Source organism: Haemaphysalis longicornis, unplaced genomic scaffold (assembly GCF_048455015.1).
Source record: "Haemaphysalis longicornis isolate Haplotype H1 unplaced genomic scaffold, Haemaphysalis longicornis Haplotype H1 scaffold_77, whole genome shotgun sequence".
Lineage (NCBI taxonomy): Eukaryota > Metazoa > Arthropoda > Arachnida > Ixodida > Ixodidae > Haemaphysalis > Haemaphysalis longicornis.
In genome coordinates, this window is record NW_027526439.1 from 766289 (window position 1) to 838377 (window position 72089).

Below are 72089 nucleotides of genomic sequence, written 5' to 3' on the forward strand. Positions count from 1 at the left end.
ATTTAGTAGTTTCAAAATTGTTTGTGTATATAAGAGCCTTGTTCAAGAATAGTCTTCCTTTCAGCCGCACATCCGAATTCTGGAACAGACAGGCAAAAATACAGGCAGGCCAAAGTTTTATCACCTAAGCTATTGGAAAATCGCTATGTCACGTGTCCGCAGCTAAAAATAGCACGAGAACCCAGTTCCCACGCGACCACCCTAACGTGAGCACGTTCCGCGTCGCGACCGACCGGCAATTAAACAACGAGGCAATGCCTAGCGATCGTGTGTGCGTGCCCCCCCTGCGCGCGTTTGCCAACCAAAGTATACCTACCCACTGAGGGAGATTGGCCAGGATTGTGGTAAAACGCCGGACGCGCGTGTCTTCTTCCCTCGCGGCAGCCACCCATGAGAACGTTCGTTCATGCAGGTATACCCACATAGCGAGATTGGCCGAGATTAAGTTTCAAGTTTCAAGTTTATGCCCAACATTACAGTGTTGCGGGTCCACCAGGCGGAAAAGCGGTCAGCGAACATTTGAAGGGTGCTGGCAGCTCGTAAACACCGCAGCTGTTTGGCAACGGTAAAAAGCATACACACGCTATTATATACGTGAAATTAACAGATATATACAGATATAAAAACACGCATTTATACGAACCACAATGCATGAGTGTACAACCTCTTACAAAATATTATTCATGACCTAAATTAGGTACCAATAGAAACAAATTCATAGACACAATAAACAATTCTGAAATATAACAGAACCAGCTATACCTTATCCAAGGCATGTGACACTACACTGTGTGAAACAAAGAGAAACCAAAACAATCAATAAAAGCCAATACAAGTGCACAAAAATAAGACAAATAGCTATCTGGCACAAAATATTTTCGCAGATTTGTCTTCGTGCATTTTCTGTAATCGATACCATCTTTTTAAAATTTGTTAAGGACGGAGGGCAATGAATATTGCAAGGACTGTAGAAAATACCTGGTGCCGAAGGGGAACGAGCCACCTGTCACCGCTGCGTGTGCGAGAGTCGCTTGTCTGAAGAGTAATACTTGAAATTGTTGGTATAATTAAGCGCGAAATAAACAGGGACGAATGAAATGAACGGGACACGGCGCTACTGTCAACTAGTTTTATTTTCACTGTGATGTCCGATTTTATGTGGGAAGATACACAGCTAATGAAAGAAAGGAGGAGAGGGGGAGGAGCACAAGCAAGTACAAAAAAAGTGAAGGATGACATTTCAAACAATCGCGTTAGAAAGGCTCTTTTGCAAGGTAAAATGTAATGGATGGATAAGAATCCCAGTTCTTTCTTTGTCAATTCTAAAGAAGCGGTGATACCGCAGTTGTCTTTTAAGGAAACTATCTGGTAGGCCTCGATGATTTCTCGTGTCAACTGATCCTCGTGTCGGGCTACAATCCAAGTCTTATCGAAAAGTGGCTTACACTCACTATCTGTGCAGTCTCTGCAGTGTATGCCCAGATGTCCCTTAATCGTCTTATCTACATTATGCTGATGTTCTCTAAGCCAATCGTTTAACCACCGAGCTGACTGTCCGACGTACTGCCTGCCACATGGTAGAGGAATGGAATAAACTGTGTCTTCTTACCAATTCACAAACGGGTCACGAAAAAAACTAAATCTGACCCAAGTGGCCTAGAGTGTTGGTAAAGGACCAAGCGTTGGTTTAAGAATGTTTTTTTTCAGTGAAGACGCATAATATTGGCTGGCCCCCCCTTAGGGTTATTGTTTCCGAGAGGGACACTTGGCAGAAACCTTTCGCGCTGTTTCTCATAGAAAAACTGGAAATGTTGGCAACTGATGATCCGTTTCTTATGATCCGTTCCGCTTCCAAAACGCGTGTGGAATCTTGACAAGCAGCTTCCTGGTAATGCTTTCCTTCTACCTGAATTCCACGTACGTGACATGGGAGGGTAGAGTTTATATTCAGAGAAAAGGCATTTGCATAGGGTCGTGCTTAGCTCCCCTCCTGAGCGACTTGTACCTAGGCTCACTGGACAGGCTCCTAGCTCCTCCTTTAGAGCGGTCGGCTGTCGTTAAGGTGTGCCGATATGTCGACGACTTTCTTGCGGTCCTAAACTGTGGGCGTAGTGCGTTCACGTCTACCGCAACCAGTACTCTGACACAGTTTCTACAGTATCTCGCCCCTGTTGTTCTGACACATGAAACTCCAAGCGAGTGGTCCATAAAATTCCTCGACCTCAGGCTGTCGTTCGGCCCCAATCAGGTCTGTTTCGAGTATGTTCCGCGTAGCCCGAAACCGATTCTGCATTTTCAGTAGGCGCACTCAAAGCTGACAAAACGTAGGAACGCTAGGCATGGATATACCAATGCGCTGATGAAATCCTGCTCCCACGTCGTGGTAGATAGTTTCAAAAAACAGACAATACGTCTAAAGTCTGCGGGGACCCTCCATTTCTTCTGGTGTTGGTCGCCGATAACATGCTTAAACAGCTTAGGAACAAGACATACGTGGAACCCAAGGAGAAAGAAAGAGAAAAGTTGCAGTAGGCTGTCGTGCCGTACCTACATTGTATTTCGCACAATCTCAAGAAAATAGGAAAGCGCGTCAAAGTTAACGTTGTCTTCTCTGCTCCCAACAAATTGTCGAAGCTAATGAGCAGAGTAAATGGAAAGGAAAAGAGAAAAGCAAGTGCACAATGCAGCATTGCGACCGGTTTGTGAATTCCTCAGAAGGCACAGTTTATTCCATTCCTCTACCGTGTGGCAGGCAGTACGTCGGACAGTGAGGTTGTTGCTTAAACGATCGGCTTAGAGAACATAGGAATAATGTAGATAAGACGATTAAAGGACATCTTCGCATACACTGCAGACACTGCAGACATTGTGAGTGTAGGCCACTTTTCGATAAGACTAGGATTGTAGCCCTACACGAGGATCAGTTGACACACGAAATAATCGATGCCTACAAGACAGTTTCCTTAAAAGACAACTGCGTTAGCACGGCTTCTTTAGCATTGACAAAGAAACAACTGCAAGTCTTATCCAAACATTAGATTTTACCGTGCAAAAGTGCGTTTGTAACTCGATCGTTTGAAATGTCATCCTTGACGTTTTTTATAACTTGCTTGTGCTCCTCCCCCTGTCCTCCTTTCTTTCATTAGCTGTGTATCTTCCCGTATAAAATCGGACATAGCCGTGAAAATAACATGAGTTGATAGTAGTGCCATGTCCCGTTCACTTCGTTCGTCCCTGTTCATTTCGCGCTTACTTACACGATGCAGGACCAACTCGCCCAGGAAACCACTCTGTTGAAATTGTTGTAATGAAGTTTCTGAAGTTGTCATTAGCAAAATGATACGAATTAAGTAGTAGACGAAAATCATACAAATTCCCCGCTCTAAATATTTCATACCGGGAAAACAGCGGTGCAGTAGTGTCTCTGAAAGGGACATTTGAAATAAATCGAAGTGGTCTCTTTTGCAGGCGTAATATTACGTCTAGGTTATGCATCGTACTTTTTCCCCACACTAGGTGGCAGTAGTTAATGTGGGTAGCAAATAGGGCATGGTAAAGTTTTAGCTTATTGCGTTCCGGAAAAAATGGCGACATCGCGATATCGCACCAGCGGCGGATAACAGGTATCTAGCTAGCATTTCAACGTGAGACGTCCATGTGAGTTCTGCAGAAAATTTGATACCTACTATTTTATGTTTGTCAACCATTTCAACATGCGTGCCCCCTAATGTTAATATACGTTCCACCTTTGCTGCTTTGTTCTTGGATTTAAATAAGACGGCCCTAGTTTTACCCGCATTAATTTTAAGTCCATTGGTGTTTGACCATTTAAATACTTCAGTAAGTGCTTTGTGAGCATTTAACATGATTTCCTCTATATTACTGCCCGAAACAATAAGACTGGTGTCGTCTGCATACAACAGAAAGGTAGCATCACAAGGAATGTAACGATGTCATTGACATATGCATTGAAAAGTAAGGGCCCTAGAATACTTCTTGGGGTACACCACAAGAGACTGTTTTGAAAGAAGAATAGAGATCGCGTATTGCCACGCGTTGCTCTCGATCCGAAAAATAGGACGTAAAAAGGGAACTTGACACGCCGCGTATTCCGTAGTCATACAACCTATTTAGTAATATTTCATGATTTAGATAGTCGAAGGCTTTGCTATATACGATAAATATGCCTAACGTCATTTGGTTTTTTTCTATGTTGGCGTATATAAGCTCCTTCTGGGTTTATAGCGCCGTCTCTGTAGATTTGCCTTTTTGAAAGCCATGTTGGCACTCAGAGGGTGTTATATCTCCACAAAAAGCTGTTTATGCGTGAGTAAATTATTTTTCAAATCCTTTTGAGAAAACCAAAAATATGGATACCGGTCCGTAGTTATTAGAGTCATTAGCATTGCCACTTTTGAAAAAGAGAGACACTTTCGCCTTCTTCATGGCACGAGGGAAACAACCGGAACACATAACGAGAATAAATATGTGTACAAGGCAGGGCGCGAAAATATTCATTAAATGCCAAACTGATTTTATTTCAATATCGTTATCTTTAGCCTTGCTATTTTTTAAGCCCATAAATGTACGGTGAACCTCAGGTTCATTCATTAGACTGAGAAATATTGTGTCATCATTCTGAATATAGGTTGGGGAGAAGGTAAGATTTTTTGCTGGTCGAACCATATTTGCAAACTGCTCATTACAATATTTACACAAGGGAACACCTTCTATATTGCAGCCCTCTACAACCATGTTGGAAAAAATGTTTTTTTTCTCTTATACGTCCTAGAGCGTCATAATAATTTTCCATACTTTATCAGGTCGTTGCTCTGAAACTTTACCAAAAAGATTTTGGTGGTATACTGCTTTCGCTTTTTTTAACTCGGAGGTTAATTTGTTCTGATATTTTTTGAACGTCGGAAAGTCAGAAGAATTTTTTGTGCCTAGAAACGTTTTGAAAAGTTGATTATTGCGTTTCTTCATTTTTCTGTTGTTATCGTGCCCAAGGGTTCCTTATCTTCGTTTTAAATTTTGCGCTGATGTATGGAAAACCGGCATTGGAATGTTTACAAAGATAGACAATAATTTACTGTAACTAGGCTCTACATCAGTCTCAGCGTAAACAAATGACCAGTCTTCGTTTACCATCCATGTCCGAAATAAATAAATAAAGATTGTAGTTTGAGAACGATCTGAACCTAACTTTAGCTTTAGGCTGGCGAGTTCCTCTGCTAGCACGCTACTGGAATTACGAATAAAAATAGGTCAGTGATCGCTAAGGCCGCAGCTTATCGTATCAGCCAAATGAACCTCGGTGTCTGCACTAACAATAAACATATCAAGAATTTATTGAACAGCTTCTGTTACACGTGCCGGCGTTGAAATAACGTTCTTGAATCCGAACGGGGAAATATGATTACAAAATGCCCGGGAACTAGCGGTATCATCTATAAAACTGATAATAAAATCCCCACTTAGCAGCATTTCGTACTGATAAAAGGAAGAAAATTCAGGCAGTTGTGCTAAGAATTCAAGAAATACAGTTACATCACCAGAAGTGGGGCGGTATAAGATAGCGTAAATGGTGCTACCTTTTGTCAGGCACAATAGCTCGCAGTCCGAAGTCTCATGTGTGTATTGTTGTGGCACTTCGCACTGCAAACACTTTCTATGGTGTATCGACACCCCAGCACCGCGCATTCCAGGTTTGTTGATAAAGTAATGATTGTATTTTTCTAAAATTAAGATGTCACTATGTATGTCATATCAGGTTTCAGATAGCATTATGATGTCGATCAGAAATTGAAATTTAGTGAAAAACATGGTCAGTTCATCTTGTTTAGGCGAGGCGGAACGTGCATGAATGTGAAGAGCAGACACAGTGCTTTGTGCTTTGGGTGCAACTGCAATTTCACATGGCAAGGAATATTCATTATAAAACATGCGACAAAGACGAAAAAGAAGAAAGAGAATGGAAGCCACTCGCTAAATAAGTAGATTTTGCTCAGGTGATGGTCTGTCTCGATGCGAACTAAGCCGCTTCCTTCTGACTGGCGTGCAAATATTTTCCCGTTCCGCGTCCAGAGAAAGCGCCACTGACAGTGACTCTTCCTTACTATAGCCAGTGACAAAAGACGCTTCAAAGCGGGACTGAGATGCTCATTCAAAAACAATTGGGCTTCACTTGACAGGCAAGGTTCGTGTTCCTAAAGCGATGAGTGCGTGCCTTTTCAAGGATACTGTCTCGCTTCTGCCTGATCCTAAACTGAACAACTACGTTTGTCTTTCCTGGTCCCAGATTCGGCACTCGGTGGAGCACTTCGATGTTGGCAGGCAGAACAGATTCTTCGATCGCTCCACCGATCTTGCCGACGAGTTCGATGATATTTTCGTCTTCGGTTTCTGCAAGTCCTTGGATTTCCAAATTCAACCTGCGTGAGTAGTGCTCATAGTGTACAACTCTCCTACGAAGTTCCTGAATCACGGAGTCTTGACTGGCGCACTGCGCACGCAGCTCGTCATTTTCTTTTTTCAAAGCCTCTCGTTTAGTGCGCTCAACAATAAGTAACGCCTTCACTTCGTTTATTGCTTCTTTTTTTGCCTTTAATTCATTGGGCACCTCACGTAGGTCATTTTAAATTTTCCTATCTGTTGCCAAAGCGTTCTTTGTCATTTTCACACAAAAACTTGAGTGGTATACAATACTAAACAACCGATATAAAAACTCATAAATGAAAAACACACAAAAAATAAAAAATACAAATAAAAAAAACGGCAGCGACACAAAACTTCACAATTTGGCCGCAGCAACCGCAAGAATCCAGTCTTGCCAGGAAAAAAAGAAATGTCACCAACCAACCTGCAATGCGACCAAAACTTGTTTAGACAGTGTGTCCACTGGCTGTTGCCGCTGCCAAATGCGTCGTCCTTTGTGGGTCCTCCTTTTATAGGCACTTGCGGTGGTCGCAGAGCATCAATGAAGCACTTCCGGTACACCGTCAGTTTCTGGGGAGAAGGGGAATTTCCATGCTGGAACTCGGCCACGTGCGCGGTCTTTTCAGCTGGGCTGATGGCCATCTTCTCCGGCTGCAATGCGAACAAAACTTAATTAGACAGTGCGTCCACTAGCTGTCGCCGCTTCCAAAACTACTCCCTATCTGCGAAAGAATTCCTCGCTATCTAAGGACCATCTAAAAATTTAGCCCATACGTATATGGCAGACCTCTCAAGGCCGTGGCAGGCCCCCTTCTGATATGTTGGCTCCCCAATTGTAAGCACTCTTCTGGCTGGCTGGGTTGGTGGAGCTTGCTACTGCAAGACGTCGGCTTTGCAATAATCTATAAATCCGCCAAGGAATACTGTGACGCCCTCTGCCTGTCTCGCGTCCCCGTAAACCTGCCACCACGAGACTTCAATGCAGACGTCGTATTCTCCTGAGTGGTAACGCAGAGCGACTTAGCCGCCCGGTCGTCGGTAGCCTCGGCGCACGTTGAGCCCGAGAGAAGGCCATCAGCGTGCCGACTCCTTGTTTGGCTTCATGATCGACTACCTTGAAGGACGCAACGTCGTTGTTGTATGGGCCTTCAAACGTAGCTTTCCTGCATTGAGTCTCAAAAACTCCGTCCTCGTGAAAAAATTTTTAATCTAGCAACTAGAACAAATTCTCTTCTGTCATACCCGGACACCTTGGGAACAAAATTGTTGAAGCATGTTGCGACGACCGGCTTCCGGAAATCTCGGCACAGCACGCAATATTAGAAAAACCAAGAAGTACAATTGGTCCCACCTTCCGTCCAATGTCTCCGTTTACGCCCGGAGCTGCCACAACTTCTTCAACTGATCGCCGTCCTATCAAGGCCCGTTCAACCGATGGGTATAGGTTTTCTTGCCACATTCGCTACGTTACGATCCTACAAGTCGATTGTCGTAGCGACCGACTACACGACGCGCTACTCGGAGACCGGCGCTCTTCCTAGAGGGACTGCACATAAAGAACCAATGTTCTCTATTGATAATGTTGTGCTGCGACATGCAGCTCCTGAGGTGCCAACCACCGGCTGTGGACCGGAATTTACTGTGGATCTCATGCAAAGCGTCCTACGTTACGTCAACACGCATCACTAGAATACCGTGCCTTATCCCCTCAGACGAATGACCTTACCGAACAAGTAAACACGATAATAATTGATCTGCTATGTGCGTCAACCTTCAGCGTACAGCACGGCGCAAAGTACTCCCTTATGTCACGTTCGCGTACTATACAGCTGTGTAGTAAACTTGGTGGATGACACCTTTCCAGATTGTGTGCTGTCGACAACCGACGTCGATGCTCGACGCCATGCCACCGCACGCAGACGACGAGGACATAAACGCAGACGTATAACGATTCCTACAGCGTGCAGAGGATTCCCGGCCGCCTGCTCGCGTAGGCTGTGCGGACCAGAACTTGGCGGATGCCGACGTTACAGCCTCCTACACCCAGACCCTGAATATCACCGAGGTGACCTTGTGTGGTTTGAACTTTAATTTGCTGATGCGGACTGAGTGAGAACCTCCTTCGACAGCACTTCGGCCCTACAGAATCAAACGACGTTTTGGCCGATGTATCTGTGGAGTTGTTCCGGACAGCGATTCCGGCACATCACGACGACGCACGCCGCCCGAAATCGTCCTCGTGGTTTGCCGTAAGTCTTGCTACTCAATATAACCGACAATATAACCGACAGAGGGGGTAATGCCGGGAAGCATGCACTGGGTTTGTTTACTTTTATGTTTTGTTTTTGCCGCCTGACCACGCAGCCTGTGCTAGCTACCTTAGTTGATAAGGCGACTTTTTCATGGCCATTACTGGACTCCAATATTCTTCTGTGATCTGCAGTGCTCTTGATGTAATTCGACGGTTATTGAAACAAACCCGTCGAAAGAAAAACACAGGCAAGGCAGATGCCGTGGCATTCGTTCTTCTGACACTCGCCTGCCCACGTCACTTTGTTCGCTGCTGAATCGCCGCGTGTGTATTATTTGAGTTGTTAGGGGAGAACACGTTCGCTCCAATGAACTTTCGTTTCTTTCACGATATGTGCGCCGTCTTTGGTTATGTAATATTATTGCTGAAGGGAGAACCTGCAGCAGCAGCAGTTAAGGTTCCAAGGATGAAAATAAAAAAGTGGTTTAACACCTGGTAAAGGTCTTAGATAATTACATGCAGCCATAATTACTCAGTGACTCGGGAAAGAGAAATTTCCGATAACATGCACCAGTTTTGAGTGTTGCAGTAAAAAGAATTTCACCAAGCAAGGAACAAGTAAGCAGGTTTATGTCATCTTAAGAGTACTTTAGGTGTCCTTTCTAGTGACATAGTGAATGTGCTTACATATTCTTCATGATAAATGCAGCGCAGGCAAATAGACATTTGCCCGCTAAACGCTGCCCACTTAATGCGACTGATGTGGTGCATTTTACCCCTTCCATGGCTTTCTCAATCTTGGACCGGCGTTGTTTTGCTGCCGCGTTCAAGAGTCCTTGTCGAGGTTCATCTAGGTACGCCTGCACATTCATTTTGTTTAAAAAATCGTTCGGATCCGAGAATAATTGACGTTGCTTATACTCGTGCTGCAAAGCTGCAGAAATAGCAGAGCTGGCGACCCCTTTCTCTTTGGTGGGGACCCGACTCTTGCACCACCATCAGCAGCAGCAGCCTGTCAGGTTCAGTGCAGGACGAATGCATCTGCCATCGATGTCCACGAGCTGCTGACATGGGCCACTCGAGTTTTTTCCTTGCCTTAAAATGGAATTTCATCCCCCATAAACGGTCCTTCCTATTTTTGCAGACCCGGCGCTGTGTATCCACACCGTCACGCTGCTAGATAACGCATGTCATTTCACCTAATAACGCCACCAAGGCAAATCCATTACTTTTATCTATTTAATATATATCTTATACTCTAGTTTGTTTTCTGATGAAGGAATAACATTTTCTGTATCAAAGTTTTGCTTCAATTTTTTTCGTTCCATGTCCCGTTGAGCCGATTTAAGTTTGCATTCATTTGTTCAGTAAGGCGCCTAATTTCCGCTCATTATGTCATAACCTGACATTTATTCCGGAATTTGCCATAATAACGTTTTCCATGACTGGAAGATAGGGATCGTTTCATCCGCAGGTTTTCTCGTCTGCCCCAAAGTGTACCGTGCTAACACGCGCTACAACCCACGGCACAATCCAAAGGGAATGCCCGCCCTACATGATGCGATGTCTCAATCAGATAGATGCCGGATTCATTGTCCGAGGGACCCAGGTTCAAGCCCGACTACGGGAAACGTTTCTTTGCATTAGAAGTGGCCGTCAGTTCAGTCGCCCTTCTCGACAGGCATGCCAGCTTAGGTTTTACTCGGTGTCGCGTGGTCAAAACGTTCACGCGGTGAATTCTTGCCCACTTAATTTATAACTATGCGCATTGGGTAAAGATGCACTCATATATACAGAAATAGTCCGATGATGCATAAACAAGCCCGAAATCCTGCACCTAATTTTGCAAAAACACTCTTGAACAACATAGTGGCAGGTGGTATAACCTGGATTGTGCCCGCAACGTATTGGTTGGTACATGGATTCAGGTACCTGGCACCTGTTATAAATTCAATGACGCTTGTGTAGGGCGCATACCACGGACGCCTTGAAAGAGAGACGACCAGACCATGTAGGAAGGCCGGTTTATTCCGAACGCCGTGGGGTCTCTACCTTCTGATGCCAGGGGCGCGCAAGCCCTGCGGCGGGTGTGCCTGCGTCACGCTGCTGCCGCTGGCACAGTGGTTTGCCGCTACAGGGCTCCCCCCCAAGAGAGGAGCTGGTTCGACGCTCTGATGAACCCAACGTACATGATGGTCACGGTGGTGTGCAGCCACAGTGGATGGACTCGTAGGGTTGATGTCGGCGGCGGTGACGTATGCCGGCTTCAGGCGCTTAGGGCTATGTTGTCGTGAGAGCCATTGATGTCGATGGCATATGTTGACGAGTGTCGTTCTACCACTGGGAAAGGGCCAACGTAGTGTGGTTGCGAAAGGCGGCACACGGGTCCGTACTGCACAAACACATGTGTTGCCTGTTGAAGGTCCGGAAGCACATAATGTCCTCTGGGTTTTCGTTCTCGTGTAGGCTGTGGTCGAAGGTCCGCGAGGATCAATATCAGAGATTTCACGTTTTCCGCGGTGGAAGATGCTTGAAACGGCACCTCGAACAGGTCGGCTGGTAGTTGAAGCTGGGATCCAAAAACGAGTTCAGCCGAAGAACACGTCAGGTCAGTTTTGAAGGCGGTGCGTATGCCCAGAAGGTGGGGGGAGAAGCGCTGGACCCACTGTGTTGGTCAGTCGTGTACAGTGAGCGCGGCCTTAAGTTGGCGGTGAAAGCGTTCGACCAGTCCATTTGTTTGTGCCCGGTACGCTGCCGTGCGCAAACGAGTCGTCCCGAGGAGGTGAAGGAGCTCGGCGAACAAAGCAGACTCAAACTGCCATCCGCAGTCGGCAACTGTAGGGCGCATGCCAAGGAGGCGTTGAAAGAGAGACGACCAGATCACGTAGCAAAACCGGTTTATTCCGGAGGACGAAATCTGCGATTTATTGGGCGCATCCGGATCGCAGAGCGGATGTTTCATCGTACCGGGTTAAATATAAACTGCAATAACAATCCAGCGGTAGACGGCTGTTGTGCATGGAAGTGGTCCGTAGAGATTAATGCCAACTGATTCGAAAGGCAACGACTGATAAGGAAGTGGTTGTAGCGTACCTGGTGCGGCAGACGTACTGCGCTTCCGGTGTTGCCATTTGACGCAAGAGGAAACATATTTGACCATGTCTCTGGAGAGTACAGGCCTGAAGTAGCGACTGAGAATGCGGTCGTAGAATTTTGCATAACCAAGATGTCCTGCTGTGGCTTCATCATGAAACGCCTCCAAGATGTCTCTCCGTAGTGGCTGAGGTACCATTAGGAATTAACTGCTGCCCTAAGGGTGATGGCTGCAACGATGAAGAATGCCACCTAGAAGCCGGTAATTCTTTAGCTGACGATGTACACGGCTGTTGGGAGGTGGGGTGGAGCTGTCCATCCTGTTCATTATGGTACGACAAGGGTCGCTTCTCTGGATTGCCGGCAGGTTGTCTGGAATATCTACTATTGCAGGAAGAATGGGTGTGACCGGGAGAGCAGCTTGGTTTGAAAGGGAGGCAGGTGCGGACGACTGAGGCAACGGGCAGCGTGAAAGAGCGTCTGCGTCTATGTGCTTCTGTCCCGACTTACAGGCAACGGTAAAATTGTACTGCTGAAGACGAAGAATCCAATGACCCAGGCGTGCGGAAAGGTTCTTTAGCGTGGACAACCAGCATAAGGCATGTTGGTCCGTGACGACTGTGAAGTTTCCATCGTATAAGTAGGGATGGAATTTTGAATGCCCACACAACAGCGAGGTACTGCTGCTCCGTTATGGTGTAGTTCCACTATACTGATGTGAGAGACCGGCTGGCATCGGTGACTACTCGCTCCCCCTGGTGAGTATCAAGTTGTAGCAAGACCCCGCTGAGGCGTTGGCCACTGGCGTCCGTGTGCAGAATGGTTGGCGCAGCATCATCAAAATGGGCAAGCACTGGACTCGACGTTCTGGTGTAATTAGGGGACTGGAAAGCCCGTTCGCATTCCTCATTCCAAACAAAATCGATGCCAGAACGGAGGAGATGGTGGAGGGGAGGAGCAATGGCCGCAACATTTTGTACAAAGTGGCGTAAATAGGATGCTAGCCCGAGGAAGCTGCGGAGACTTTTCTGCTGTAGTTATCGGGGAAAATTTAAAACGGCAGAAATTTTCTCTCGGTCAGGTTGGGTTCTGTTTTTACTGACGACGTGTCCCAATACTTTTATAGACTCTCTGGCGAAAGCACATTTTTGTATTCAGCTGCAGTCCTGCATTTGAGAGGCATCTAAGCACATCGTCTAGACGTTGCTGATGTTGACCAAACCGAGGCGAAAAAACAACGATGTCGCCCAGATAGCAAAGACAGCTTTTCCATTTGAGCCCACGGAGTACAGTGTCCATAATTCGCTCAAAAGTGGCAGGGGCATTACACAGACCAAAGGGCATGACGTTGAATTCGTAGAGGCCGCATAGAGTAGCGAAAGCAGTTTTTTTCTTGTCATCTTCGTGTATTGGGATCTGCCAATATCCCGAGCGTCAGTCCAGACTCCAGACGTATTCTGCTCCTTGGAGACTGTCCAACGCGTCATTGATGCGAGCCAAGGGATAAACATATTTTCGAGGCATCTTATTTAGAGCACGGTAGTCAACCCGAAACCGAATGGAACCATCCTTCTTCTCCACAAGCACAACCGGCGATTACCATGAACATGATGACAGGCTTATGACATCGCGCTTCAACATGTCAGAAACTTGTTCTTCTATAATTTTCCGTTTGTGAGAAGATACTCGGTACGGACGACGGCGTACAATGGTTGAGCCGTCTGTTTCAATCCGATGCCTGGCGACAGACGTACGTTTGAGTGTGTTGGAAGTAATGTCGAATGATGCGCTGTGCGTTTTCAGAACGGTCAGCAATTGTTCCGTCTGTGCGGCCGTGCCGTCGGGGCTAACAGTGGAAGCCATTCTAGGTAGAACAACCGAGGGAGCACAATCCGGCATGCGGGAAGGTGTAATGGTGTTAGACAAGAGAGAAAGAGGCTCGCTGTCGACTACAGAAGCAACGGCCGTTCCCTTGCGTAGCAATAATGCCTCACCGGTAGTGTTTAGCGCTGCCAGAGGTGCAAACCGCCGCGACAAGCTGAGGTGGCTGGTAGACATGGCGATCCACGTGGAATGAAGCGGATCGCTGGAGAAGCTATCACGTCGCCTTCAAAAATGTTTCCCGATGAGAGCGTCAGCACTTCTTCGCTACCACGCGGCAGGACATGGTCAACATGCGGAATCAAAACTTGACGTCATAAGGTCACAGCAGATGTAATCGTGGTATCGCTTATTTGAATGGCTGGGAGGCGACAGGATATGACGGCGGAAGGTGAAGAGAGAAAGTCCCAACCCAAAGTTAGTTCATGAGAGCACTGTGACAGGAACGCAAATTGGCTATGATAACGATCTTTCACGATGAAAACTCGTGCAGTACAACTTGCTACAGGTTGCATATTATGTCCGTTTGCATTAAATAACGGAGGGCCAGAGTAAGGGGTCTTCACTTTGCGTAGACGAGAATCCAGATTAGAATCCATAACAGAAAGGCTGGCTCCGGTGACAACTGAAGCTTGCACGCTGTAGGAAGTTATTCCTATTCTGCGCTGTAGCAGGCGACACTTTATCATCATCGGTTTCATCAACGTCGACCGAGCGGTGCCACGCTCTCGCACTGCACCCTCGCGCTCCACGCGGTGCAGTTTGATTAAAGCCCTCATTCTCATCAGACGTGCGCTCTCCGCTCTCTCTCGACGGCTTGGCAGGCGGAGGACCTCGAGGTCCATTACATGGTGCCGGAAACCCGCGATCTCACGACAAGGCCTGCATCATCGACGTCTGGAGCCGCGCAAGCCCTTTGAACCGACGCGGCGCCGGCGATCTTGGCCCAGCATCCCCGGCCGCCAGCTGACTGCAATGAAACGGCTTCTCCGACGTCGCCAGAGCCGCCGCTCGCAACTGGACGGTGTGATAACCGAAGCGGAAGAGGCACTGCGAAGGGAAGCAGGACTTCCAGCGTCCGAGGTGAGCGTATTGCTCGAAAGAGTCTAAGCCCTTCCCCAGCAGTTAAAGAAACAGGACGACCTTATATTTCACGAGACACCAGGCAGCCTACTCGAAAGCGAGACGTCGGACGAGGGAAAATATGTGGAAAAGGTTGTGAACACGGCAGCGACCCTGCGCTTCAGGTTGCAAGACGCTCTCGCATCCAGACCTACACGACCGCCGAGTTTCCAGACCCTGACCACCAGCAAGGCTAAGTTGCCTCAGCTGGACCTTCTAAAGTTCGACGGGAACCTGAAGAACTAGCAGCGCTTTTGGATGCACTTCGCATCCGTCGTGCATAATAACGACCCCCTGAGCACTGCAGACAAATTCAACTATTTGAACGCCCTCGTGACTGGAGTTGCCGCATTGGCCATCTCTGGACTCTACCCGAACGAGGAGTGATACAAAGACGCCATCGATATACTAAGAAAGCGCTTCGGTGACGAAAGGCTCATCGTGCAAGATCACCTCAGAAGCCTTCTGGACTTGAGACCAGATTCATCGTCTTCGAACGAGCATCAACTTCTACTGCTATCCGACGAGGTACAAGTACACGTACGAAGTTTGAAGGCACTTGGCATTAGTACTGTTAATTACTGCCTAATGCTACCGGAGATCCTCCTCAGAGTACTGCCGAGCGACATGGTTCTGAAGTTTCACGAGCGCTTCAGCCCACCGACGCCTTCAACAACGGCATCCACCTCAACTCAAGTAATAAGGAACCGACAGAACCAGACAGCACAGCTCGAACAAGAGCTTCAACAGCTTCTCCCGTTCATCGACCATCAAGTTCAGTGTGGAGAAGCCGTGGAGCATAATACAGGAGTAAGCACCTCAGACGTCTCTGTGCCCCCAGAAGAGCCAACTGGAAAGCAGCAACACTGTGTCGTACATAGCATGTCGGCTCTACATTTTTCTGGGAACAGCACTCAGTGGTTCCTGTTCTGCCAGTCTAAAAAGCATCGTTCAGAGGTCTGCGGCCTCGATGAATGGGACATCACGCGAAAAATAGAGCTGCTCACCAGGGAAGGTCGATGCTTCCGATGTCTGAAGAAAGGCCACATGCCCAAGGACTGCCGAGGTCGACTGCGCTGCCGGAAGTGTGCTACAAAGCATGCAACCACCACGTGCACGGCAGACACCTCGAGCAGCAGCAATGTGGCCTCTACTAGACCCACAATCTTCCTACAAACCTGGACCATAACAGTAGCAGGCTCCGCCTCCTCGGGACGCCACCGAATTCTTTTCGATTGCGGAAGGCAGCGCAGTTTTATCACTGCAAATGTGTCCAAGTGACTAGGATGCGAATTCTTAGAAGAGGAGACCTTAACTGTTGGTGTCTTTGGTGGAGGTAAAAAGGAGACGAGAACCCTACGAAAAGTACGTGTGTTCATCGCTACCGAAAAGACAGAGAGGACGGTACAGATTGACGCACTCGAAAATGACACACTATGCAACGAGCATATTCCCGTACCGGACGACCAAGTCATCACGAAGATGAGAGAAATGCACTTGGACAAAAGGGCACTCAGGGCGCAGTGATTAAATGAAATCAAAGTATCGATCCTGATTGGTGCGGACCACTACTGGGATCTAGTAACCGGCAATGTAAAACCACTGACCACGACGCTCAAACAGTGGAAACGTTGCTGGGCTGGACTGTACAGGGCCCGCTTGCCGTGGGAGCAAAGGTCAGGCACTGTGCCAACGTCATCCTGCTCCATGCGTGCGTGGGAGCCAACGAGGGGTCGAAAGTTCGGAACCGTTTGTCGCAAGTTGAAGGCATAGGAGTCAAATGCAAGGACAACCAAAGCTCGGGCACCACCAAACTGGTTATGACACGAGTTAAAAGGGCCATCGTAGCGACGAACGCGTGACAAGAGGTTCTTTTTCCGTGGAAACCAAGCGTTGACCTAGGTGGTACACTTGCTATTGCGACGATGCGAATCCATACTTAAACAAAAAAACCAGGAAAAGGTTCCAAGCTTGTGCGAATGTGTGACGCAACTACTGGAGTGCACCTGAAAAAAAGGAACCAATACAGAACTGAACATCTCTCGTGATCCAGCATGCCCATGCACAGGTCCTCCATGGGGGAGTACGAGAAATCCAAACCGAAGTTCGCAAGAGATGCTGGATACCACTCGCCGACAACTAGTAAAAAAGGCACGACATTTCAAAGGAGTTTCAATCAGTCCGAACGATGAAGGTTTCCCCTCCACAAACTGCACCGCTAGTTTTACGGTTGGAGGTCGGGGTCACGACAGACGGGGCGAATGGGTCACGCGAAACGACGGTAAGGCGAGGATGAATGATGCCTCGAGTCACGGTTGTCGAATCACGATCTGGAAAGTAAAGGACGGAACCGTTCGCTCTGCTGCCTCCCCAAGAGAAGCGTCCTATCTCTTTACAAGTGGTGAGGTGCGGGGTAGTTCACCGGTACATAACTAATAATATCTCACAGGTGCATAAGCTCACAATATCTGTGAAAACCACGAGTTCTTAAAAAGATTTCGACACGACCCAAAATGCAGCCCTACTATTAACAGGCCTGCCAAGTTCTCATATTGTACGCCCCTGGTTACGATTGAGACATGGTTGTACTCTGCTGTACATTGCAATTACCAATTTCAGCCGTTCAAGCGCAGAGCAAATGATCCAGTCCAGGGTATCTTCCGCCATTTCGCATACTAGTTGGTTTCAGGTATGGGGGCTCCTCTTGCCCTACAGCAGGAGCTAAACAGGGCTGGTTTGAACAAGTTGAAAATGTATTAGGATGGAACGTACTGTATTAGGTAATGTATGTATTAGGTATGTATGTACTGTATTAGGTAATGTATGTACTGTATTAGGTAATGTAATGGAGCGTAATGTATTAGGATGGAGCGTAACAGACTTACTGGCTTGTTACAAAACGTAAGAAACAAGATTTGACTTGAGGTAAGCATGAGTAAGAGACATAATCGCACATGCTGCTTTTCAGGATTCTGAACTGATTAGTGCGCCACAAATTGTCACTACGTTTGCGCTATGTCTACAGTACCTGCTGTTTTAAAGATCTGAAAACGGCCGCTAATAAGCTTGGAAGCCCGCTAATCGATGCTCCCGCGATCCCCTTACAATCGACTGTGACTGTACAAGTATGCATTACGAATCGGCTGAAGTTAAGACGTGTGCATTAACTGTGTGAGCGTGTGAAAGAGAAAGAGAGAGGGAAAATGTTTACCTCCCCCGAATAGACTTTCTGAATAGCGGCGTGTTTTGCGGTTTCTTGGGGCAGAACTATTAATGGTGTGGCCTCTGTGACACTCTACGCTGCACAATGCTGCAGACTGGAATCTGCTAAGCATGCGACTACTGAGAAACGCACAAAAGATGGAAAACCTGTCCTTTCTATTTTGTAGCTCACATTTAACATCGGCCATTAAACACAAAAGTTCGTTGAAGAAAATTTGCATGTACTTGACAAAATATTTAATAACCAAATTCTTTCTTGATGTGAAGTGGTAACGTTTTCGATGCGAGTTTTAATGAACGTCTTGTTTTTCACGAAATATTTTATTACAAAGAGACTGCGATAAAAAGATGAAGAAAAACTAAACCCTCCATGCGTGCATGCCTCACAATGCCTAAAAGGCGGCTGTGTTATCACAATTTGACGCTTGCTTTGGAGCTGACCCAGTTCCAAGTCCTTGGGGTCCTCCTCATGATAATGTGTAAAGACGTGACAATGGTATGCCGCTGGATACTGCAACTATATTTATTTTGGGTATCTTTGAGTACTGTACACACCCTAAATACTTAAACCCAGTGCTCATTAAAAAGCAATATTTTAAATTGTGGCACCTCTCATAAGTTTCTGTTTCGGCTGACGTTCATAAATAGTGATCAGGTGAACCTGCTGTCAAGAATTGACTAAAAGTTTATAAGCATGTCGCAAACACAAGTCGAAATTACTTCGTAGCTACTGATGTCCATCAACACAGTTTAGGTTCAAACACGTCTTTTCAATCCATTAAAGCTCAAATTTGGGTTTTACCCTTTCCTGCCCAACAAAAAGATTTTCGAAAAAATGGCCACAAGCAATTAAACTTGGCGTATTTACGCCTTCTTAATGCTGCTTCTACAAGTGAAAATAGAAAGCTCAGAGTACTCACACAGAAAACCAACCCACACATATGTGTGGGCTGGGCTTCTATTCGTATGATCGGCGGACAGTAAAAATACACTAAAAGCGGCATCAGGCGCCGAAAAACTTCATTTTTACGCATTATTTACAAGTTTTATATTGATTTCAGGAGTATGTATAATATAAATGGGATTTTGAGAAAATAAACAATAATGAAGTTTTAATTAATATAATGAATAATTATAATTAATATTATTATCACAAGTAATTGCGGAACTAGTTCAAGGTTAAGGCGCCAGAAAACATTGCCAGCGAGCCAGCACAAAACCGCGAATAAATGAGACACCAAGAAAGCAAGAAAAAATTATTTATCGCTAGCGCAACAGTCACAAGCCCGCCACGTTGTACCGCCCAGCGAAATTTTCGTGACGACGAAAGCCCAGCCCACACATGTGTGTGGGTGCATTTTTCATGCGTGATGACGTAACGCACAAGAAGGCAACGGGTGTATTTTTTAGCCGATCGTGTTTTTCCAACTCCTGTAAGTGGTGTCTTATGCTGGTTATTCAGAAAATACGAGAATAGCAAGAAGAAATATTAGTTTTCATCTTGAAGGCGGCTAGCGTGATCGCGCCGGCTGGGGCGCCGTTTTTAATGCGCGATTTCTCGCCCCCTGGTGGCGAAATGATTGAACAACCTAAACCAATTAAGTCTCGGAAGCGTTCGCAGCGACTACCCGGGGCTGTGAAACCGAAACCGAAACAGGTGCCACTCAGTAAATGAATTTGTTGACCCACACGTTTGTGTGGGCCGGGCCGTAAAGGGTTATAGGCCTTTATAGTGCTGCAATTTTCTCGTGTGCTTAAAGAATCTTTAAATCTCGAAATTTCTGCAAAGCCAGGTTGTGTGTATCGTGTGTTATATGGGTTGAGCGTGGCCGTAACAAAGCTGAGTTCTTGTGGCTTACTGCCACGCCTCCAACGTTTGCTCAAACCGCGTACTTTTCTGGTCACAGTAAGGCTAAAGCAGATTCGTTCCATGATATTCTCCTCACAAAACTCTTGCTTCAGTTTTATACAAGGACAAAAGCCGCCACTGGGGGCAATCCACGCCCGCCCAACCGGCGCGCAAAGCGCACCGCTGCAGCAGCTGCCCCTTCCAGGTAGTTGTTAACAGCGCAGAGAATAGTGTTCTATCAATCATGTTTAGTATGACGCTCTGTCGCTGTAGTAGCGGCGGTAATTACCTCGTTAGTGCGTGCCAGGCGCGGGTTCTTCCTGGTTAGCGGTGTGACGCTCGCTGCGAGGTCTATTGTGGAGACAGAAATGAATTGAGAAAAAAGTGCGCCGCCACGGGAGAAATTGTAAAGTCGAAGGTACGCAGTGAGTTTGCGATTCATATGGGCCTGGAGTGTCGCCACGACGGCAAAGGTAGGTGACGATGGACTGACAGTTTGTTTTGTTATGCGCTCGCTGTGTTGACAAATACGGGAATTTCGTCGGCATTGGCATAATTTCGGATTTCGGCCGCGTCGTAGGAACAATACTTTTGAGAGAGCCCCCAAGGGTCGATGGGTAGCGATAAGTGTTGCTTTTAGTTGCCCAAATTTATTTTGTTGTACTTGTGTCTTGGTGTTTATGAGTCAGTGTGGATCACGTGATCATTTGTGCACAAACATTCTGTGAAGGTTGTGGCCAATAAGAGTAAAAATTAGGTACAGCGCGAACAGAAACAACGACACTAAAAGACGACGGGACGAGCGCTGTCCCGTCTTTCTATGTCGTTGTTTCTATTTTCGCTGTAGCTATTTTTACTATGAACTACTATCCCGCCGAATAGTACTCTTTGTTGAGCCAATCAGAGGCCCAGAGCGTGTCAGTAGGCCCTCCTCGCTTTGTGTTGGGACACGCCTTTGGAGGCGTGTCGTTGTCTAGTAAAACTGAAGTGTTTGGTAATTTTGGGGTCGGTGGAAAAAGGGCACATGCCGAAGACCCTCTTGAGGTAAAAGTGTTTCCCTAAGTGTACTTAAGTACTTCTCTGTTTTCTTGTAAATTATCAATTTTTGTGAATTAGTGAGTTTTTATTGTAATCAAATGCCATCGTACGTTGATTAAAAGTTAACCTCTTGGCCTCCGCAGACTTTGTATACTTTATCGACCGACAGAGAACACTATTTATTGATTTAAATATTTCAAGCGGTCAACAACAGCGCTGGGCTTCTCCGGTGATGCACGGGGTACCTGGATATTGCCACAAACCATGTTTCGGGTTTTGTTGTCTATGTTTTGTTTTTACCGACCTGGCTGCGCCCGGCTATATTGTTACGCTGTCTACTCACGGTCCACAAGGCCAAGTGTCCCAAGGAATTGACCAACGAATTTAAGGGAATGTGCTGGCAAGGTAGAGAAAGACCAGGTTGCTAGCGTTCGCGGCTGCAGTCGGACATACTGAGCTACCTCCTTGTTGACTTTGCAATAAACCGTTGTTCCCCGCACGTACCAATTGTGGTGGAGGGTGCTGGGTACGCTACGACGGACCATCAGCACACCCAGGTTTTTCGCCGGAGCCGACGAGTCGTTGGTCTACCACCATCGCTGCCGGAGATGCCCAACGAACCAGCTCAGCGCGTGGCTCCACTGACCACCTTGCAACATCCACAAGAGCCCCGCGACTTCTCTGGTGAATCCGGTGAGGATGTCGACGATTGGCTACGGCACTACGAACGAGTAAGCCGATACAACCTATGGGACGCGACCATGCAGCTCGACAATGTTCCGTTTGTCCTGACTCACACAGCGTTGATTTGGTTCGAAAATAATGAATCAACCGTCACCAGTTGGGATAGCTTTGTAACGGAAATCAGGAAGCATTTTGGTGACTCCGAAGCCAAAAAGAAAAAAGCCGAACAGACCTTGCTACAAAAAGCTCAACTCCCGGGGGAAACATGCACGGCATACATTGAAGGCGTGCTGCAGCTCTGCCGGATCGTAAATTCGGTGATGTCTGAGGAAGACAAAGTGGGTCAGCTTCTAAAGGCATCGCCGAAGATGTTTACAACTTTCTGATAAGCAAAGATCAGCTGAACACTACGGCCGATGTGATCCAGCACTGCAGGACGTTTGAAGATTTGAAGATGCGGCGCGTTACGACCAAGTTTGGACGTCTTGCCAATGTCACCACGGTCGCTGCAGTTGATGGGGCCGTGTCAGGCGACCTCGCTGAGATTGTGCGGCGTATCGTGCGAGAAGAACTCGTACGGCACGCAGAGTTGACTCAGCGGCCTGATGACGTTCGCGAGGGCTGTGCAATGCAAGAAGAGCCCTTGAACGCTTTCCCAACCAGGAACACCCGTTTCAACTCAATGACGCTCGCGGATCCCCGGGAGTTGGCACCTCACGTCGACCGGGATAGGAGGAGCCGTAATGAGCACCTCAACCCTCCATAATTATCCCAGTACCCAAGCTATGTCGGACGCCCTAAACTCGAGTACAGAGACGGTCAGACCGAGTTTGCTATTGCTGTCTGCTATTTTTGCGGATGCGTTGGCCACATTGTGCGTTATTGCCGCCGCCGTCGCCAAACACCGAGATTCGAACAACGGCCCGTGTTGTCGCGCACTACCTACCCTCGCGATTTTGGGGGCAACGGACATCCGCAGTCAGCACGTTCCCCTAGACAGGAGGCATTCCAGCAATCTCCTCGCAAACACTCTCCGGCCGCTGACAGGAGTGTCACACCCCCGACTCAGCGCCTACGGCGGTCCCCCTCTCCACGACGTCGCTCGCCCCCGCCGGGAAACTAGCCGGCGCGGCCGATGGGGGTGTGGTCGCGGGACAGTCTTTTTCGGAAATACCTCTGCCTGTCTTAATGTTAAAGAACAAAGTGAACGTTATAATTGACGGAATTCCCGTAAGCGCTTTGGTGGACCCTGGGTCTACGGTTTCGGTTATGAGTTTGAGATTTAAACAGTTTACGACGAAAGGTGATGTTTCATTGGGATCAACCTGTTACATTTCGTGGAGTTGGACGCGAAGTGTTGTGTCCGCTTGGGACTTGTTTAGCAGGAGTGCATCTCGGTGGAAAGGTGTTCAAGACAGAATTCACTGTACTCCCCATTCCACACACGATGTCATATTGGGTATTGACTTCCTGAAAGAGTGTGGCGCTACTGTTGATTGCGCGAATGGAGAAATTCACCTGCCAGATGATGTTCCTTCACCCCTCATGGACGATTGCACTGATATCGCCGCTCTTTCTGTATTGGAAGACTGTGCCGTACCAGCACTTTCGGCAAGATTTAATGTTGTTACTTCACCCACAATCCGTTCAGGCACGTTCGAAGTCTTGGTGGAGCCAGTACATGAACGCTGTGCCAAAAAGAACCTACTTGTTCCGCGCTGTGTCGTCTCAGTTGCTGATGGCTGTGCCAGATTGTGGGTGGTGAACTGCTCGAACGAAACCACCGTGCTTCCCCAGGGCATGAAAATTGCTTCGTACGACGAATATGCCCCAACCGCAATTTCTGCACTGACCGATGCCCCAGTTCATTCTCTGGATCCTTCTCCCCAGGAAGCAAAGTTCATTGGAATGATTGATAAATCTCTATGCTCTGACGAACGCCGGTCTCTGTTGAGGATTCTTTCCCGGTACTCTGCCGTATTTGATTTTTCCCAGACCCGCTCCACACTGTCGTTTCCCAAATCCCGGGCCCACCACGTCATAAATACCGGATCAGCACCACCAATTAGGCAGAAACCTTATCGAGTATCACCATCCGAGCGCAAAGTTATTACGCCCAAGTCGGCGAAATGTTGAAGCAAGGCGTGATTCAGGAGTCCTCGAGTCCTTGGGGAGCGCCCGTTATTTTGGTGAAGAAGAAAGACGGCTCCTGGCGGTTCTGCGTTGACTACCGCCGTCTGAATGCTGTCACAAAAAAGGATGTATATCCTCTATCAAGGGCTGACGACGCTGTTGACTGCCTCCACTCAGCTTCTTACTTTTCTTCCGTCGACTTAAGATCCGGATACTGGCAGATTCCTATGCATCGAAGCGACAAAGAAAAGACGAATTTCGTCACCCCAGATGGACTATACAAATTTGATGTTATGACCTTTGGCTTGGGTAATGCGCCTGCCACCTTCGAACGCTTCGTGAACACAGCATGGTCTGAAGTGGAACATATGCATGTGCTATCTGGATGATGTCGTCATTTTCGGTCGCACTTTCGACGAGCATAATTCCCGCCTAGCTGTTGTGCTTGACTGCATGCAGAACGCAGGCCTCGTACTGAACTAAAAAAATGTCGCTTCGGTGAGCGCCAAGCCCTTGTTTTAGGCCTTTTGGTTGACAAGGATGGTGTGCGACCTGACCCGAACAAGACTGAGGCTGTTGCGTCCTTGGAAGAGCCACAGTCTGTAAAGGATTTGAGAAGTTTTCTTGGCCTCTGCTCGTATTTGCGACGTTTCGTGCCCAGATTTGCTGACATTGCGTCTCCGCTAACGTGCCTGCTTCAAAAAGACGTCCCTTTCATCTGGACTCCAGAATGTGAAGAAGCTTTCGGCCAGTTGAAGTTGTGCTTACATCGGGCCCAATCCTGCGCGATTTCGACCACCTGGCCCCTATAGAAGTTCACACGGACGCTAGCGCAGTGGGAATTGGGGCCGTGCTAGTTCAACGTCATGACGGCCGTGAACACGTTATTGCTTATGCCAGTCGTTCGCTGAGCAAAGCCGAGCGTAATTACACGGTCACGGAGCAAGAGTGCCTGGCAGTCATATTCGCGACTCAGCGCTTTCGTTCTTACCTGTACGGCCACAGCCTTACCGTAGTTACGGACCATCACTCAGTGTGTTGGCTTCTGCACCTCCGTGATCCTTCAGGCCGTCTTGCACGGTGGGCTTTGCGTCTTCAGGAATTCAACTTTACGGTCACCTACAAGAGGGGCCGCAAACATTCCGACGCCGACTGTCTTTCCCGCCTCCCAATGGAAACAACAGACGGCGATTCTGACAACCTCGACGACTATCTTGCAGCTGTGACCACGGAGTTTCCTGACCTCAGTACATTCAGGGAAGCACAACTGCAAGACCCGCACCTAGCATCACTGTTCGATTCAGCACGTCAAAGTCCAACGCGCAGCTCCTTCTGTGTGCACGACGGGTTACTCTACAAAAAGAATTACTCGTCAACCGGTTCCCGATTGCTTCTTGTGGTTCCCCAAAGCTTGCTTACTTCGGTTCTCCAAGCTATGCATGACGATGCCACTGCGGGCCACATGGGACTTGCTCGGACGCTTCACCGCACGCGCCAGCGCTTTGACTGGCCCCAAATGCGTCAGGTGACCGAACGATACGTCGCGAGTTGCCCCGAATGTCAACAGCACAAGACTCCTGCGTCAAGGCACTTGGCCAACTGCACACTGTAAACCCACCGCACTCTCCATTCGAGAAAGTTGGTATCGACCTGCTCTGTCCATTGCCACGGTCAGCGCACGGTAACCGTTGGATAATTGTCTGCGTGGACTACCTCTCCCGTTACACAGAGACCGCTGCGCTCCTATCAGCTACTGCCACCGAGGTTTCAAACTTTCGTTTGCACAGTATTCTGCTCCGCCACGGCCCGCCTCACGTCATCATCAGCGAACGTGGGCCCCAATTCACTGCCGATGTTGTCGAAGAACTGCTCCGGCTTTCTTTCTCGCAGCTTCGTCACTCAACCCCTTACCGTCTGCAGACGAACGGCCTCATCGAGCGCACCAATCGGACACTTACGAACATGATAGCTATGTACATTGATTCCAAACACAAAAACTGGGACGCCATCTTGCCATTCATTACGTACGCATATAATACCGCCCGCCACGAGACCACAGGATACAGCCCTTTCTACCGCCTTTATGCGCTTCCGCCGTCGAGCACTTTGGACACGATTTTTCCGTTTTCTGTGAACGATGACCGCAGCGTAGCTAATACTCTGTGCCTCGCTGAAGAAGCCCGTCGAATCGCTAGGTTACGTACTCTGGCCTCGCAAGACCGGTCGAAGTTGCGCTACGACAGCTGCCACCGAGACATGTCGTTCAGAAGAGGAGATTCTGTGTGGCTTTCGACCCCCCTCCGCCAACGCGGTCTGTGTGAAAAGCTTCTGGCACACTACACCGGGCCATTTGTAGTTCTCAATCGTACCAGCGATGTGAATTACGTCATCTCACGGCTCCTTAGAAATGGCAGACGAAGCAGCAAGTCTCAAACAGTTCACGTGGCCCGACTCAATCCCTACTACTCACGCGGCATGCCTTGAGTGGCTCAGAGGGCAACGTCTCCACCGGGGGGAATGTTACGCTGTCTACTCACGGTCCACAAGGTCAAGTGTGCCAAGGAATTGACCAACGAATTTAAGGGAATGCACTGGCAAGGTAGAGAAAAACGAGGTTGCTAGCGTTCGCGGCTGTAGTCGGACATACTGAGCTACCCCCTTGTTTACTTTGCAATAAACCGTCGTTCCCCGCACGTAACAATATTATATGTGTTATCCGTGGGCCAAGTAAAGCGCATATTGTATTTTTTATGCAGCACGTGTCATCTCCTTTGATAGACAGAGTACCGCGAACTAACATAGACTAATCTTCTATGATCTACACTACTCTGGATGCAATTCGACTGTTCGAGAAGTCCTTGTGCCGCGAGATAAATGACCCTTGAGCGCGGCATTCGCTTCGCCGACACCAGTCTGCGCACGTCACTTTTTTGACTACTGTTTTTAAGTTGTTAGGGGAGCCCAAGTTCGCTCCAATAAACCTGTTTTTTTCTTTAGGCGAGCAGCGCCATCTTTGTCTTCGTGAGATCTCGTTTAGCAGCTGGCTACGCACTCTTTATGCTCCCTACACTTTCTGGAAGCCGGTAAGCCAGCTCAAGCGGAGCAAACCGCGGACTTCAAGGTTTACCGGCTGAGTGTGGTCGCCTACGAGAATGAACCAAACGAAAGACTGCTGCAACCGAACACATGGTGCAACAAGCCAATCCTCCCATCGACTTGCAACAGCACCAGGAACGACCATCGTTTCGCGGATCTCCCGGGAAGGACCTTGAGGACCGGTTGGAGAAAGTGGAGCGCAACCGGGTCTTGAACAGGTGGGATGACGATGACACATTCCGCCATGTTTTCTTCGATTGAGAAGATACACCCCGAGCCTATTTCGAGAGCCACAAAAGATCCCTAGCTGACTGGACTCTCTTTAAACGTGAATTCCTAAAAACATTGGCCACTCTCGTGCGGAAAGACCTAGCCGCACTTTTGTTGTTAACGCGCATGCAATACCCCAACAAAGGGGTCGCGATTTTCGTTGAGGAGATGAAGAGACTATTCCGTTGCGCGGACCCCGAGATGGCAGAAGAAAAGAAACTCAGGGTTTTGATGCGAGAAGGGAAGCAAAAACTCTTTGCTTGCCTTGTCCGCAACACCCCTAGAACGGTGGCCTAATTTACGTCTGAGGCTGACGCATAGGAGAAGATCCTGGAAATTCGTAGGAGGCACTACGACCTCCCCATCAATGCAGTTGCTTCGTAGACGATCGGTGCCGGGACTATTGGTTCCGATGCACTACGCGAGACAATCCGTGCAGTAGTGAGGGAGGAGCTTTGAAAACGTTTTCCAGTGAAGGCCAAACCTCAAGTTGCCTCCCTGGCCGACGTGATCCGCGAAGACGTTGTGCTCGCTTTGGTAACGTCTACGCCATCCGAAGAACCCTGCGAGCCCAAAGCGATGACCTACTCCGCCGCTGTTCGCCGACCCCGCCCTCCTCCGTTCCGTCGTCAAAACGCTCCGCCGTTCCGCCGTCCACTGTGGCCCGGCCAATCCCCGTAGTCGTTTCAGCGGCCGAGGAAGACGGGCGTATGGCGAACCACCGTTAATCGTCCGCTGTGCTACTACTGCGGAGAGGTCTACCACATCTACCGTCGCTGCCCCTACAGGAAGCTTGGTTTGCGAGGGTTCTCCGCCAATTCACCACGCCTCCGAACCGGCCAGCGCCCATGTTAGATCGAAGAATATCTGCCAGACACCAGCCGTGGACCAGCCCGTTTCAACCGTTCGCCGCCGCCCTGGGCATACAAGTCGCCGAACTGCAGTACTATTTTGAATTCGCACGTGGAAGGTCCCCAAGCCCACGCGAGGAAAACTTAGAGCAGCAAGTCCTGGAGGTGAAGTTCGACTATGGCTAAAAGCCAGAAAACCTCCAACGACGCATGGACGCGCCCAAGACCATTATTCACAACTTGCCTTCATCCCTACCAAACTCTGACATGATTCCCGAACACGACGACAGCCACAAGGCACGACGCGTACCGGACATAACCGAGCCTGCCGCTGAGAAGACGGCGACAATAACGACCCACAGTGTCCGACCGTCAACACGCAAAATCCGAGATGCAACGCCACGACGAACCCGGAACTCGACGAAGGCGGCGTCCGATGTCAAGGTGTCCACTGAGAGCTTTGATGTAGTCGCCCTTATAGAGACGCGAGCCGACTACTCAGTAATGATCGGATCATTCGTGCCCAAGCTGAAGGAAGTTATGACCAGATGGGAGGGTCCGCACATACGCAAAGCAGGAGGCCATCTCGTAAAATCAAGTGGAAGGTGCATATCGCGCTTCACGATAGATTGTAGCACGTACCCTGCAGCGTTATTATGAGCAGATATAAAGATGTAAAATAAAAACACCTGATGGGACACTTCTTTCACGAGAGCAGTGCTGCGTATTGCTCAACAGTACGTTTTCTTTATATTTTACTAAACCAATTCCTACTTCTTTACCTGTTCAAGAAAGCTTAAATCTTGAGCCAATGAAACCAATTTTTATTGACTGTGCTGAAATGATGGAGCTAATACAGGAGGCTACAATTTTTTCATCTTCTGGGATAGATGAGATTAATTATAGGTATATGAAAAGTACCAATGTGAACTCCTCAATGATCCTTTCTTATATTATTTCAGTCATTATTATTCAGTCATATTATTTCAGGGAAAGGTATTTCCAGTACACAAGTCTGGTGAAGTTTTCCCCCCTTTTGACTATTGACCCATCTCTCTTACATCGACCTCACGGAAACTACTCGAGCACATCATGGAACCATGGAACATGGTTCATGGTTCCATAGTTCTACGAAATTGTTTTACTTACCTTGAGGTTTGATTACAAAATGTAGATGCATTTCAGTAGACCGGACCATTGCCCTAGTTGGTTGGGAAGCGCTCACACAACAGGGACGGAAGTATAAAAAGAGACGATACGGTGCTAGGGTTTTCGCCCATCTTCAGTGATACCAAAGATTTGTCACTGCATCGAGATAAAACCACTCGAGAGCTGATAGAACCATTTCACATTAAAAAATCCGGAGATAGACGTGTTATTGTCCTGTCAATTGTTATAACAGACAAAGAATATGTTTATCTGTGCAACTCGTTGCGATCGAAGCGTTTTCTTGATACGTTATTGTTTTGCTGTTTTAAACTTTGCCATTCGATTGTCACGTGTACACCGGTATTCAACCCCAGTAAAAAGTGAGCTCCATGGTTTTATCTTGGTTGAGATGAACGCGCCACGTGACATATTGAAAGTACATATTTGTGTTTCATTTAAATAAAAAGATAGTTGCGAGTTAGCGCCGTGTCATCTCTGTTTCCTACTTCCGTCCCTGTTGTGTGAGTGCTTCCGCCGTCACGATGTAGGTGCATTAAGCCGTGGGAAGGAAACAAAAAATATTAAACTAAAATTTCATGTCTCTAATCCCAGAATTTCGAGCTGGGCGTTCAGACCACATCATAGTTGTCCTCCCTTTGTTGGGTGTGCATATCATAATACAATTCAAAACATCCTGTAACTGCAATTAAAGATCATGTTAACACAGTGAATAGAGATATGGAGTATTCCGTTTGGAGTGCCCAAGGCTGCGTGTTTATTTAGGCATGTGCTGGCGTACCGCTACTTAAACGTCGGCCCCTGCCTCGTTGAATGTTGGGGATGTTTGTACTGCGCTTGGACCTAAATGGCCTTGTTATCTTTATCCTTCTCTGGCGAAAAGCAGCTTTTCTTACTAAACTGGGATAGAAATAGCGTCGTTCTCTTCAACGATTGATATCTTCGTACAGCGGCCAGGATGGAGACATCAGAAAGACGTAACCGGCACAAGCATGATCTTTGAAATAGTTTTTATTGACACGGGCCTATATTTAAATACGCAGGCTTGGCATTATCGTCCACAAGAAAACAACTGGAAAAGGAAAGCAGAACACCACTGATTCTGCAGACAAAATAGGCCACAGTCGTAGAAGTCAAACATGTCAAGGCGAAGTAGAAGCAACCTACATTTGAGATAGCCATTACTTATCAGATATCAGATAAGGTTACAAACACAGCACTGAGGGATTCGTTCCCAGTCGTGCTATCTCCGTCCCCTCCAAGATTTCCCTTTATTGTTACGACCGACTCTAATAATAATGGCACAGCTCACAAAGCATAGGCGCATAGCAGTTCGTGGTGTGCTGTAATCCAGGCAATTAATGCCTACTACATTTGAACAGCCTTATGCACGCTAGTTGTCGTGAAAGCCTCGACGTGGTTCAAACAATGACGCTTTCGGCAGATATTATCTATTCATTTATTAATGTGGAGCATTTAATGGTCGGGGCTATGTCCCTCCCGTGTTGTTGTTGTTGCGCCGTCCACACCCCCACGCGCATGCTCGCCTTGCTCAACGCCCGGTGGTGTCTTAACCTTTAATGGCTCCCTGAGCGACAGTGTTGCCGGTGTCTTCTTGGGCCAGCACAATACCAGCACGCTTTACGCGCCTTCGATGTTTCATCGTCGGCGGCGGCGGCTTGCGTCGGCGAGTCTCGGCTGGGCCGTGATTACAAGCAGCCCACAACCATAAGGGGAACATGCATCGATCTCATCTTCAGCAATTTTAGCGTTCTTCCACTACAACAGCCCTTGACTTTACATTTCACATACCATAAGGCGGTCATAATCAAAGCGCAACGCCAACCACAGCTCGACGTCACCTAAGTTGAACATGATGATGATAATGCCTGTATAAACACCAACTCATACGACGTACAACGTCTCTCTCTCTCTCTTTATTGCCTCTCCACTCTAACACCCTCCCTCCAATAAAATTACACCATCTTTCCATAGGATGCTTATGGTCGAGCCTGTTGCCTCCCTTGTTGGGCCATCCACACCTCAACCACGCATGCGCGCCTCTCTTTCATTCTCCTCCTCACAGCCGTATAAACCAGGTGTGCACATGCGCTGCGCGCTACTCCACTGCGCATGAGCGTCTCTCCTTCATTCTCTTCCTCACCCTACCCACGCGTCTCCTTACGCTAACACCACACACCAACTCTACTCACACTACTTACTTCAACTCTACTTACACACCAACCAACCCCCACTGCTGCTTCGAATCCTCCTCAGGTTTTCCCCCACGGGAAGATGGTAAAAATATTTTTACAAGTAGCTTACAGGCCCATTGTGTAGGGCATTGAGTAAGGGGAGCAGTAAAAGAAAACAAGTACACGTTCGTCTCAAAGATACAGGAGTAATTTATGCCTCAAATATGAGTAAATATGTACACGACATTCTCGACGCATGCACGATAGCTTTTTGTCTTTATCGCAATTTGGCTGCCGAGAAGCTGCCCGATTTTATTCCGCCCAAGCTTACCAACTGTCTCAAGCAGATAAAAAACTTTCAAATGAGATTATCTCACACTGTTGTTTTTCGGTCCCTAAGACGTCACGCAGTTCGCCACCACTTCAAGCCGCTTTTGTTCACCTTTATTTGTGTTTTTATGCAGGCTTGACCCTCAGCGCGTTGACCGAGGGGCTCGAGAATCATCAGAAAGCTATGTTTAGCGCTTGCGGGTTTACGTCTTTATGTGGTTGCCTTTTGTTTGACCTACTGAAAAGTATAGGTCCCCAAAACCAACTAACACACATCCAAACCGCACTTTAAAATTTGCATCTCTTCGCACTTGTTCCTGCATCTTACTGCGTGAAATACGTAGTCAAGAAGCCTGGCTTACAGCACCAGATCATCTGAGTCACGGTTCAGTGTGCCTGGAGTGCCTCCGTTTAACTGATGTGCCAGGACTATCATGTGTAGATGGTCAGGCACTAAACAGGCATGTTATTCGCAGAAAAGCGCAGTGGAGGATTTCGCATTAAATGGAAAGGGTTTGTATAGCTCTAGTTCTTTGAGAAACACGTCTCGCCTTTGGGGAACCCTACGGCAACCTTCCATACCTGGCGTCTGCCATTGTTGCGGGAATTTACCCCTGGGAATTTCTTAGGGGCACTTAACTCTGCTTTCGTTCTTTGAGGTCGAAAGCCTGGCGTTATATGCTAATACATCTTTGCTGGGACATGACATTTGTGCATCCTTCTTTTGTTAGGTTTTTCTGTCTTGTTGCTCGCGATATTTCAACCGTTTTTTTTTCTGCAGCACATTGTGTGAGCATCTTTTTTATGTACGTGTCTTCGCTTTCGGAGCTAATTACGTCACGAAAAGCCTCACTACCCACATGTACTATAGAATATGTGCTCGGCCCGGTAACACGCAGCAAAAAAATAACCCACTAGCTTTAAGTTACCACTTCACAGTTTTGTGAATTTTGTGAATGGTCCACATTTCCTCTCAACGCTTTGTATGTTAGAATATATTAAAGAAATATGTACATTAGGTAACAACAACAAAACTTTTGCTCGTACGCTTTCAACACGCGGACACAGCACATTTCTGTTGGTTTAAACCCCATCAAATCGAGGATTCGATTCCAAGAATTCGCATCTAATCGAACGGCATATGTGTTTTATTAATTTTCTCTTTACTTTGGCGGCAATTTTCTTGATTGGAAAACGATGGCGCTTTTTGGCAGAAAGGAACAGTTCAGGCTTTCTCTTAACGATAGGAACCATCGGATCGTCAAAGCAAATCTGAATCAATTCATCGAAGGATTTATTTATTTATTTATTTATTTATTTATTTATTGATTGATTGATTGATTGATTGATTGATTGATTGATTGATTGATTGATTGATTGATTGATTGATTGATTGATTGATTGATTGATTGATTGACTAGTAGTGGGGTTTATAGCACCGAAGCTACAACTGGGCTGTGGAGCTTGCCCGTGTGCAGGACTCGGAATTAATTTTGACGACCTGGAGACGGTTGATGTGCGCCGAAGTCTCAACACAAGGGCGTTTTTATCTTTTCACCCCCAGAAAAGCAGCAACAACGACTCGTATGGAACCCCCATTTTCGGGCACAGCATCACAACGCGCTAGCTAGAGATTCCACGGTTTTTTTAATTACAAAGCCACCATGGCGAGAGGTAAAGAGTACGTAAAATATAAGCGATTAATGTAATGCAAAAATATTAATAAATTTGTACCTGACTAAGAGAGGACACAGGCATTATTAAAAGAAGCTGCCAAAGAGTCTGCCAGAAAACGCTAAAATAGGAACAGATTTGAGGACATAGGCAAAGAATGCTTTTATAATTATTCGATGTAGCACAGAAACAAATTTTCACGTGTAAATCTATGGGCAGGAGACAGAGCATACATAAAGTTCGGTCTGCAATAACAGAAGAAAAATGGGAGCCGCTAAACTCATTTTAACGCCTTCCAACCCTGCAACACCGACTGGCCCATCCCAACGTGCTTTGGCAACTGCAAAATTGTTGGGTTAATCATTATTACAAAAAGGCAAGGTTGAAAAACTCGTAGAGTAGAAAAATCTTCAGTTTCATTTTCATGCATGGACGTAATGGCACTTTGGTGTTTCTTGGTTCATCTTTCGTAAATCAATCTGCTTCCCTAACGTCCACGGGTGTGAGCCATCAGAATGACATGTCCACTACAGTCAAGTTTTCGATTTGTTGTTTCCAGCTAAGATACCTTAAACGAGTTTGTTCTAGGTCATGGGTTGCATGTTCCCCATTCTTGAGAATACCTTCAATCGTATTGATTTCTGCTACTTTTTGAACACTTGTTAATGCCTTGACTGTGTAAGATTTACGATTCGTTGCAATATAACAGCCGTAATTCACTAAACCCAGAGCAACCAAAAATATATTACATTTTTCAAGCAATTTTCTGCGTAGTTATTCCAGATGGGCTAGCCTAACTACCTTTAATTTACAATTATTGCGTAGCTGTGTGGGTAAAAAGCGAATACAGTGCATTGGGAAAACTAAGGACAATAAGCACTATAACAAACACATGGAATTTTTGTTTTCCTAGGAAATGTATAAAACCAGTTCAAGAATGTTTGCGGCGTTACAAGAGTACAAAAATCTTTTTTGACAGCGTCAAATCTGCAACAAATAAAATCATCGGCTACAATGGAAGCTGAGAAAAACTAATAGGAAAACAATTTTTTTCGTTTTCTTCTCAAGGCTGGCCCTAATGTTTTACTATTTAAATACAGTTTGCTCTATGATTTTATTTCCAAAAATTACAAACGACCACTTTATTGTGTTTGTAACGGGTATTTTGTCGTGATTTTCCAAATTTTTGCGCTGCAATATACTTGAAGTGCTGATGCTGTAAAACGGTCCTTTCAATTCAAATACTTCTTTTTTGCAGAAAACTCACGTTCGCTGATATGAATTGTCCATTTTATTTGTTCGCAGTATGAGGTACACAAAACCCCTAATATAACGTTTCTGAATGGAGCACGATGTCGCGGGTTCGTTTCCCGGCCGCGGTGGTCGCTTTTCTGATGGAGGCGAAAAGGAAAAACGCCCGTGTGTACGAGATTTCGGCACGCGATAAAGATCCCCGGGTGGTCAAAATTTATCCGGAGCCCTCCACTACTGCGCGCCTCATCGCCTGCGTTGCGTTGGCGCGTTAAACCCCACAATCAATCAATCGTTTCTGAATGATGAAACGGCAAGCACAATCACTGGCAGAAAATATCTTCAGGCATTCCTTTATTTAGGTTGGTGCTTCGGCTGTTGAACGTTAGTGATGGCTGCTCACTTAGCCAACACAGAAAAGAAGGCTCGGCGTGCTTCAAGAACGAGAGCAGAGCTATAGAGCTTCAAGGTGCGCCCCACTGAAAAAGACTCGAATCAAGGGAAAAGTTACGACAGCATGTGACCGAAACCACCACATGAATTACACTTTTGAATTTGTATGTTCATAAGCTCGCAAAAGCTATTGCGGGAGTGGGTACAATAACATGCAAACAAACCGAACATACGAAAGTCACAAACAACGTTATACGAAGAACGTTTACCTACTGTGATTAGTGGAGACCGATATACCAAATGGGAAAGAGCGCTGTGAAGCTGTGAGTGCATGCCATTTCCCTTTTGTATTTCGAAACACTCTACTTAAAGGGGCACTGACACAAAAATTTGAAGGCGAGATAACTTTGGAGATAGATTGGTGGGAACACATATACATCATCTGCAAAATATCAGCGGCGTATTCAGCCTAGAACATATTTAAAATCAATTTTAAAGTTTGCGAAACGCAACCGAGCAGTCAGCAGAGGACCACTCGCAATCGACATCCCGAGGATATTGTTTAAATAAATAACATCCAACACGTAACGAGTTTGTGTTTGCCGCTTCCGGACTACCGGCGTTTTTCGCCGGCTCGCCCGGCTCACCGCTCCAATCGGAGGGCCGGTGGGCGGCGCTTCTGCTCTCGAGAACGAACGACCCGATCGTTGGCGGCGGAGGCGCCGTGATCTCGTCAGCTCATCGGGCAGCTGGCCGCGACCAAAGTTCTACAGCGATTCCAGGGAGGAGGAAGAGACTTTATTCACAGGATCCTGCGTGGGGTAGGTGCCGGCCTCGCAGGGCGCGGTCTACCCTTCTAATGCTCTAGTTTATGCAGTCCTAGAAACACTGGACCTAGAACTCGAGGATTGAACCTGACCCGACAGAGGATACTTGGGTTCCCGCGCCCCGCGCTTGCGGATCACGAGTTCCCGTTCTCCTCTGCCTGGCCAGGGCCCCCTCGAGCCGCTGGATCGCCCATTTCTGAGATTGGCAGTCCACCGAGCGGATCCACCGCTCCATCTGCGCTGGCAGTTCTTGGCGGGCGGTGCTGTCGTCGGCACCAGTTTCTCCGCCATGAGATTCCCCAGCCCTGCCACACACATCACCGTCGGCACCGTCGCACGAACCGCCGCCCGGTATCGCAGCACTGTCACACCTCACTATGTGTTCTAGTGTCGCCAGTTCTTGTTCACATACACTGCACACCGGGCTTGCGAACATCTCGGGACATATGTGGCGCGCCATCGCCGGGGTTAACGCGCACTTCACTTGTAGGTGACGAAGCAACACCGACTCCGCTCGGGAAAGTTCTCGATGCGGGGCCGGGTATTCTCTTCTTCCTTCCCTGTGCCTCCTGAGTATCGCGCCGTAGTCGACTAGGTGTTCGGGGTCTTGTTCGTCGCCGACACCCGCGGGGATGCTCTCGCTGTCGTCCCGGCACCTGATGAGTTCTCGGACCGCTGCGTCTGCATCCTCGTTGCGGTTGTCCACGTTCGGTAGGTCCCCCATGTGGGCTGGGATTCCAGGCACTCTGTTTCTATTACTGTTTATTACCATTGGATGCGAAAACGCGCTGGAGGCACGAAAAGCCCACTGAGCTAGCCGCACGGTCGCTGTGCAGGCGGCGGCCACGGCCGCGAAGTGGCCCAGGCCGGCGCAGGTAGCTCGAGTGATAGCTTGTTACCGCTGCACGAAATTGTCCCCAAGTCCCGACCATGGTGGCTTACATGAGAAAGGAGTTAATGATGCGATGGCGGGTTGCATTAAAAATTGTCATCTGCACCGCTTACGAGAGCGGCACTCGAATATCCGCCACAGTGCTAAGCAGAACACATCTGTAGGCGGACCTGTAGGAGACCGGCCGGCTGCTCCCAGCGCGCGTCTTGCCACACACCGTCTCGAGCGTCGCGCGTCGTTCTTTAGCCGCGGTAGCATTTGCACTCGCAGCGCCTGCGTCACATACACGGTCGCTTTTTAATTAAACGCCTCACGAGATCAGTACGTGGGGGCATTCGCAAAAACTGCCGTCGATGCGGATTCGACAGTGCTACGGCGGCTCTGCTCTGTGATATCCCTCCGACGTTCACGTGGTCAGCTTTGTTCACACAAAATCCACAAGATCCATCGTTTCGCCACACTCGCTGAAACCGAAACTGCGACTGGCCGCATTGAAAATGCCTCTAATTAAACAACCGTTGCTCGCTGAAGCAAATGAGGTGAAACCGAAACTGCGACTGGCCGCATTGAAAATGCCTCTAATAAACAACCGTCGCACGCTGAAGCAAATGAGGTTTCTATAGGTTATAAGTAGGTCACTAGCTACTTATCGCAACAAAAAAAACAACATGCAAAATTTTTGTGTCAGTGCCCCTTTAAACACGAATCAACATTAAGGGGGGGGGGGGGGTTATAGCTATTCTTATTGCGCACGGTTCAGAAAAGGTCACGCAATGCGACCTGAATGTGTTGTAACGGGATAATGAACTTAGGTGATTCGGTATTGTGGCGCATTGGTAGCGGCATTAAACCCGAAAAAAGATCGCTAAAGGGCGCAAATTTAGCATAAATGTGCAACCGCAAGTAACACGAACAGCTTTTTGTGAAGCTCATCTCGCGTTGCCTACACGGGTGTTAAACAGGCGATGCATAGTCAAGGTTAAGGCGGATTTTCGACATTTTTTTTCAGCATCGTTTGCCAGATCGCATTGGCTAACTGACTGCGAAGTCTTCTTCTTCAGTCCGCGACTCCCTCTTATTGCAGTTGAGATGTCTTACCCGAAACAAAAAAATACCTAAAAACAACTCCGTAGTATGCAGCGGGGAAAAAAGACTATTTGTAAGCCTCATGGTTATTTATTTTTATTTATTTATTTTAGTACCTTAAGGGCCCGGGCTGGCATTACCTAGGGGGGGATAGAGGTATAACACACTAATAATACAATTATATAAAAAATAACATCGAGTGCACAGAATAGCAAGAAAAACAGTAATACAAGAATTGCACTCAGAAATCGCACAGTACAACGCTAAACAAAACTATGAAACAAACAATAACAAGCGATATGATGTCGTACAGGCAAGAACCAATATGTTTACAACATAACAGACACAATAAATTTAAAGTTAGATATTGCTTTCAGTCGTTAAAAAGGAGAGAAGTGCTGTGTGAAAAGAAGAAGCGTCTGTTAGTGTGGCTAGGTTTGCAGGTAAATAATTCCATTCGTTTATGGCCAATACAAGAGGAGAATTCTGATATTGTTTTGTGCGGACAAAAATGGGATTAGGTTTGTAAGCATGATCTACGCGTGCCGATGTGTATGGTGCCGGAACGATAAATTTGCGAGCGAAGGCCGATGGGTTATGGTACAGTGCATAAAAAAGATAACCTTGAAAATTGCCTCCGCAGGGTGAGAGGGAAATATTTTTAGTTGCTCTTTTAAGGCAGAAACGCTTTGGTATCGCGAGTATGAAGACATAGTAAATTGAGCGGCTTTGTTTTGCACTGATTCAATTGTGTTATTAAGTCCAACTTGGTGAGGAAGCCATAATTTTTGCGCGTATTCGAGAGAAGGGCGAATCATGGTATTATACGCCTGAAGCTTCGTGCCAGAATTAGCCAGATGAAGGTGACGTTTAAGCAATCCAGGCTTTTTAAACGTCTTTGAACTGTTTTTGTCTATGTGGGGACCCAAGTTTAAGTCGGAGGTCAATGTTACGCCCAGGTATTTAAAGGATGAAACCGTCTGAATTTCGGAGTCATTTATTAGATAATTATAACTATCTGATCTAGTTACGGAAGAAAATCGGACGTGTTTAGTTTTTTCTATGTTTATTTGCAATTTGCATTTTCGGCACCATTTAGTTAATGCTGATAAGTCAAGCTGAAGTGCACTAACATCATTTGTTGTTAATATTTCCCTGTAGATTACACAGTCGTCAGCTAATAGGCGAATCGACGAAGAAATATTATTTACTATGTCATTGATATAAAATAAAAATTGGAGAAGACCTAACCCCGATCCCTGAGGGACTCCAGAAGAAACGCCGACAGGATTCGAAACATGCTCCTTTAATTTTACAGATTGGCATCTGTTTATTAAAAAGTTTTCAATCCAAGTTGTTGTAGGAAAGTGAATTTTTTTTCTGTCGTGTTCCTCACAGTGAGAAGAAATTCGGAAATACTAAGGTAGATCCCAGGGATATAAACAAGAAAAACTTTGAATGACTTAGAGAACCATCCACCTAAAGCCTAATTTTCAACCTATTGTGAACTGGCCAGTAAATCGTGTGGAGATGGAAAAGCAGTGACTCATGGAGAACCCCTGAACAAACCGTTGATATAGATGAAAACACCTTCTACTGAAACTAAGTGTGTGCGTTCTGTGAAAAAGATAGATAACCAGCTAACCAGTTGCTGATGTTAAAGAATGCGGCTGTTTTTGCAACACTTTGGTGCAGAAGGTGAATGCCCTGGGGAAGTCGGATAGTATGGGATTAAGCTGTTTCATCGCGCCTTAGCCGTAATTTATTATCCGTAAGCACGAATAATTACATCAGTGTACTGAACACTCACAAGCAACCACGTGGCGCGTTCAAAAATGTCTTTCCGTTTACAAACATTTCTAATGTGTTAGTAAAATATTTATTTTAGGGTTACGTAAATTGGAGGTCAGCTAATTAAGTAGCTAACTACCAATGCTGTGTTTATCACACGAGTTATAACACGTTAGAACTTTGGTAAAGTTCTACGAAAATGTAACGACTTCAGGAATAAGGGACTCAGAAAATAATACTGTGAGATATGTAGATTAAGAAAGGTTCGTATTATAAGTAGCTACAGCCCATTTATTTTGACAAATGTTCTAAAGGGGGTGTAAAACACCATCACTGTGACGTCAATGTCGGGTATTTATATGCCTTAGGCAGAATAAAGAAAAGAGGGTAAACATTGTTTTCTAGTGATAATAGACTTTAAGTAGGCGTTGGAACCATTGCGCGAATAAAACGTACTCGCAGGTGGGCTCGAGTCTAATTATGGCACAGTTGTTAGATGAGTCTTTTAAGAGGATATCGCCAACCAAAATTTGCTTCGTGTTGTTTTTCGAAACACAAGGAAGCTGGTGCCGCTGAGAGAAGTCCTTTGAAGCATTTGGGGCTATATTCTCTACTGCCCAAATTCAAAGGAAACTCGGGAATTTTCCGGCTATCTTTTCTGATTGGCTTTCAAATTTGGTCACATGCTTTGTGTTGAAAAAGCGTGGTGTGCGCTGTCTTCATTTTGAAGTTTAATGATCTTAACGGTCGACAGTTCTAAAGTTGGCCTTATTTCTCTTTACTGAAAGCGCATAATTATTGGCATGCAATGAAAAACTAGACTAAATGCACCGGTCATGACAACGTAGGACTCTCTTTGCTATTCAACAACCATACCGCTTGGCATACACGACCTGTCTGTGATTGGCTGAGAAGGCGTAACATAATTTAAACACTTGGCGGGAACGATCACGTCACACGTTGGCAACTTCGGCCTACTTAAAATTTGCGTGACGTTACCTTACCGCTCGAGAATAACGGCTGCTTTTGCTGCGAAATAGGGAAAAACATTTCGCCTACCTTCGGCGCCGTGAAATGTCCGTGAACTTGCAGCAGGCGCAGTTTTGCAAGATACGCGGTTTAAAGCACCTTTTCCACCGAGAGAAATAATGGTTTAGACTGTTTCTCAGTCAGCGATCACGGATCATACAAATGACATGCAGTATTTTGCGTGAGACATCACGCGTAGCACTTCGCTGCTGTTATGTGTCATACAAGAGATCGTCGCTGCCGTCTTTTTCTGTGATCACGCCAAAAACTTGTGACATAGCAGCCGACGATAGCTTGGTGGCGGTGGCGGCCGGGAAGGTGATAGCGCAACAAAGCTTGTATTCAAGCAGAAAGCCCAACTATGTTACTAAAAGCGACTGAAATAAATAAATAGATACTAAAAAAATGTTTGACGTTTTTTTAGCTCAACATCCGCCTTTCGGTCGCTTTGGATCAACGTTACTGGATCGCCTTGCTGTGTTGACGCCAATTTTGACCTGCAGAGATGCGTTTCTGATTGATTGATTGTAGGGTTTAACGCGCCGAAGCAACGCAGGCGATGAGGCGCGCCGTAGTGGAGGGCTCCGGATTAATTTTGACCACCTGGGGATCTTTATCGTGCGCCGAAATCTCGTACACACGGGCGTTTTTGCTCTTCGCCTCCATCAGAAAAGCGGCCGCCGCGGCCGGGAATCGAACCCGCGACCTTGTGCTCAGCAGCGCAACGCCTTAGCCACTGAGCCACCACGGCGGGTAGAGATGTGTTTCTATTGTCAGCCTCACCTACCGCCTTAATTTTCATAGTACGTGCCAAGTATTTTTATGTCTGTTATCCAAACGTTTTGCTAAGTTAGTTGCGATCTTTATGATGGAAGCGTCAAATTACACTGTATGTCATCATAACTACATGTGCATCAATTCAGTGATTGCGTACGTCGTGCGTACGTAAAAAAACATGGCGAATTGCCTGAGAATTTCTGCAGCCGGGAATAGGGTCCTTGCTTTCTGGTTAACTCTTCTTTGCCCTGCGTCAACCACAAATTGAGGTAAAGTTATCTGGGTGCTTTGCTACACTGAGTCCGCGCAAACGTGAAAGCTACATGATCTCCGGATTAATCTAGGCAATCTCGGTGTTGCTTGTCTTCCTTTTAAAAGCGCAATACATTCGATGCAGCTTTTGTTTGCGTTTCGAAAGCATCTACGCAAGTACGAACATCTGAAGCGGTAGTAGCATTCTCAAATTGTTCGGAACCCACCGCCAGAAAACCTATTACACAGACGCCAACGGCATACTGAAAATGGTGAAAAGAAGAGAAGACCAACTTATGCTTAAAATTGTAAAATTTAAAGAAGCCCGCAATCACCATGTCCTCTTCAGTACCATCGATACCTTCGCACTAGGATTCTGCATCGGCAATGCGTAAGCTAACAAACACCAGACCCAAAAGTGCGCAAACCAATAAGGTGTACAGCTACAGAGGCGAAATAAAATAGATTATTATTTTTCAATTTTTGAAGTCACACATGCCGCTTGTGGCACCCTGAAGTACATCATACAAGTGCACTAATTCACATGGGCCTTTAAATAAACTGACAATGAACATTCTTTCTTCAGATAGCGCTGTTGTCATCGCCAGGATTTCTTCCTCAATACCGCTCACCCCCTCCCCCGGTTACCGACTAATCATTGTGACGATGACGCCAATGATATGGCACATCAGGATCACAGCCCCTAAGGTTGAGCGACTACATTTTTCTCTCTTCCCTATATGGAGCAAACGACGCACATGTATGCACTATTATGCATATTTCAGCACGTTTGTTGTTTATAAGAATTATTGTTTATGAGAAATAAGTGAACCGCGAAATATTAGACGAAATGTTTTTTGTTCTGCTCAGTGCCCGTCGGCCAGCAATCGCAGATGCGGTAGTAGTTGCCAGGGCATAGTTTCCCGAAAGTCTCTCAGTACTTGCAGAATGTATAAGTTCGTAGCCGGTGACACTGCAACATTACTCGGGTGTGCATTCGGTCACGACGGCCTTTGAAAGTCTACATGAGGATTCTTTTCCCGAAATAAAGCAAATGCTGTGGTATCGTTTATTTTGAGGTATTCAGCTGCTAAATCACGATATAGCGGTTGCTTCGCGCCTCCAACCATGGACACGCTGTAGCTGCACGTCAGCATGATGTGTAATCATTTTGGTTTTTTACGTTTTTGGTTATTCGCTTCGGCAGTTAACTCATCTCAAGCAGCACTCCCGTTCACGGTTGGCTAAATTTCGATTTCACAATGTTCAATGTCCGCGAGAGGCAACCCTGCTTTCCGTCTGTTCATCGAACTCTAGGAATATGTCCTTTTGGAAGCAGGAAAGCATGTGGTACACTAGGCAGGAGAGTATAAAATAAATGCACTTCCATTAAATAAATAACCCGAAGAAATCTGCTGACAGTTTTTTAACCCAGAGATTTATTTTTGGCACGTCTTAATATCAGTGCATTTACTTTCGGTGTGAAGACATTTGGCTGCTGCGATGATCTGACGGTCGTTCGGAGCTTGTCTGACAGCTGCTGCAGTGATAGGACGTTTAGCACCGCTTTTATACGCTGTCATGTTTATTCGCTTGATGTTTCCGAGCTGTTAAAACTTTAATAAAGGCAGTGCATGTTTCTGAACTTAAGCCAATCCGCTGAAGCAACGCTATTTCTTACTCATTATACCGGAGTATATGCTCTATGTATTTCAGTAGACTGCGTTCACAAACTATAAGAGAAACACATATCTTGTTGCACACGGTTGTAAATAATTAAAAATAGAAACAACAAACCATATTGAAAGTACCTGCACCTAGAAAGGTAAAAAGGTTCAAGCTGCAGTAGCTGGAAAGTAAAACAAAACCGCACTGAGGCAAAGCCACCTCGAAAGCGCAAGTTTCTGGCTTTGTGCATTGCATACTGTTTTATAATACTGTATTCGCGGTTCACCCTGCATGCTTTATAATTATTCAGTGTATATTTATATCCAAAAATCGACCACTTCAAAAACCACCACGTGTCTTCTACTAAACCATTTCCGAAACCTGTAACAATCAATTCAGTCCTATTGAATACAGGTTTGTACATGTTTATGTTTCAGCCAATATACACCCTTCGAGGCTGCACAGTTTACCCCCGTCGAAACATACCAAGCAACTCTTTCCACGATAGTCGCGAAGGGGAGCACCCAGCTTGTATACTGCAATGCTTCGAATCATTGATAGGTGGGGCAGTGATTCCTACGCATTCAGAGCTCAGCTGGAACCCCCGCAAACATAGATGAACGTTTTTGCAACCAATTCTACGGTCACTGTCATTTGATTGCTTTGTATTGGGCATCTTGCGTATGTTTGCTCTTCCACCTTCTACGGAGAAGCTGAATATGAGTTCCACCCCGGAATACTTTTGTGTCATCATGAAGCAGCAAAACAGGATATCTAAAAGTGGAACTTTAGCGCAAAAACTTGATAACAATCAGTTTACTGCGCGGACGTCGAAAAAAAACAGTAATATCTAGCTGTTCGACTAATCTATCTAAACCAGTTTCCATAATGATGATCCATGCTTCCATGTTTCCATGATCGAGAAGGTCTTCGAAATACGCTCGAGGCAGTACGATCGATAACTCAACGCGTTTTTGGGAGCCCCCCCCCCCAACGCACCTGGGTTAGTGATGGGAAGCAATCCCCACCGCCATTCGCGAAAAACTGCGGAAACCTTTCCCGACAACGCTGCAACCCCAAGTAACTTTCCTGACCGACGGCATCTGAGAAGTTCAACACGCTCTGAGAATTTCGCCGTCCGAAGCACCCCGTGAGCCACAAGCTTCCGCCTACGCCGAAGCTGTTACTTGACCCCGCCTAGATCCAACTTGTCCTCAGAAGGCCCCGCTGTAGCGCCGTCCACTACCGCTCGCCAGACCCCTGTAGCCAAAACCTACTCGCCAAGAGAGACGGGCATAAGGCGAACCGTCAATGATTGCCTGCTATGCTACCACTCCGGAGATTGCGACCGCATATACCATTGCTGCACTTACAAGAGGCTCGGCATGCGAGGGTTCTGCATCGGCGGACCACGCCTCCAACCCGGACGGCGCCCTACTTACCCGTACACCGACCTAGGTCCAGCAGGCTTCAACCGTTCGCCGTCACCCTGCCTATTACGATCGGTCGACAGAACGATGATTTCATGCGTCGGAGATCCCCCAGCCCACGTAACGGAAACTAAAAGGAGCAACTTCCGGAGGAGAAGGTGCTCTGCGACGAGAAACCAGAAACCCTCCAACGATGCAAGCACGCTCCTAAGACCATGATTCAGGACATGCTCTTATTCCGACGACCAGAATTCACCCTGACGTGATTCCCGAACACGAGGGAAGCTACACGGTGTGATGCGTACTCGGCAAGACCGAGCCTGCCGCTGAAAAGACGACAGAAACGATGACGTCGAGGGCCTGATATTAAACAGCCACAAGCCCGGATACGACGCCGCGATGCACCCGCAACTCGATCAAGGCAGCGTGCGACGTCCAGTTCTTCATCGACTGCTTTGATGTAGTCGATGAGAAACGCGCGGGCTGACTGCTCAGCAATGAGCGGGTCATTCGCCCGTAAGATGACGATAGTTACAACCAGAGGGCACAGTCAGAACATACCCACAGCAGGAGGACATCTCGTAGCACCAAGTGGAACGTACACATAGCGCGTCACCATAGACGGCACAGCAGAACTTGCTGAGTTCGCCATTTCGCCTAACTGCTCCTGGACGTAATTCCCGGAATTGACTTTTTGACTGAAAACGGGGGCAATATTTCATCTGCATACAAAGTAGACCACTTTTCCCCCTACCATTCCAAGAAACCGAATGCGACCCCGGAACACCGGGCTGCAGCAGGGGTGGCAGGGTGATCACGTCACCCTGCAACCCCTGCAACAGTGATGCTCACCGTCTACTCTGAAAATGCTGTCCCTGACGTCGACGGTATCGTAGGAAGGGACCAAAGTTTTCTTCTCCGCCGCGGTGTCTCCGTCCCAAGAGCTACTGCGCGCTTTAAAAAACGCAAATCCCATACTTTTTCAGTAATATAACAAAGGAGTACCAGATTTTAAACAATGGCGCTGCAATTGCTTTCCTCGGAGGAACGCCAAAAGCCATTCCGTCGAACGTCGTCGCGTCCCCCTACTTTAACACGCACCCGAAGATGCATTGAAGCTTGAGCATCCCTTCAACACGAACAGCGCGCTACCGCAAGAAAAACAGGAAAAACTATTACGGCACATTACGGTAAAAAATTATGAACCATTAAGGTTCTGCGTTGATGACCGGTGACTGAACGAAATCACCAAAAAGGGCGTGTACCCCCTGACAGAAATCCAGAAGGCCCTTCACCACCTCTTCACCTTTACCACGCCGCCAGGTACTTCTATTCAATGAATGTCGAGACAGGCTAGTGGCAAATTTAATTGGACTAGAGACCGAGTGAAGACTGCATTCATAACCACGGACTGCCTATATAAGTTTTCTGTGAGGGCATCTGGGCTGTGCAAGGCTTCAGAAATGTTTGAAAGAGTCATGGACACTGTGCTCGCTGGCTTGAAGTGGCACACCTGCCTCGTATACCTTGACGACGTTGTAGTAATCGCGCGAGCTTTCCACGAACACGTTCCAAGGTTAGCCTCTGTACTCGAGGCCATTAGCACGTGGGTGTTAACCCTTGAGGCTGCAACGTGCAGCTCCTCTTGCGAGGCACTCAAATGTTCGGGCCCCGACGTCAACACCGCAGAAGTTGTGCCTGACCCGGCAAAAAAGTGAGCCATAGCTGACTTCCCAATGCCGAAAGACAAGAAGGGCGTCCGAAGATTTCTAGGACTTTGCGCACATTACGAGCGCTTATTCCCAAACTTAACACGCATTGCAGAGCCACTCGTGCGCTTGGCGAAAGGTAGCACCCCTTTCAGCTCTGTAATCGCCCAAGACGCAGCATACTACGAGCTGCAACGACGCCTCCAAAGCCCGCCTGTGCTAGCTTATTTGGATCAAAATGCCCAAACAGAAATGCATGCCGACACTAGTGATATATGATTTCTTGCCGTCCTGGTTTAAAGGAAAAGCGGTTGCAAAAAAGTAATCACCAACGCCAGCCGTCGTCTGTCGCAAGAATATTATAGTGTGAAGTTTGAAGTTTATTTCCAACATTACAGTGTTGGGGGTCCAACAGGCGAGAAAGCGTTCAGCGACCACTTGAAGGGTACCTGGCAGCCCGTAAACACAGCAGTTGTTTGGAACGGTAAAAAGCATACACACGCCAATAATCACCGGCAAGTGACGGATATATACACATGTATCAAATTACAACGGCAAATTAACACAGACCTGCAAAGTAGCAAATTGTACCAATTTAGCAAATTAGAAAATTTGCTAAATTGCTAAATTGCTACAATTGCTATATTGCTAAATTTGCTAAATTAGTAACAAATGTAGTGAATTCACAAAGACTTGCATAGATCACATTGTCACTAGGTTGCCGAAGCATGAGAAGTTTGGATGCGTAATCAAAGAGAAAGTCGCTGACCATTATTACATTGCACTAACTGTCTTTGACACTAGGAGTTTAATGCCTCCGGTCATTAAGCAAGCAAAACTGGTTCTAAATGCCACGAATATCGACAAAGAAATACGGCGTTTCAACTGGGATTCTCTAACTGGCTTAGAGCATACAAAGGCCTATGAACTCTTGGTTGAAAAATGTCAGCAGTTATATGAGTGTGCAAAAAGGAAAGTGTTGCTGAAGCGTAGAAATCCTTACTCTCCTTGGATAGGTTGTGAGGTAATGAAGTTGTGTATTCTAAAAAAATAGGCTTCAAAAAAAGTGTCGTGCTAACCCCCATGATGGCCTTCTAAAGGAAGAATATAGAATAATTAGGAATAAAATAACGGCAAAGATAAGGTTGTCCAAGAAACGTTATCAGGTGGGTCAATTTTCCAGCTGCCGAAGAAACATAAAGAAAACTTCGGAACTCGTAAACATTATATCTGGCAGGCATCCAAAGAAAAACCTTGATACAAATCTTAGAGATTCTTTTCCCTCTTCAGATAGTTATGACTTGGCCAATAAATTTAATGAGCATTTTATACGTGCAGTTAATGAACTTAAAAATAACACTGCAAAATCAGATTCTTGGCAGAGCAGCTCGTCATGCGTCTTTTCAGCCTATATGCCAGATGTCACTGAGCTCTATTTCTGGCAAACAGTGCGTGCAATGCCACTAACTAAGTCCCTTGGTTATGACAGTGTCAGGGTGCGGGATTTAATAATGAACTTCAGTCATCTCAAAAGTGTATTACTTTATATTATAAACCAGACTCCAAACACCGGCATAATCCCGAAAGGTATAAAAGTCAGCGTTGTCAGCCCTCTTCATAAAAAAGGATCTAGAAAAGACCACAACAGCTATAGGCCAATCTCAATACAGTCATCAATTATATGTATTATAGAGAAGATCATACAAAAAAGTATGACCTCGTTTTGTGAAACGCATTGCCGAATCAGTACAGCACAGCGTGGATTCCGAAGTGGACTTAGCACGACCAGCTTATTAGAGGATTTCAACGACTATATATGCAGTCAGATAAACAAAAACAACCTCGTTATTGCGCTCTTTTTAGGCCTCCAGAAGGCGTTTGACACGATTTACCATAAGCTGGTCCTTAAAAAATTAACCAACATCGGGTTTAGAGCTCCTTACGCCAGATTTTTCTTAGACTATTTTTCGAATCGTGTACAGTTTGTTCGTATCGAGAATGCTTGTAGTGAAATGCTGTGCGTCCGTTCAGGTGTGCCACAGGGATCGGTGCTATGGAACCACTTTTATTTAACATTTATATTAATGACTTAGCTTCCTTGCCACTGAATGCCAAACCCTACATGTATGCTGACGATACTGCTCTTCTTTTACCGTGTTCGAATTATGATGTTGGTGCTTGTCTTATGCAAGAGGATGTTTATCTTCTGATGAACTGGCTGAATAATAACCATATTTTTCTGAATAAATCCAAAACCAATTTGATTTGTTTTCACAGCCCTTACCGGACCTTTGTCGAGAGCACATCTGTATTTCTGCATACTAGCTCCTGTCATAATTGCTCCTGCCGCAAATTCGATCTTGTTCATAATGTTAAGTATTTAGGTTTGCAATTCGATGAAACTTTATTTTGGAATTTACATAGAGAACAGCATCCAGAACGCTTGCGAGCAGTATGTGTTTATTTGTATGCGCTTCGATCGGTTCGTTGCCTCGCTGTAAAAAGAATGGTTTTTATGCCTAGGATAATCTATAATTAGATATGGTCTAACTATTTATGGACATGCTTCTTCCTATAAACTGAACACTCTTAATAGCATCCTGCACAAAATAGCGCACCTTATTATGTATGGCGCTAGATATAATGGAGACCGAATAGAAATTGTTATGAGAGAATCAGATGTTCTACACGTGAAAAAATAACTAATTTTTGATATCTTGTTAAAAAATTTCTTTTACAGTCCTTTCAAAGTTGATAATATAAAAACAAGGTGCCTCCGTCAAACTGAACGTTTTGTGCTGCCTCGAGTACTAACCAGCTATGAAAAGAAAACAAGGTCGTTCCACATTCCTTTTTACTTTAATAAAATTGACGCCCCCCCAAGCATTAACTGTACCTCCCAAGCCAAAATTTACTTAAAGGCGTGGGTCCACGAAGCTGCTATTGAATAAGACAATGATTTTAGACCGTGCTTGAATGTGATTGCGCTCCTTTTATTTGTATTGCAGTTTGTGAACCAAAACAAACATTTTTATTCTTTATGCTTTTATAGTGGTTTGACATCATGCAACGCAGTGTGTTTCCTTCTTTCTTGTATTTTTTTTCTTTTTTTTCTTACAGTTATGTTCTTTTTTGCATGCCTTTTTTTAGAATTGTTTTTATTCCCCAAGCTGTTTCTCTTTCGGCTCTTTGTATAAGCCGAGACTGCCCAGCCCCGCACAAAAGCCACTCGGGCTTATGCGGGCTGGATATTAGCGTGTAAAAGAGCTTGAATAAACATTATTATGTAAAAACACACCTTTATACGAACAACAATGCATAAGTGTACACACCCTTAAATAATATTACTCATGACATACATTAGGTAACAATAGAAAAAAATGCATAGACAGAATAGGCACAATTCTGAAATATGACAAAACCCGCTATACCTTATCCAAGGCTTGTGACACTTCACTGTGTGAAACAAAAAGAAACCAAAACAAACAATAAAAGCCAATACAAGTGCACAAAAGTAAGACAAATCGCTATCTGGCCAATAAATATTTACGCAGATTAGTCTTTGCCTTTGCACATTTTCTGTAGTCAATATCATCTTTTTAAAACTTGTTAAGGACAGAGGGCAATGTTTATTTAAAGGAATAGAAAATACCCGGTGCGCCGAAGGGGAACGAGCCACCAGTCTCCGCAGCGTGTGCGAGGGTCGCTTGTTTGAAGAGTAATACTTGAAATTGTCGTAATGAATTTCTGAACTTGTCATTAGAAAAAACATAGGAATTAGGTAGACGGAAATCATATGTATTCCGCACTATTTGAGGTCTGGAAAACAGCGGTGCACTAGGATCTCTGAAAGGGACAGTTGAAATAAATTTAAGTGCTCTCTTTTGCAGGCGTAATATTTAATATATAGGTTATGCATCGTAGTTGTTCCCCACAATAGGTGGCAGTAGTTATTGTGGGTAGCAAATAGGGCATGGTAAGTGTTGAGCTTATTGTGTTCTGGGAGAAAAAGGCAACATCGCGATGTCGCACCAGCGGTGGATAACAGGGATCCAGCTAGCCTTTCAACGTGAGACGCCCATGTAATGTCTGTAGCAAAGGTGATACATAGTATTTTATGTTTGTAAACCATGCCAACTTGCGTGCCCCCTAATGTTAATACACTTTCCACCTTTGTTGATTTGTTCTTAGATTTAAATAATACTTCCGTAGTTTTACCCGCGTTACATTTAGGTCCATTGGTGTTTGACCATTCAAAAACATCAGTAAGAGATTTTTGAGCTTTTAGAAAGATTTCCTCTATATTACTACCCGAAACAAAAAGACTGCTGTCGTCTGCATACAACAGAAAGGTAGCATCACAAGGAATGTTAACGATGTCATTGACATATGCATTGAAAAGTAAGGGCCCTGGAATATTTCCTTGGGGTACGCCACGATAGACTATTTTGAAAGTAGAATAAAACTCGCCTATTTCCTTGCGTTGCTGTCGATCAGAAAGATAGGACGTAAAAAGCGAACTTGACACGCCGCGTATTCCTTAGTCAAATCAATTATTTAGTAATATTTCATGATTTAGATAGTCGAAGGCTTTGCTATAATCGATAAATATGCCTAACGTCATTTTGTGTTTTTTTCTATGTTAGCGATTATAAGTTCTTTCTGGGTTAAGAGTGCCGTCTCTGTAGATTCGCCTTTTTGAAAGCCATGTTGGCACTCCGAGGGTATGTTATATCTACACAAAAAGCTGTTTACGCCTGAACAAATTATTTTTTCTAATCCTTTTGAGAAAACCTGAAGTATGGAGACTGGTCTGTAGTTATTAGGGTCATTAGGATTGCCACTTTTGAAAAAGAGAGACACTTTCGCGTTCTTCATGGCACGTGGGAAATAACCGGAACGCAGAACGAGAATAAATATGTGTACAAGGCACGGCGCGAGAATATCCATTACATGATTAACAGGATTTATTTCAATACGGTTAACATCTTTAGCCGTGCTGTTTTTTAAGCCCATAAATGTACTGGAAACCTCAAGTTCATTCGTTGGACTGAAAAATATTGTGTCATCGTTCTGAAAGTGGGTTGGGGAGAAGCTAAGGTTTTTTGATGGTCAAACCATATTTACAAAATGCTCAATAAATTAATCACACAAGCAAACGCCTTCTAAATTTCCGCCCTCTACAACTATGTTAGAAAGAATGTTTTATTCACGTTTACGTCCTAGAGCTTCAAGATGATTTTCCATACTTTATCAGGTCGCTCCTATCAAACGTTACCAAAAAGATTTTGCTGGAATAATGCTTTCACCTTCTTTAGCTGAGAGGTTACTTTGGTCCTATATTTTTTGAACGTCGAAAAGTCAGAAGGATTTTTTGTGCTTAGAAACATTTTGAAAAGTTATTTCTTGCGTTTTATCATTTTTATGTGTTGTGGTCGTACCCAAGGTTTCCTTCTCTTTGTTTTAAATTTTGTGCTGATGTATGGAAAACGCATTGTAATGTTTACAAAAGATGCACAAGAATTTACTGTAACTAGGGTGTACATCGGTCCCAGCGTAAACGGATGACCAGTCTTGATTTACCATGCATGCCCGAAAGAAATTAAGGTGGTTGCTTGAGAACGATCTGAACTTAACTTTAGCTTTAAGCTGGCGAGGTTCCTCTGCTAGTATGCTACTGGAATAACGAACAAAATTTGGAGAGTGATCACTAAGGCCGCAGCTTATCGTACCAGCCAGATGAACCTCGGTGTCTGAACAAACGGCCAAAAGATCAAGAATTGATTGACCAGATTCTGTTACACGCGTCGGCATTGAAATGACTTTCTGGAATCCGCACGATGAACTATTATTACTAAATGCCCGGGAACTAGCGGTATCATTCAGCAAATTGATAATAAAATCACCACCAAGCAGCATTTGGTACTGATGAAAGGACGAAAATTCAAGCAGTTCTGCAAAGAATTCCAGAAATACAGTTACATTACCAGGATGGGGGTGGTATAAGACAGCGTATATGTTGCTACCATTTGTCAGGTATATGTTTCTACCATTTGTCAGGTAGCAACCTGGTAGTGCGGAGTCACACGTGTGTACTTTTGTGGCACTTCGCACTGCAAACGCTTTCGAACGTGTATCGCAACCTCACCACCGCGCATTCCAGTTCTGTTAATAAAGTAATGATTGTATTCACCTAAAATTGACAGGTCACTATAAATGCCGTACCAGGTTTTTGATAGCATTAAGATGTCGAACGAAAATTGATATTCAGTGAAAAACATGCTCAGCTCATATTTTTTAGGCGAAGCGGAACGTGCTTTAATGTGAAGAGCAGAAACAGTGCTCTGTGCTTTGGGTGCAACTGCAATTTCACATGGCAAAGAATATTCATGATAAAACATGCGGCAAAGAAGAAAAAAAAGAAGGAGAATGGGAGCTACTCGCTAAATCAGCAGATTTTGCTCAGATCACGGTCTGTATCGATGCGAACTAAGCCGCTTCCTTCTGACTTCCGTGCAAATATTTTCCCGTACGGCGTCCAGACAAAGCGTCACTGACACTGCCTCTTCCTACCTATAGCCAGTGACAGAAGACGCTTCAAAGCGAGGCAGAGATGCTCAATCAAAGAAATTTGGGCTTCAATTGACGGACCAAATTTGCTTTTCTTAACGCGATGGGTGCGTGCCTTTTCAAGGACAATGACTCGCTCCTGCCTGCTCTTAAACTGTACAACTACGTTTGTCGTTCCTGGTTCCCGAGTCGGCACTCGGTGGCACACTTCGATGTCAGCAGGCAGAATAGATTCTTCAATCGCTCCACCGATCTTGCTGACGACTTCAATGATATTTTCGTCTTCAATTTCTACAAGCTTCTCGACTTGCAAATTAGACCTGCGTGAGTACTGCTCATAGTGTACAACTCTCCTACGAAGTTCCTGAATCACGGAGCCTTGACTGGCGCACTGCGCACGCAGCTGGTCATTTTCTTTTTTCAAAGCCTCTCGTTCAGTGCGCTCAACAATAAGTAACGCCTTCACTTCGTTTATTGCTTCTTTCTTTTCCTTTAATTCATTGCGCATCTCACGCAGGTCATTTTAAATTTTCCTATCTGTTGCCGAAGCGTTCTTTGTCATTTCCACACCAAAACTTGAGTGGTGTACAGTACTAAACAACCGAGATGAAAACTAATAAATGAAAAACACAAAAACTAAAAAGAAGCTACAAATAAAAATAAATACGGCAGCGACACAAAACTTCACAATTTGGCAGCAGCAACCGCAAAGATCCAGTCTTGTCAGGAAAAAAGGAAATGTCACCAACCAACCTGCATGCGACTAAAACTTGTTTAGAGTGTGTCTACTGGCTGTTGCCACTGCCAAATGTGTCGTCCTTTGTGGGTCCTGCTTTTATTGGCACTTGCGGCTGTCGCAGAGCATCAACGGAGCACTTCCGGCACACCGTCAGTTTCTGGGCAGAAGGGGGATTTCCATGCTGGAACTCGGCTACGTGCGCGTCTGGTCAGCTGAGCTGATGACCATCTTCTCCGGCTGCAATGCGAACAAAACGTGATTAGACAGAGTGTGCACTCGCTGCTGCCGCTGCGAAAACTACTACCTATCTGCGAAATAATTCCTCGCTATCTATGGGCCATCTAAAAATCTACCCCATACGTGTATGGCAGACCTCTCAAGGCCGTGGCAGACCCCCTTCGGATATGTTGGCTACCCAATTGTAAGCACCCTTCTGACTGTCTGGGTTGGTGGAGCTTGCGACTGCAAGAAGTCGGCTTTACAATTGTCTATAAATCCGCCAAAGAATACTGTGACGCCCTCTGCCTGTCTCGCGTCCCCGTAGACCTGCCACCCCGAGACTTCAACGCAGACGTCGTATTCTCCTGAGCGGTAACGCAGAGCGACCTTGCCGCCCAGCAGCATGCCTACTCCTTGTTTTGCTTCATGATCGACTACCTCGAACGACGCAATGTCGTTGTTGTATGGGCCTTCAAACGCAGCTTTCCCGCATTCAGTCTCAAAAACTCCGTCCCCGTAAAAAAAATTTCAATCCAGCAACGAGAACAAATTCTCTTCTGTCATACCCGGACACCTTGGGAACAATATTGTTGAAGCATGTTGCGACGACCGGCTTCCGGAAATCTCGGCACAGCACGCAATGTCGTTGTTGTATGGGCCTTCAAACGCAGCTTTCCCGCATTCAGTCTCAAAAACTCCGTCCCCGTAAAAAAAATTTCAATCCAGCAACGAGAACAAATTCTCTTCTGTCATACCCGGACACCTTGGGAACAATATTGTTGAAGCATGTTGCGACGACCGGCTTCCGGAAATCTCGGCACAGCACGCAGCCCACCTTCCGTCCAATGTCTCCGTTTACGCCCGGAGCTCCCACGACTTCTTCAACTGATCGCCGTCCTATCCAGGCCCTTTCAACAGATCGGTATGGATTTTCTGGCCACATTCTCTACGTTACAACCCTACAAGTCGATTGTCATAGCGACCGACTACACGACGCGCTACTCAGACACCGCCGCTCTTCCTAGGGGGACTGCCCAACAAGAAGCTATGCTCTATCGATAAGGTTGTGCTGCGACATGCAGCTCCTGAGGTGCCAATAACAGGCTGTGGACCGGAATTTACTGTGGATCTTATGCAAGGCGTCCTACGTTACGTCAACACGCATCACTAGAATACCATGCCTTATCACCTCAGACGAATGAACTTACCGAACAAGTAAACACGCTAACAATTTATATGCTATGTGCGTCAACCTTCAGCATACAGCACGGCGCGAAGTACTCCCTTATGTCACGTGCGCGTTCTATACAGCTGTGCAGTAAACTTGGCGGATGACACCTTGCCAGATTGTGTACTGTCGACGACCGACGTCGATGCTCGACGCCTTGAAACCACACGTAGACGACGAGGACATAAACGCAGACGTATAACGATTCCTACAGCGTGCAGATGATGCCCGGCAGCCTGCTCGCGTAGGTTGTGCGGACCAGAACTTGGCGGATGCCGGACGCTACAGGCTCCGAAACCCGGACACTGGATATCACCCTGGCTACCTTGTGTGGTATGAACTTTAATTTGCTGATGTGGACTGAGTGAGAACCTCCTTCGAGAGCACTTCGACCCCACAGAATCCAACGACGTTTTTGCCGATGTATCTGTGGAGTTGTTCCTGACAGCGATTCCGGCACATCACGACGACGCACGCCGACCGAAATCGTCCTCGTGGTTTGCCGTAAGTCTTGCTACTCAATATAACCGACATTTTTTTCGACTGTGGTAATATTTGACATCGATGCCCACTTAGAGGGGGTAATGCCGGGAAGCATGCACTGGGTTTATTTACTTTTATGTTTTCTTTTTGCGGCCTGACCACGCAGCCTGTGTTATCTGTGCGCCCAGCAAAGCGCGAGTTCCTATATTTCTTTATATGCCGCTTGGGCTAACTTAGTTGATAAGGCGAGTTTTTCATGGCCATTACTGGACTCCAATAATCTTCTGTGATCTGCAGTGCTCTTGATGTAATTCGACGGTTATAGAAACAATCCCGTCGAAAGAAAAACACAGGCAAGGCAGATGCCGTGGCATTTGTTCCTCTGACTCTCGCCTGCGCACGTCAATTTGTTCGCTGCTGAATCGCCACGTGTGTATTATTTGAGTTGTTCGGGGAGAATACGTTCGCTCCAATGAACTCTCTTTTCCTTCACATCTGCGCCGTCTTTGGATATGTCATATTATTGCTGAATAAAGAACCTGCTGCAGCAGCAGTTAAGGTTCCAAAGATGAAAATAAAAAAGTGGTTTAACATCTAGTAAAGGTCTTAGAAAATTACATGCAGCCATAATTACTCAGTGACTCGCAAAGTTAAATTTCTGATAACCTGCGCCAGTTTTAAGTGTTGCAGTTAAAAAGAATTTCACCAAGCAAGGAACAAGTAAGCAGTTTCATGTCATGTTATGAGTACTTTAGGTGTCCCTTCCAGTGACTTAGTGAATGTGCTTATATATTCTTCATGGAAAATGCAGTGCAGAAAAATAGACGTTGGCCCTTTAAACGCTTCCCACTCAATGCGACTGATGTGTAGCATTTTGCCCTTTCCGTGGCTTTCTCAATCTTGGACCGGCGGTGTTTTGCTGCCGCGTTCAAGAGTCCTTGTCGAGGTTCATCTAGCTACGCCTGTACATTCATTTTGTTTAAAAAATCATTCGGATTCGAGAATAATTACCCTTGCTTATACTTGTGGTGCAAAGCTGTAGGAATAGCAGAGCTGGCGACCCCTTTCTCTTTGGTGGAGACCCGTCTCTTGTACCACCATCAGCAGCAGCGGCCTGCTAGGTTCAGTGCAGGACGAATGCCTCTGCCATCGATGTCCAACCGCTCCTGACACAGGCCACTCCAGTTCTTTCCTTGTCTTAAAATGGTATTTCATACCCCATAAACAGTCCTTCCTATTTTTGCAGACCCGCCGCTGTGTGTCCACACTGTCACGCTGTTAGATAACGCATGTCAATTCACCTAATAACGCCACCAAGACAAATCCATTACTTTTTATCTATTTAATATATATCTTATACTCTAGTTGGTTTTCTGATGAAGGAATCACATTTTCTGTATCAAAGTTTTGCTTCAATTTTTTTCGTTCCATGGCCCATTGAGCCGATCTATGTTTGCATTCATTTGTTCAGTAAGGCGCCTAATTTCCGCTCATTATGTCATAACCTGACGTTTATTCCGGAATTTGCCATAATAAAGTTTTCCATGACTGGCAGGCAGGGATCGTTTCATCCGCAGGTTTTCTCGTCTGCCCCGAGTGTACCGTGCTAACACGCGCTACAACCCACGGCAAAATCCAAAGCGAATGCCCGCCCTACATGATGCGATATCTCAATCAGATAGATGCCGGATTCATTGTCCGAGGGACCCATGTTCAAGCCCGACTACGGGAAACGTTTCTTTGCATTAGAAGTGGCTGTCAGTTCAGTCGCCCTTCTCGACAGGCATGCCAGCTGAGGTTTTACTCGGTGTCGCGTGGTCAAAACGTTCACGCGGTGAATTCTTGCCCACTTAATTTATAACTATGCGCATTGGGTAAAGATGCACTCATATATACAGAAATAGTCCGATGATGCATAAACAAGCCCGAAATCCTGCACCTAATTTTGCAAAAACACTCTTGAACAACCTAGTGGCAGGTGGCATAACCTGGATTGTGCCCGCAACGTATTGGTTGGTACATGGATTCAGTTACCTGGCACCTGTTATAAATTCAATGACGCCTGTGTATGGCGCATGCCACGGACGCGTTGAAAGAGAGACGACCAGACCACGTAGCAAGGCCGGTTTATTCCGAACGCCGTGGGGTCTCTATCTCCTGATGCCAGGGGCACGCAAGCCCTCCGGTGTGCGCTCTCGTGGGCCTGCGTCACGCTGCTGCCGCTGGTACTGTGGTTTGCCGCTAAAGGGCTCCCCCCCCGCCAAGAGAGGAGCTGGTACAACGCTCTGTTGTACATGATGGCCACGGTGGTGCGCAGCCACAGTGGAAAGACTCGTAGGGTTGATGTCGGCGGCGGTGACGTATGCCAGCTTCAGGTGCTCTAGGGCTAAGTTGCCGCGAGAGCCATTGATGTCGATCACGTATGTTGACGAGTGTCGTTCTACCACTGGGAAAGGGCCAAGGTAGTGTGGTTGCAAAGGGCGTCGCGCGGGTCCGTACCACACAAACAAGTGTGTTGCTTGCCTGTTCAAAGTCCGGAAGCACATCAAGTCCTCTGGGTTTTCGTTCCCGTGTAGGCGGCAGTCGAAGGTCCGCGAGAATCAATCTCAGAGATTTCACGTAATCCGCGGTGGAAGATGCTTGAAACGGTACATAGAACAGGTCGGCTGGTAGTCGAAGCTGGGTTCCAAAAACGAGTTCAGCCGAAGAACACGTAAGGTCAGTTATGAAGGCGGTGCGTATGCCCAGAAGTGTGAGGGGCAAGCGCTTGGCCCACTGTGTTGGGCAGTCGTGTGCAGTGAGCGCGGCCTTAAGTTCGCGGTGAAAGCATTCCAGCAGTCCATTTGTTTGTGCCCGGTACGCTGCCGTGGGCAAACGAGTCTTGCGAAGGAGATCGGCGAACCAACCAGACTCGAACTGCCGTCTGCGGTCGGCAAATGTAGGGCGCATGCCACGGAGGCGCTGAAGAGTGACGACCAGACCACGTAGCAAGGCCGGTTTATTCCGAAGGACGAAATCTGCGATTTATTCGGTACGACAGGTATCGCTTCTCTGGATTGCCGGCAGGTTGTCTGGAATATCTACTATTGTATGAAGAATTTGTGTGACCGGGAGAGCAGCTTGGTTTGCAAGGGAGGCAGATGCGGACGACTGAGGCGACGGGCAGCGTGAAAGAGCATCTGCGGGTATGTGCTTCTTTCGCGACTTTTAGGCAACGGTAAAATTGTACTGCTGGAGTCGAAGAATCCAATGACCCAGGCGTCCGCAAAGGTTCTTTAGCGTGGACAACCAGCATAAGACATGGTGGTCTGTGACGTCTGTGAAGTGCCGGCCGTATAAGTATGGGTGGAACCTTTGAATGGCCCACACAACAGCGAGGTACTGCTGCTCCGTAATGGTGTAGTTCCACTCTGCTGATGTGAGGGACCGGCTGTCATAGGTGACTGCTCCCTCCCTCTGGTGAGTATCAAGTTGTAGCAAGACGGCGCTGATGCGTTGGCCACTGGCGTCCGTGTGCAGATGGGTTGGCGCAGCATCATCAAAATGGGCAAGCGCTGGACTCGATGTTAGGGCGCCTATAAGGGACTGGAAAGCCCGTTCGCATTCCTCAATCCAAACAAAAGCGATGCCAGAACGGAGGAGATGGTGCTGGGGAGAAGCAATTGCCGCACATTTTTGTATGAAGTGGCGTAAACAGGATGCTAGCCCGAGGAAGCTGCGGAGACCTTTCTGCTGTGGTTATCGGGGAAAATTTAAAACGGCAGAAATTTTCTCTGGGTCGGGTTGGATTCTGTTTTTACTGATGACGTGTCTCAATAATTTTATAGTCTCGCTGGCGAAAGTACACGTTTTTGTATTCAGCTGCAATCCTGCATTGGAGAGGCATCTAAGCACATCGTCTAGACGGTGCAGATGTTGACCAAACGTAATCGAAAAAACAACGATGTCGCCCAGATAGCAAAGACAGCTTTCCCATTTGAGCCCCCGGAGCAGTGTCTATCATTCGCTCAAATGTGGCAGGGGCATTACACAGACCAAAGGGCATAACGTTGACTTCGTAGAGGCCATATAGAGTAGCGAAAGCAGTTTTTTTCTTGTCATCTTCGTGCATCAGGATCTGGCAATATCCCGAACATAAGTCTAGACTCCAGACGTATTCTGCTCCTTGGAGACTTTCCAACGCGTGATCGATGCGAGCCATCGGATAAACATTTTTTCGAGGTATCTTATATAGCGCACGGTTCTCAACTCGAAACCGAACGAAGCTATCCTTCTTCTGCACAAGCACAACCGGCGATGACCTTGAATTTGATGAGGGGCTTATGACATCGCGCTTCAACATGACAGAAACTTCTATAATTTTTCGCTCGTGAGGAGATACTGGGTACGGACGACGGCGTACAATGGTTCAGCTGTCTGTTTCAATCCGATGCCTGGAGACAGACGTACGTTTGAGTGTGTTGGAAGTAATGTGGAATGATGCGCTGTGCGTTTTCAGAACGGTCAGCAATTGTTCCGCCAGTGCGGCCGTGACGTCTGGGCTAACAGTGGCAGTGACGCTAGGCAGAACAACCGAGGGTGGAGAATGCCGCATGCGCGAAGGTGTAATGGTGTTAGGCAAGGCAGAAAGAGACTCGCTGTCGACTACAGAAGCAACGGCGGTTCTCTTGCGTAGCAATATTGCCTCACCAGTGGTGTTAAGCGCTGCCAGAGGTGCAAACCCCCGCGGAAAGCTAAGGAGGCAGGTAGACATGACGATCCGCGTGGAATCAAGCGGCTCGCTTTAGAAGCTAGCACGTCGCCTTCGAAAATGTTTCCCGATGAAACCGCCAGGAGTTCTTCGCTACCACGCGGCAGAACATGGTCGGCGCGCGGAATCAAAACTTGACGTCGTAAGGTCGCAGCAGATGTAATCTCGGTATCGCTGATTTGAATGGCTGGGAGGCGACAAGATATGACGGCGGAAGCTGAAGAGAGAAAGTCCCACCCCAAAGTTAGTTCATGTGAGCACTATGACAGGACCGCAAATTGGATAGATGACGATCTTTCCCGATGAACACTCGTGCAGTACAACTTGCTACAGGTTGCATAATATGTCCATTTGTGTTAAATAACGAAGGGTCAGAGTAAGGGGTCTTCACTTTTCGTAGACGAGAACCCAGATTAGAATCCATAACAGAAAGGCTGGCTCCGGTGACAACTAAAGCTTGCACTCTGTTGGAACTTTTTTCTATTCTGCAGTGTAGCAGACGACACTTCATCATCATCGCTTTCATCAACATCGACCGAGCGGTGCCACGAGGCAGAATTCAGCAGAATTCACGCGGTTCAGTTCGATTAAAGCCCTCATTCTCATCAGACGTGGGCTCTCCGCTCTCTCTTGACGGCTTGGCAGCCGGAGGACCTCGATGTCCATTACATGGTGCCGGAAACCCGGGATCTCACGACAAGGCCTGCATCATCGACGTCCGGAGCCGTGCAAGTCCTTTGAACCGACGCGGCGCCAGCAATCCTGGCTCAGCATCCCCGGCCGCAAAGACGACTGCCATGGAACGGCTTCTCCGACGTCGCCAGAGCCGCCGCACGCAACTGGACGGTGTGATAACCGATGCGAAAGAAGCACTGCGAAGGGAAGCAGGACTTTCAGCGTCCGAGGTGACCGTATTGCTCGAAAGAGTCGAAGCCCTTCACCAGCAGGTAAAGAAACAGGACGACCTTATATTTGACGAGACACAAGACAGCGTACTCGAAAGCGAGACGTCGGACGAGGGAAAATATGTGGACAAGGTCGTGAACACGGCAGTGACCCTGCGCTTCAGGTTCCAAGACGCTTTCGCATCCAGACCTACACGGCCGCCGAGTTTCCAGACCCTGACCACCAGCAAGGCTAGGTTGCCTCAGCTTGACCTTCTAAAGTTCGATGGGAACCTGAAGAACTGACAGCGGTTTTGGATGCAGTTTGCATCCGCCGTGCATAATAACGACCAGCTGAGGACTGCAGACAAATTCAGCTATTTGAACACCCTCGTGACTGGAGCTGCCGCATCGGCCATCTCTGGATTCTATCCGAGCGAGGAATTCTACAAAGACGCCATCGATATTTTAAGAAAGCGCTTCGGTGACGAATGCTCATCATGCAAGATCACCTCAGAGGGCTTCTGGACTTGAGACCAGTTTCGTCGTCTTCGAACGTGCATCAACTTCGACTGCTATACGACGAGGTTCAAGTACATGCACGAAGTTTGAAGGCACTTGGCATTAGTACTGTTAATTACTGCCTAATGCTACGGGATATCCTCCTCAGAGTACTGCCAAGCGACATGGTTTTGAAGTTTCACGAGAGCTTCAGCCCACCGACGCCTTCCACAACGGCATCCACCTCAACTCAAGTAATAAGAGACCGAGAGAACCAGATGGCACAGCCCGAACAAGAGCTTCAACAGCTTCTCCACTTCATCGACCATCAAGTTCAGTGTGGAGAAACCGTGGAGCATAACACAATTGTAAGGACCTCAGATGTCTCTGTGACCCCAGAATTGCCACCTGGAAAGCAGCAACCCTGTGACGTACATAGCTTGTCGGCTCTACATCTTTCAGCGAACAGCACTCATCGGTGCCTGTTCTGCCAGTCCAAAAAGCATCGTTCAGAGGTCTGCGGCCTCGATGAATGGGACATCACGCGAAAAAAATAGCTGCTCACCAGGGAAGAAAGGCCACTTGTCCAAGGACTGCCGAGGTCGACTGCGCTGCCGGAAGTGTCCTCGAAAGCATGCAACCACCATGTGCACGGCCGACACCTCGAGCTGCAGCAACGTGGCCTCTACTTAGACCAACGGTCCTCCTCCAAACATTGACCACAACAGTAGCAGGCTCCGCATCCTCGGGACGCCACCGAATTCGTTTCGATGGCGGAAGCCAACGCAGTTTTATCACTGCAGATGTGTCCAAGTGACTAGGATGCGAATTGTTAGAAGAGGAGACCTTGACTGTTGGTGCCTTTGGAGGTAAAAAGGAGACGAGAACCCTACGAAAAGTACGTGTGTTCATCGCTACCGAAAAGACAGAGAGGATGGTACAGATTGACGCGCTCGAAATTGACACACTATGGAACGAGCATATTCCCGTACCGGACGACCAAGTCGTCCCAAAGATGAGAAAAATGCACTTGGACACAAGGGAACTCAGGGCACAGTGATTCAATGAAATACAAATATCGATCCTGATTGGTACGGACCACTACTGCGATCTAGTAAACAGTAATGTAAAACCACTGACCACAACGCTCAAAGCAGCGGAAACGTTGCTGGGATGGACTTTACAGGCACCGCTGGCAGTAGGAGCAAAGGTCACGCACTGTGCCAACCTCATCCTGCTCCGTGCGTGCGTGGGAGCCAACGAGGTGTCGAAAGTTCGGAACCGTTCGTCGCAAGTTGAAGGCATAGGAGTCAAATGCAAGGACAAACAAAGCTCGGGCACCACCAAAATGGTTATGAAACGAGTTAAAAGGCCGTTGAAGCGACGAACGCGTGACAAGAGGTTGTTTTTCCGTGGAAACCAAGCGTTGGCCTAGCTGATACACTTGCTATTGCGACGATGCGGATCCATACTTCAACGAAAAATTCAGGAAAAGGTGTCAAGCTTGTGAGAATGTGTGACGCAACGACTGGAGTGCACCTGAAAAAAGGAACCATTACAGAACTGAACATCTCCCGTGATGCAGCACGCATGCAAAGATCCTCCATGGGGGAGTACGAGAAATCCTAACCGAAGTGCGCAAGAGATGCTGGATACCACTCGAGGCGGCTAAGAGATCCGATGACTACGAAGAGCAACACAAGGCTGTCCAGCACATCCTGGCGGCGGTCGAGAGGCAGCGACCGGATGGGCGGAGCAATGAAGGGGCCAGTCCCCGGAAGCCGACGCCCGCAAGACGCTAGCCTCGCCGCCAGGACGATGTAAGGCCACATCGATCCAAGCCTCCGCCTGAATAGGTTGGGGCAAGGAAACTGCAGGCGCTTCAATAAAGTTTTATTCTCTCTCTCTCGCCGACAATTACTAAAAAAGGAACGACATTCGACGATGCTTTTCGGCCCAAGTTTTCAGTCGAGCCAGAGTCAGTCAAGCAAAAAATACACCCGCTCTGCAAAGGTCATTCAACTGTAGCGCACATGCATCATCTGTCGGCGGGGGAGAGTGTTGGAACTTCTTCCTATTCTGCGCTGTAGCAGACGACACTTCATCATCATCAGTTTCATCAGCGCAGACCGAGCGGTGGCACGTGTTTGCGCTGCACCCTCGCGCTCCACGCGGTGCAGTTCGATTGAAGACCTCATTCTCATCAAACGTGCACTCTCCGCTCTCTCTCGACAGCTTGGCAGCCAGACGACCTCGAGGTCCATTACACGCGCAAATACCTTCAACATCAACAGATCAAACATTTTAAGGGCGCTCTCGAGGCGTTTCAACCACTCCGAACGATGAAGGTTTTCCCTCCACAAACTGCAGCGCTAGTTTTCCGGTGTGAGGTTGGCGGCAGCGCTAGTTTTCCGGTGTGAGGTTGGCGTCACGAGAGACGGGGCGAATGGGTGGCACGAAACTATGGTAAGGCGAGGATGAACGACGCCTCGAGTCACGGTTGTGGAATCGCGACCTGGAAAGTAAAGGACGGCACCGTTCGCTCTGCTGCCTCCGCGAGAGGAGCGTCCTATCTCTTTACAAGTGGTCAGGGGTGGGATAGTTCACAGGTGCACAAGTAAGCGCTCACAACATTTGTGAAAACGATAAGTTCTTAAAAAGTCTTCGAGACGACCCCAAATGCAGCCCTACCATTAACAGGCCTGCCACGTTCTCACATTGTACGGTCCTGGTTACGAAGCAGACATGGTTGTACTCTGCTGTACATTGCCATTACCAATTTCAGCCGTTTCAAGCGCACAGCCAATGATCCAGTCCAGGGTATGTTCCGCCATTTCGTATGCTAGTCAGTTTCAGGTATCGGGGGGGCTCCCCATGCCCTACAGCAGGGGCTAAACAGAGCTGGTTTGAACAAGTTGAAAAATGTATTATGATGGAGCGTCTATATCTGTTTTTCACCTCTGGGTTGCAGTTTTCTATCACATTTAACAGACTTACTGGCTTGTTAAAAAACTTAGAAACAAGGTTTGACTTGAGGTATGGATGAGTAAGCGACATAATCGCACATGCTGCTTTTCAGGATTCTGTACTGATTAGTGCGGCACAAATTGTCATTACGTTTGCCCTATGTCTACACTACCTTAAGTTTCAAAGATCTGAAAACGGCCAATATTCAGCTTGGAAGCCCGCTAATCGATGCTCCCGCGGTCCCCTTAAAATCGCCTGTGACTGTACAAGTATGCATTACGAATCGGCTGAAATTAAGACGTGTGCATTAACTATTTGAGCGTGTGAAACAGAAAGAGAGAGGGGAACTTTTTTACCTCCCCCGAACAGACTTTCTGAATACCAGCGTGTTTTGCGGTTTCTTAGGGCAGAACTAATAATGGTGTGGTCTCTGTGACACTCTACGCTGCACAATGCTCCAGACTAGAATCTCCTCAGCATGCGACTACTGAGAAGTGCACAAATAAAAGAAAACCTGTACTTTATATTTTGTAGCTCACATTTAACTTCGGTCAATAAACAGAGGTTCGTTTAAGAAAATTTGAGTGTACTTGAAGAAACATTTATTCAACTAATTGTTTGTTTATCTGAAGTGGTAAACTTTGGAAGTTAGTTGTAGAAAATTTGAATGTACTTGACGAAATATTTAAGCACCAAATTCTTTGTTTATGTGAAGTGCTAATCTTTTCGATGAGATTTTTATGAACTTCTTGTTTTTAACGAAATATTTCCATGCGAAGAGACTGCGATAAAAAGATGGAGAAAAGCTAAACCCTCCATGCGTGCATGCCTCACAATGCCTAGAAGGCGTCTGTGTTATCAAAATTTGACGCTTGCTTTGGATCTGAACCAGTTCCAAGTGTTTGGGGCCTCCTCATGATAAAGATGTGACAATGGTAGGCCGCTGGATACTGCAACTCTTTTTATTTTAGGTATCTTTGAGCACTGTACACACCCTTAATACATAAACCCAGTGCTCATTAAAAAGCAGTATTTTAAATTGTGGCACCTCTCATTAGTTTCTCTTTCGGCTGACGTTCATAAATAGTGATCAGGTAAACCTGCTGTCACGAAATGACTAAAAGTTTATGGAGCATGTCACCAACACAAGTCAAAGTTACTTCGTAGCTGCTGATGCCCATCAACATAGTTTAAGTTGAAACACGTCTTTTAAATCCAATAAAGCATAAATTTTGGTTTTAAAGGCCTTCATAGTGCTGGCATTTTTTCGTGTGCTTAGAGAACCTTTAAATCTCGAAATGTTTGCAAAGGCACGTTGTGTGGATTGTCTGTTATATGGGGTGAGCGTAGCCCTAAGAAATCTGAGTTCTTGTCACTTACTGCAACGCAACCAACGCAAGCCAAACTTCCTGCGCAAGGATGCGGTGAGCGTGCATCCGTGACGTGTTTTTAAGTGCGAATGCACTTCTTAAGCGACCCTGAATCACGCGTCCACCGCCGTCCGTCCGTCCGCACCACATACCCACTTAGGGCGATTGGCCAAGAAGAGTTCCTAATTTCTTTAGCACATACCCACTTTGGGCGATTGGCCCTGAAGAATTCTTTCGCATCACCCGTGCATTCCCACTTCCCCATTGACGACTGCTGCTTCGCCAGGAGCGGAAGTCGGAGCGAGTACTGCGGCGTCTACCTCGTCGGTCACGTCTACGCGAACCTCGTGTCGCACGCCGTGTCCACGTCGCCGGTCAGGGACGAGTCGCCGTACAGTGCCGTGTACACCGACGCGTACTCGGGCGACGGAATCGTGGTCGTCACCCTCTACCTCGCGCCAAACATCTCGCGTGACGACGTCGTCGAATACGTGGACGCGGCGATGGAGAGTGTGGCCAGGCGCGTAAAGCCCTCGGACCCGGTCGTGGTTGTTGGGGACTTTAACGTGGACGTGCGAAAGGGCGGCGAGTGGTTGATGGAATACATGCTCGCCAACCACTCCATGACGTGCCTACCGCTAGAGGCTCCCACCACCATCAACGGCAGCTACATCGACCTGGCCTTTGCGAGGAACTGTCTGATACGCGCGGTCTTGCAACAACTCTTGACCGTACATTTCAGTGACCACAAGGCGGTCATAATGACCGTCAACTACAACGACAACACCAACAAGTGCTGAATAAAGAATACTGTCGTTTCACTTTACTTGCGTGTGTGTGTCATCTCCTCGAACATACACTTTAATTCACCAAAATTTCCAGAGAACAACAAACGGGGTGTGTGAATCCCCACTTGATCACGCGGGGGTGTTAAATGCAACTAACGGGCGAATGCCAACACAGTTCCACATAACTCCCCCTCATAGCATCACCCGTGCATTCGCACTTCCCCATGCTCCCCTTCGGGGAAATGCGGGTGTTTTTTTTCGTTCGGCTGGCATCAATTTCACGTTTGCTCAGAAGGCGTAATTTTCTGGTCACAGTAAGGCTAAAGCACATTCGTTCAATGATTTTCTCCTCACAAAGCTCTTGCTTCAGTTTTATACAAGGACAAAAGCTGCCGCTGTGGTCGCCTCACTCAAGGAGGGGGCAATCCGCGCCCGCCCAACCGGTGCGCAAAGCGCACCGCTGCAGCAGCTACCCCTTCCAGGTAGTTGTTAACAGCGCCGAGAATAGTGTTCTATCAATCATGTTTAGTATGACGCTCTGTCGCTGTAGTAGCGGCGGTAATTACCTCATTGGTGCGTGCGAGGCGCGGGTTCTTCCTGGTTAGCGGGGTGACGCTCACTGCGAGGTCTTTTGTGGAGAGAGAAATGAATGGAGAAAAAAGCACGCCGCCGCAGCAGAAATTGTAAAGCCGGAGGTACGCAGTGAGCTTGCGATTCATATGGCCCTGGAGTGTCGCCACGACACTGCACAGGTAGGTGATGGCGGTCTGACAGTTTATTTTGTTATGCGCGCGCTGTGCTGACAAATACGGGAATTTCGTCGGCATTTGGCATAATTTCGGCCCGCGTCGTGGGAACGATACTTTAGAGAGAGCGCCCGAGGGTCGATGGGTAGCGATCAGGGTTGCTTTTAGTTGCCCAGATGTATTGTGTTGTAGATGTGTCTTGGTGTTTATGAGTCAGGTTAAATCACGTGATCATTTGTGCACAAACATACTGTGAAGGTTGTGGCCAATACGAGTAAAAAATAGCTACAGCGCGAATAGAAACAAGGACACTAAAAGACGACGGGACGAGCGCTGTCCCATCTTTCTGTGTCGTTGTTTCTATTTGCGCTGTAGCTATTTTTACTATGAACTACCAACTCGCCGAATAGTACACTTTGTTGAGCCAATCAGAGGCCCACAGCGTGTCAGTAGGCCCCTCTCGCTTTGTGTTGGGACACGTCTTTGGAGGCGTGTTCTTGTGTAGTAAAACTGAAGTGTTTGGTGCTTTTGGGGGTCGGTCAAAAAGGGCACGTGCCGGGAGACCCTTCTGAGGTAAAAATGTTTCGTTAAGTGCACTTAAGCACTTCTCTGTTTTCTTGTAAATTGTCTATTTTTGTGAATTGGAGATTTTTTTTGTAATCAAATGCCACCGTACGTTGATTAAAAGTTAACCTCTGGGGCTCTGCAGACTTTTTATGCTTTATCGACCGACAGAGAACACTATTTGTTGATTGAACATTTTGAACCGCTCAACAACAGCGCTGGGCTTCTCCGTGGGCCACGTAAAGCGCATGATGTATTCTTTATGCCGCACGTGTCATCTCCTTTGATAGAGAGAGTATTGCAAACTAACCTAGACTAATCTTCTATGATCTACACTATTCTGGTTGCAGTCGGCTGTTCGAGAAGTCCTTGTGCGGCGAGATAAATGACCCCTGAGCGAGGCATCCGCTTTGCCAACACCAGTCTGCGCACGTCACTTTTTTTACTACTGTTTTTATGTTGTTAGGGGAGCACAAGCTCGCTCCAATAAACCTGTTTTTTTTTTCTTTAAGCGAACAGCGTCATCTTTGTCTTCGTGAGATCTGGTTGAGCAGCTGGGTACGCACTCTTTATGCCCCCTACACTTTCTGGAAGCCGACAAGCCAGCTCAAGGGGAGCAAACTGCGGACTTCACGGTTTACCAGCCGAGTTTGGCCGCCCACCAGAACGAAACAAAAGAAAGACTGCTGCAACCGACAAAATGGTGCAACAAGCCCCTCTTCCTATCGAATTTCAACAGCACCGGGAACCACCATCGTTTCGCGGATTTCCCGGTGAAGACCCCGACGACCGGTTGGAGAAAGTGAAGCGCAACCGGGTCTTGAACAGGTGGGATGACGAAGACACATTCCCCCATGTTTTCTTCCATTTAGAAGATACACCCCGAGACTATTTCGAGAGCGACAAAGGATCTCTAGCCGACTGGACTCTCTTTAAACGCGAATCCCTCAAAACATTGACCACTCTCGTGTGGAAAGAACCAGCCGCACTTTTCTTCTTAACGCGCACGCAATACCCCAACGAAGGGGTTCCGATCTTCGTTAAGGAGATGAAGACACTATTTCGTTGCGCAGACCCCGAGATGGCAGAAGAAAAGAAACTCAGGTATTTGATGCGAGAAAGGAAGCAAAACTCTTTGCTGGCCTTGTCCGCAACCCCCCTAGAGCGGTGGCCTAATTCACGTCTGAGGCTAACGCATAGGAGAAGATGCTGGAAATTTGTTCGAGGCACTACGACCTCCCCATCAATGCAGGTGCTTCGGAGACGATCGCTGCCGGGACTATTAGCTCCGATACACTACGCGAGATAATCCGTGCAGTGGTGAGGGAGGAGCTTGAAACACATTTTCCAGCGAAGGCCAAACCTCAAGTTGCCTCCCTGGCGGACGTGGTCCGCGAAGACGCTGTGCTCACTTTGGTAACTTCTACGCCATTCAAAGAACCTTGCGAGCCCAAAGCGATGACCTACTCTGCCGCTGATCGCCGACCCCGCCCTCCTCCGTTCCGTCTTCAAAACGCTCCACCGTTTCGCCGTCCACTGTGGCCCGGCCGAACCCCGTAGTCCAAAGCAGACACCGAGGAAGACGGACGTATTGCGAACCGCCGTTAATTGTCTGCTGTGCTACTACTGCGCAGAGGCCGACCACATCTACCGTCGCTGCCCCTACAGGAAGCTTGGTTTGCGAGGGTTATCCGTCCATGCAGCACGGCCCTGACCCGGAACGCGCCCATGTTAGATCGAAGAATATCTGTCTAACACAAGGCATGGACCAGCTCGTTTCAATCGTTCGCCGCCACCCTAGCCATACAAGTCGCCGAACTGCTGTAGCAATTCTGAATTCACGTGTTGAAGGCCCCCAGGCCCACGCGGGGAAAACTAAGAGCAGCAAGTTCTGGATGTGAAGTTGGTCTATGGCTGAAAACCAGACACCCTCCAACTGCTCACGGAAGCACCCAAGACCATTATTCACGACATGTCCTCATCCCGACTACCCGACCAAACGCGGACATGACTCCAGAACACAACGACAGCCACAAGGCACGACGCGTAGCGGACATAACCGAGCCTGCCGCTGAGAAGGCGACAATGACGACGCACATTGCCCGACCGTCAACACGCAAAATCCGAAATGCAACGTCCCGACGAACCCGGAACTCGACGAAGGCGGCGTACGATGTCAAGGTGTCAATTGACAGCTTTGATGTAGTCGCCCTTATAGAGACGGGAGCCGACTACTCAGTAATGATCGGATCATTCGTGCCCAAGCTGAAGAACATTACGACCAGATGGGATGGTCCGCACATACGCACAGCAGGAGGCCATCTCGTAACATCAAGTGGAAGGGGCACATCGCGCTTCACCATAGATGGTACCACGTACCCTGCAGCGTTATTATGAGCAGATATAAAGATGTAAAATAAAAACACCTGATGGGACACTTCTTCCACGAGAACAGTGCTTCGGGTTGCTCAACAATACGTTTTCTTTCTATTTATAAATGAATTCTTACTTCTTTTCCTGTTCAAGAAAGCTTAAATCTTGAGGCAATGAAACCAATTTTTATTGACTGTGCTGAAATGATCGAGCTAATTCAGGGGGCTAAATTTTTTTCATCTTCTGGGATAGATGGGATTAATTATAGTTTATGAAAAGTACCTATGGGAACTCCTCAATAATCCTTATATTTTTTTCAGTCAATACAGTATTCCTTATTACCCGACGACTGGAGGGGCGGAAAGGTAATTCCAGTACCCAAGTCTGGTGAAGTTTTCACGGAAACTACTCACGGAAACTACTCGAGCACGTCATTGTACCATGAAACCATGGAACCATGGTTCCATGTATCCATATTTCTACGAAATGGTTTCGCTTATCTTGAGGTTTTATTATAAAATGTGGATGCATGTCACTAGTACGAAAAATTGCCCTAGTTGATTGGGAAGCGCTCACACAACAGGGACGGAAGCATAAAACAGAGACGATACGGCGCTAGGGTGTTCGCCCATCTTCAGTGATAGCAAAGATTTTTACTGAATGGAGATAAAACCACTCGAAAGCTGATAGAACCATTTCACATAAAAGATCCGGAGATAGATGGGTTAGTGTCCCGTCAATTTTTATAAGAGACAAGGAATCTGTTTATCTGTGCAACTTGTTGCGATCGAAGCGGTTTCTTGATGCGTTATTGTTTTGCTGTTTTAATCCTTACTCTTCGATTGTCACGTGTACACCAGTATTCAGCCCCTGTAAAAAGTTACCTTCATGGTTTTATTTTGGGCGAGATGAACGCACCACGTGAGATATTGAAAGTATATATTTGTGTTTCTTTTCAATAAACCAATAGTAGCGAATTAGCGCCGTGTCATCTCTGTTTCCTACTTCTATCCCTGTTGTGTGAGCGCTTCCACGGTCAAGATGTAGGTCTTTTAAGCCGTGGGAAGGAAACAAAGAATCTTAAGCTGGAATTTGATGTCTCTAATCCCGGAATTTTGAGCTGGGCGTTAACACCCCATCATAGTTGTCCTCCTTTGGTTGGGTGTTCATTTCATAATACAATTTTAAACATCACGTAACTGCTATTCAAAATCATGTTAACACAGTAGCTAGAAATCAGGAGTATTCAGTTTGGAGTGCACAAGACTGCGTGTTTATTTACGCATGGGCTGGCATACCGGTACTTAAACGTCGGCCCGGCCTCGTTGAATGTTGGGGATGTTCGTACTGTGCTTGGACCTACATGGCCTTGTTAGCTTTATCCTTCTCTGGCGGAAAACACCATTTCTCACTAAACTGGGATAGAAATAGCGTCGTTCCCTTCAACGATTGATAGCTTCGTACAGCACCCAGAAAGGAGACAACAGAAAGACGTAACAGGCACAAGG